Consider the following 72089-nt stretch of genomic DNA (forward strand, 5'->3'; position numbering starts at 1 on the left):
TATATTCCCCCTCGGTCCGTTCGCCGCGGGGCCCCCTCAAAGTGCAGGGCCCGGTGCGACTACACCAGTTGTGTGTGTGTGTGTGTGTGTGTGTGTGTGTGTACAAAAAATTGCAATTTAATAAAAACTCTTGTATGTATAAATATTTTTTTATAATGGCTTTAATATATATGAATTATAATATATAATATTAAAACTAATATATAAACTATTTATACATCAAGTTCAGTAAGTACTTGTAGTAAGTATTAAAAGAAAAACCCACTATTTTAAATTGCAATAATATTTCACAATATTACTGTTTTTTTCTGTGTTTCTAATCCAATAATGTAGCCATGATAAGCATAAGAAACTTCTTTAAGTTCCACTAAATATGAAGTGAAAGGGCTTTATTTGGTTGGAATCAGGATGAAAAAAGACACTGATGCATGATGCCCCAGTTCATAGTTGATTTTTCCCTTGATTTGCTTCAAACCAACATGAATGTTCCATCAGTTAACTTGCAAAGAGTTTCCTGGTTCTCCAGCACTGACTCAAACATGCATCTTCCCAACACCAGCACAGCAAACCGCACCCTCCCCTCCCCTCCCCCGTTCCAGAGCCTGTGAAATTGGGCCGAACTAATTAGAATTTAAATGAAACCATAATTGGACATTTTGTGCTTGTCAAGCGATGAGAGACAGATGGGCTTGTAATTACATTACAAGTCTGACATCATGGCGGTGTGTACGTGTGGTGTTCAGTGTGCCCTTCATGGCGAGCAAGCTGGTAACAGCGCAAGTTCAAAGGCAATTTAGGCCTCGTCTCTTTAATCACGCACTGACAGCGTCGAAACTCTGCCTCTAATTCTCAGTCTTGACAGTCACATCCAACCACAACAGGTAACTTAGCATATACAAAACCCTGGTGAATTCTATCTTTAAGTTAGGCCTGATGATAGAGAAGCCCAAAATACCTTTTGAATAAAATGATTTATATTGATGTGCACATTCCTGAAGGAATCATTTATTTTCAATTTGTTTCACTTGTGATACATTATTCTTGTCTAGTATTTTAATTAATTTGAAATAGCTGGGCAAAATGTTAGTTACATTTTCAATTATTAATTCAATATCTTTGACCAAAGGGAGGCAAAATTATAATTCTTCACAGGATTACTTTTGACATCCATTTAATAACTATTTATGCATTTGTGATGTGTTGTGTTACATTTTAAATACATTTTCATGAAGACAAAATTGAATAATACACACACACACACACACACACACACCTTGAATGGTATATAAGCATCTGCTGAATGGAAATGTATGAAAATATAATTGCATTTTTTTTTTTTTTTTTTTACTAAATATTAATAATATCAATAATAAAATAGAGATTGTATAGATGCTTTATTGTTCGTAATTACATTTATAATAATACTGCACACTGATATGGCTAAGATAAATCCTTCGCCACTCAAAAGAAACTGTCCCCATGGATATTGCTGCTATGGCAACAGAATTCATATCTGCAATTTGGCCTTTGAATTGAAATTATAGGGTGACTAAATTATAATGTCAAGTAATTTCATACAAAGACTTAATAAGTACTAGCCTACAAGCAAATTGCATTTGTTTGTTGTTTGTAGACTTCAGCAGGCACTGGTTCAGTACATAATTTGAACAGTAGTATTTAGCATAGTGTTAATTATGCCTTTTGAACGGAGTTATGATTAGTAATAATTCACTTGCTGATGTGTATGGCCATAACATTTTTGACATTCGCCATGGCCCTCTATTTTAGAAAAGGAAATGATATGTTCTATCACCCTTTTATATTACAACTGTACTGTACAAGGAGAGCATTTGTTTTTTAAAGGATGTTTTTGAGTACTGCAGTAATAAAACTTGGCAGTGAAGGTGAAAAGGTTGTATGAATCAGATCTGTTTGTTTAGTCTAGGCAATTATCATGCCTCGAAATACCTATTTCAAACATGTCATGTCACTGGATTATTGGTTTTCTCAAACCTTGTGCTTCTGCTCAGTAATTTTCTGTTTATGTTACTGGCGTCAAGAAAGATTCTTTTAGATAAAGCAGTTGGTGGGTTATTTCTGATTGTAAAGCTTTGACCTTTACACTGTATCGACACTAATCCCTGACCTTTATCTTTCATTTTCTGTGTAAAGATGGTTAAGATTGACTTATTAAAATCCCACTGAAATAGACTCATATTAATCTTATCTCATCTGAGGCAGGTGAGAGGCTCTTGTCAAACTCCACGTGAAGGATCTGAAATCCCATTGAGAGCAGGATGATGATAAAAAGCATCAAACTTTGATTGAAGTTTGAGATCATCCTCAAGCATATATGAATGGATTTGATTTAAATAGCCATGTTTAATCTCCTTGATGAGATTAGATTTTAGGCGGCCCTGACCGGTGATGAAAACCAGCCCGATTAAACATCTGAACTATTGGAATCCTCAACAATTACCTGTGGTGACTGTTGGAGGACCAAAAAAAAAAGAAGAAATTTCACCGTCTGGAATAATGAATCGCAGTGTAAAATGGGTTTATCCATTGTTTGGACAGATTGCAGAACAGTGCTGTGAAACTCTGCACATGCTTTGGTGGCGATGCCAGATTGGTGCTTTGTAAATGACTAAAGGCACAAAATATGCCCAGATTTGTCTAGAGTGGAGCCAAACAAAGATTTTAGTGTCTTAATGACACATAAATCAAGACATCTGGGTAGACAAAAGAGAAAGAATCAGTCAAAAACAAGCATATATTCCACTACAATTTTGCAAGGAGCACGACTATATACACTGTGCAATCGCAATATGATTTCCCCTTTTGCAGTGAAATTATTTGATACACATCATAAGGCCAAGAACTAAATCAGTATCATTTGTGTCCAGCCTCTTGGCTTTGATCATGTCTTGTTAGCGTGTAAGTTCCCACCCCAATCCAAGCGGTGTCCCAAATGATGTACTGTTAATTGTACACTGATCAATTTATCACCTTCCAATTAATGTGCAATTTCCACTCTCACAGTCAAATTACTTGAGTAATTATGATGTCTCTAGGCCACAACCTGTGTGTATCATCCAACTGATGTAGGAACCAAGAGCCGCATGTTTGTGTTCTAGGCTCTTTGATCATATCTTGTTAGCGTTTGAGTTACCGTCCCTTCAAAAGTATGTCCCAAATTGCATACAGTAAATTGTGCCCTGGGTCAATTTGGTGGTGAATAAAATGTACCGGCGTACTGGTCTGAATGAGAGAGAGAGAGAGAGAGTAAAGTCAGAGTTAATGAAGCAACAGAGATGAACTGATGTAGTTGTGCAAACACCATATTGCAAACTTCGGCCCTGTAAGTTAGGATTGATATGAGTCTTTGCACATTTAATCCAAATTGTGCCTAATCTTCCAGAGACTGCAGAATCAGAGGCATGAGTAACAATGCTCAGTCTATTTGGCCTGAAAACATTGCTTTAGAATATACAGAACTTTTTTGAAAGGCTATTTAGAAGCTAGCTTGTTGAGCTACAAGCTAATTATAATGTAAAGTAATTCAACTTCTATCAAACAAATTTAAAAAAAGAGTTACGTTATGAGATGCTAACAAAAAACTGTTTACTACTTTGATGCTGTGTATGAAGCAAATTAATTATATAATCAATTGTTGTCTGTCAGAGGAGGCAACAGGCTGACAATTTTGAATTCAAAATGAACCCACATGTAACATCGAAAATCGATATAATTTTTAAAAATCAGTTTACTTAGCCTATTGAGGTGCATAATAAGCATACGTTAATATAATTTAATATAATATAATATAATATAATATAATATAATATAATACTGACCAGTTAAAGCAGACATTCAAATGATGCAACATCATTTGCTTCAACACAAACCAATCATTACACAGTCAGGTAGTATTCGAGCCAATCAGCTTTCAGTATTGCTTCAGCGCGTTAACAGGCCTGCTTGTGTTGACTGTTGAACGTAACAGGTGAAGAAAAACTTTCAGATTTAGCTAAAATAGAGATGAAATCTTGAAACACGTGGGAACGAGTTAGGGATGTAGATGTTAGATGAAATGGGTCTCTCTATTCATGTATAAATCTATAATGGTCATAGCTCATGGTTATGGCTCACTTTTTATGCAGTATATGACGCTGCATCAATTTGCTTGCTTCGTTTAGTCTATTGTATAACTTGTTGTGTCGGTGACAAGAGAGATTATAACTTGTCAGTGATTAGCAAGACTCTGTAAGATATCTGAAGGATATCATCTGTGTATGGAAACATTATATATAAAAACCTGCTGGAATCTTTTGTTGTTTCATCATTACACGTCAATCTTCCCGAAATTTCCTTAAGAGCTGCCACCATATATCTATGCAATAATATGAATGAGAGCAGTTAGCCATGTTCAAAACAATGAGCATTTTTGAATGAATGATCTCAATTTGAGTGACAACTTCAAACATGAAAAGATACATTTTGAACAGTGCTCTTAAAAAAAACAAATAATTTTATAGATCAAAAACCTAAAATGCCATGTGGTGACTCGAATCGGTGAGTTATTGTTTGAATCGTTTACTTGCATGAATAGTCCAAACGAACAGATTATGTAACACTTTATGCAATAGACTGCTTTAAAGCACACACCTTTACAGTATTAAACATAACAAAAAAATAAACAAACAAACAAACAAACAAAAAAAGCAGTGTCAGTGTTGCTTTCAGTTAGAATTACAACATGATTGTCTGCTATATATAAGAATATAACTCAGTATTGTAACAAAAAAGCAAAATATGAATAATTGATCAAAGCCTACTGATTAATCAGTGAAATAACTGGCAGTTAGTTGATGAATCGTTCTATTATCATTAGATTAATCGATCATTAAATCATTAGATAATCGTTTGTTGCAACTTGCAGCCCTACTTGGATATCAATCTGCATACGTGACGGACATTGTATGCGTGTCTTTGATATCTCCTTTTAAGGCATCCTGAGTAAAACAGCTCCATTGTTAACAAAGCACATAAAAACTGAACCGGAAGCAGTGCAACCTGTTTTACAGAATAGGGCAGTTTGTGTAATGAATGTTCCAGACAGCAGACATGTGAGTGGGTTTGAGTGTTCTGTGTATGCCTTCAAAATTGGCACTGCTGGAAAAAGTCACTGTTTATACTTTGGGACCCATTCCCCTAGCTGCTGATGCTCTGGTTTGCTCTTTGACTCTTCAGTCAATACAAAACCCCTGAACACTAGAATGCATGAATAATGTCAATTCTTTTATTTGACCATCTCAGTGTGAAACATTAAACATTCTCCCATATTTCATACATATACAGCTGCATAGTATCAAAATATGAGTTTTGTAGTCCATGTCTGTAATCTAGGGTCCTATGAAATATATATATATATATATATATATATATATATATATATTTCCTATTTAATTTTTCTTGACTGTTTTAATGGTTAAAATGAAATTTTTGTAATCAAAAAGCATGTCTAATTAATTGAAATAATGTAACATACAATGCACCAAAAATTTTATTTTTAAATTCATTTTTAAATTTTTTGGGCCCTGTGAAATGTTTTTATTTATTTATTTTTTAAATTCTTTGTTTTCTATTTTTCCATTTTAATGTATATAAGAAATTTGATCAATAAAAAATTCATGTCTAATCAATTGAATTCATAAAACTGTAACACTTTTTTTTATTTTATACATTTTTACAATAATAGGGCCCTATAAAATGTTTTATTTTGTGTTGTAATTGTTCTGGATTTATGATTTAAAACAAATGCATAGTTGAAAACATAAAAAATTGACAAAAACTTTATGCAGATAGCAATTTAAAATATAAAATTTTTCTCTTCCGTTTAAAATGAACAAAAATATTAGTGAATCATCTAGTACTCACAAATGTATGCAAACTTTAGCAATATGTATTTGCACATCTCACAGCTGTGATATAAACTAAAACCTATTGGCTATTAAAAAAATGAAGATGCAGTCTATATTGCATTCCACCCCAGCATCCTGTTTAATTTGGAAATACATCAACACTGGAACAAGTGAGCTCATTAAGCCATCTCATGGGGTCTTTAAATGTGTGAAACTCAACTTTCAAGCATTACACTGTGCTCAGGGTAGAGTTTAACCATATCTACATGTCGTCGTCAATTTAATGATCACCTGTCAGCTTACCTACTCTCAAAACAATGATAGCTGCGCTGCATTACTCATACCAAATGTAAAAGTACAAATTCAGAGTTGATTTATAAATAGCTAGACATCTTCCATTATTTCACAGTCTGATCTGGGCACTTGCCTCTGAAGCAGAGCCAGAGTAATGGAAAAGAAGGTGGAAAAAACAGCAATTATCAATCAAATACCATGCAACAGATTGGAGCATTTAAAAAGACTCATTCATACAAAGATCTGTGGCAGCATTTCAGTGCCTCTGATTGGAATCCGGGAATTGTAAATTGTGGCTAATTAGGCTGTCATGGGTTCATTAAGGGCTTCAGTGCCTCCCCTTTTCCTCACCTGCATGTATATTAAAACTCATTAGTCTCCTTGTCTGAGATTCCACTTGCATTAATTGCCACTGATGCCCCAGCTCTCACGTCCCATGATCCTCTTCTCTGCAGAGTTAGAGAAACAAAACTTCTCTGAATGTATATCCCTGTTATATTCTGTTTAGAGTTTCCAGTCAGCGTTGGCTGGTTAGCCCCTGTAGGTGTATGTCGTAATTACACCATCTGACTGCAAAAAAACCCCGTCTTTATCTATTTACATCCATTCCAATGTAGCTAGCTGTGTATTCTGATAAATTCAGCTACATGTACTGTAAATTAATTTAGCATTTTTTATAGAAGATTTTACAGATACAACCCTGTTATTTAAGTATTATTTATGTACTTGTATAATATTATTTTCATAATCTTTTAATGTAAATAAAGAATATCTCTTTTTTTTGTTTGTTTGTTTAAGTTATAGGTATTTTGCATGTGCTTTTGTCTTTCTGTTTTTTTAATATTTTTATATCCACCTTTTTCTTCAACGTGGAAGTAAGCCTATGGATGAGACTTCTGGTTCATTAGCCGTTATAGATAAATAACGAGAAGAATAACAACGTGCAGTAAACTGTAAAACTGTTTGCACTACAAACCAGTGTGTTCATAATTAAGATAATACATTAAAATAATATTGTAAGACACACAAATTAGCAGCAAAACAAACTGTTTTGTACAGCTAAAAATAGCTGGACGCGAATGAGACCAGAAGCTAGACCCAAAGAATTTACAAATGGCCCATTTTTACGACAGGAAAAAGGTGGATAGGTTTATTTTAGTTTTAGTAGTACACTGTAAAAAAGTTTTTAAGTAAATGATAATTAAAAACATTTTTTATTATTATTATTATTATTTACTTAATAATTTTAAGGCAACAGGTTTCCTCAGTTTTTTTAAGTTAAGTCAACTTATCACTTTTTACAGTGTAGTTTCAGTTTGTTACTAAGGTTTTTTTGTGTGTGTGTGTGTGTGTGTGTGTTAAGTTTTTGTTTTTGTCTAATATTTACATTTTATTTCATTACAGCTAAATTTCAGTTAATGAAAATGATTTGTAATAGTTTAAGTAAACAATAGCAACACTGATTTGCACACATGTATTGATAGATTGATTGATTTAGCTAGGTAGCACCCTTAAATTGACACATTATGGCTGTGTTTATACTTGTGGTGCGATTAGCCAATCAGTGTTGTCATAATATTATTTTCCTTCTGCTCCACAGAAATGAATCGCTTGGCATTCATGGCGTAGGTGGTTGTCTCAAAACAACCTGGCAGCAGAACTGAACGCCCATGAGCAAAGATGGTGGATTTCAACTGGGGGATCCTGCGCCAGCCAAGCAACTGCCATTGAGATGAAATGTACATGCTAATTGGTGGCTTTCATCAGGTATTGTAGACCTTGTTGGTCTCTTCTAGTCCTGTCTCTGTCTTTTTCCTGCCTCTCCGCCTGAACCCCCCACCTTCCCCACCCCCTGCCTTTCTCACTCTCTACAGCATCAGTGTGGTTTGACAAGGATGAAACGCTTGTCTGTCCTGTCAGGATTTGAGCTAAACTTAATGATCCAAGGCAAACATCTAATCCACTGTGCTGCGGAGTGGTACATGTGACAAATGCACCCGGTGGAGAAGACGAGCAGTGCCACAACTCACGCCATGCGTCTGATCCTTGCCCATGTCTCTCCAACACTAATGGCATTACACTGCCTGCTCCTTTAGCAGCGTTCATCCTTTGCCATTTATCTTTGCGTGATGCACGATGTACGTAAGTTGGCCTATTAATACTAAATGCCAGCTTGTCACGCACTTCAGGGAGAAAAGTTGACTCTCGAACTTTTCATTTATTTATTTTTTATATCTTGAGGAAAATATTTTTTGACTAGTTTTTTTAACTACTGGGAAATAAAGTTCTCTGACAGAATAAAATACTCAGAGTACCTAGAACGTTATCAAATATCAAGGAAGCTGGTGCATTACAGCTTCTCAAAAGCATGCAGGTTGTTTTGATCCAATCGCCTGAGCCGTAAATGTGACTATATGCCATCATAGCAATGCTAATTGGCTCATGGCACTCGAAGAATGTGTTCCAAGAACTTAAAACGTAAAAGCCTTCATAATTTGCAAATGATCATGTTATATTATTATGTTATTATATTATATTATATATAATTTGTATATTTCACACACATATATTACTTGCAATATATATATATATATATATATATATATTATTATTATATATTATAAAAAGTCTCTTTAAGTTTGTGTGATGAAAAAGATCATGTATTACAGATTGTCATACTCATTTGATGAAAACAGAGCTACTGTTGCACCTGTTAAAATGTTTCATTCTTTTTCTTTCGCTCCCTTTCCCTTTCTGTCAGCTTAACCCTACAATATGTGTTCAGATGTGATTTAATAAGTGGAGAGATCCCACGGGAGGCCTTGCATTGAGTTTTCCTGTGGGTCCTTTCTGTGTGTATGACTCTGCAGTGGCAGGGGTGCTCCCTGGCCCAGATTAATTACCCCCCTCTAATTGGTTTAGTGTCTCACAGCTGGGCCATGCAGGCAGCACGCTGATACATCCAGTTATATGACGCCCATCCGTCAAATCTGGCTATTAGAGCTGGGAACTGGGACCCAAGTGGTCCGTTTTCCTGCTGGAGTGAGTTTGTTTGTGTGTGTTTAAGAGAGAGGGAGAAAGGCAGTCATACACACCTGTACATTTGTCTTTATCAAACACCAGATAATTTGATCTCTTGATGTGCTGTGTGTCAGAGCAGAATGATTCAGGATTGATTGATGTTTGGATGCGTGAGTACATATAGAAGGAGTTTATCAAAGGGCAAAAATAATCTAGATGGTACATGTAGTATTTCAGATACATTTGATTACAGTCTTTTTCATACATCATGTTATTTATGCCTGGGTCAGTGACAAATATGGTTAAATAAGAAAAAGGAAAATCTAGTTTACAGCACATATGCCAGTGGTTAGAAATGTAATGTACATGTAAATGTTGGTTTCATGGTTTTGAAAAACTTGTCATGTGGTGTGACCATCAGGTAATAACATATTTCTCGTACACATTATATTTTGGCGTACTTATCTTAATCATTATTATTATTATTATTTTTAAATAAATGTATTTTTTTTTTTAAATAAATAATTAATTTAATTATTTGTTAATGGTATTTTACAACCTCTCCTGAGCTAAGCAGAATTGTTTTGATTTGGTGGACATATTTATTTTTTCTTTTTCTTTTTTTCTTAAAATATTTCAAATATTAGTAAACAGTGCAGCTGAGATTTTTTTTTTTCTATAAGTAGTAATAAGACTATGCCAAACTACTTAATAAATAATTTCAAGTTTTATTTCTCCCCCCTAATTATGATATCAGGACAGTTATATCACCCTGACATTTATTTTTTTATTTTTTTGTACATCCTGGAAGAGGTGTATTCAAATCTGTATTAACTGCAATTTTTATGTACTTTTGAACAAGACTAATAGATCTGTACAAAAATATCATCATGTCATTGGTCCACCCATGCTTCACATAAAAATGTAATTCTGTCATGTTCCAAACCAGTATGACTTTCTTTATTTGGTGGAACATAGAGGATATTTTGAAAATTGCTGGTAACCAAACTGTTACAGTTCCCATTGACTTCCAGTGTCTAGACAGCTAATAAAGGGTGAAGCAGTTTGGTTACTAGCATTCTTTAAAATTAACTTCTTTATTTTTTTCACAGAAAAAAGAAATGCATACAGGTTTGGAGTGACATGTGGGTGAGTAACTTAATTTTTTTCTTTTTTTTTTCTTTTTTGTGGACTATCCCTTTAAGAATATGCAAAGGTACAAACTTATTATATCCAAACTTCACCCACAGCCGTAACAGAAACGAATCAGATGAATGGGAAGACTGCCTGGCAGATGATGTAATAAATCTGAGATGTTGATTAAGCACACAGATATTGCGCCGGTGTGAAGTTACGGAGCCAAATGCATAAATATAAGTGGGGGAATTGAATTGTGACAGACATGATTCGAACGGATGTCATGTCAAATAAAACAAGTGAAGCGCATTATGAGGTGAGGAAATCTCCATGTATCCCCCTGTTCTTGTCTCTGGAATAAAGGCCAAGAGATTGGACTGTGAAAAGACCGTAGAGACGATTATTAACTTGCAAATGCTCTATACGGTCCCACAGAGTAACAACTTATTAAAGTGCAAATATATGATGCACACTCATATACTCATTTCCAGAGTGCGATGGAGTATTGTAGAGCTCACTGTGTCTCTTTTCTTCTGTCCTTCCCTCTTTTTTTTATCTCTTTGTCTTTCGTTCCCTATCTACCCCCTTCCCTTTATCTAATCAATCTCGTTAAACACACATTGTGTTATGCTGGCTTCTAAATGACAAAGATCTTCTTGCTTAAATCTTCACTTTTTCAGGGTCACTGACATTATGCATATTTATTCTAAGTGCACGTTTCCATGCCGATATTCAGAAGATACTTCTGTTAGAATATGAATCATAAAAATGCAAATAAAAGGTTTTTGTTGCTATCATTATCACTTTGGCGACCCTCTGGTGGTCTAATCAATTATGCAGACAGAACGTAACCCCCGGGCACAGACCCTGACACCAGCAGCACAAACTTTCAAGTCACCAGGCGCTTTGTCTAATGACAGAAATTTCACAACATGAAGACGAGGCCCATCAGCGTCTCAACAACATTGTGGTTCCACATCATTAATTTCCAGGGTCCTCTGTAGTGGGAGAAAACAAAATCAAATTAATTAGGATGCTGAAAACGAACATGAGAAATTAATAAAATAAAATAAAATGAAATAAAGGAGAGAGAAAAAAAAGTGCATTTGTGCTAATGGACGTGAAACAAACGATGCCATCATTTTTTTTAGGGAAAGGAAGCCTAACTGTGTTGTTGGCAATTTCAGATTCAATTATAATGCAGGGACCTCAGCTCTACCTTTTCAAATGAGGTTTAGATGAAAAAATTTAATTAGAAATTATAACCCTTGAGGAACTTGCAGACTGCAAAAATTGTTCCTGCTTTCCTCTAGGTAGACACAGTGTGATTTGTATGTTTGTGTAAGCGATGCTCATGTGGGCTGTACTGTTGCCTTCAGGTGCACAGTGAACTCCTACTTGTCATTTTGGTAGTCATTACTAACTGTTTCTGTCTGAAATTGTATATATACTGTATATACACATACATACATACATATATATATATATATATATATATATATATATATATATATATATAATTATTTATTTATGATTATTTTTCCAACATAAATAACCCTGGTCACCAATGTAGAAATATGCTTTTTGTTCCTAGATTGCTACCAGAAGGGTATAAATAAACCCCATGATGTCTAATACCTGTGCTCTGTCCCATTATGCCTACTTATATTATGCCCTGGGGAACATCATTTTGAGTGTGTAGCTGAAGAATTGGGAAGTTTTTGGACATACTACCACGATAATATTGTAATTGTTGTTTAAACGATATGCGATTTGACTTTATCTAGTAAATCGCAAAAACCAAACAAAAACAGACCCAGAGAATGCACGCATACACTACATGATAGCACGAGCATATTTAGAGATCACGCTTTCACTGCATGATTTAGTCTACTAAAATACATTTAGAATTCCTTCAAATACAAGATTTAGGGGCAAAAATACCCCTGTATGACTCTTATATTTTATAATATACAAACCCGATTCCAAAAAAGTTGGGACACTGTACAAATTGTGAATAAAAACAGAATGCAATGATGTGGAAGTTTCAAATTTCAATATTTTATTCAGAATACAACATACATGACATGCTGTATCAAATGTTTAAACTGAGAAAATGTATCATTTTAAGGGAAAAATAAGTTGATTTTAAATTTCATGGCATCAACACATCTCAAAAAAGTTGGGACAAGGCCATGTTTACCACTGTGTAGCATCCCCTCTTCTTTTTATAACAGTCTGCAAACGTCTGAGGGCTGAGGAGACAAGTTGCTCAAGTTTAGGAATAGGAATGTTGTCCCATTCTTGTCTAATACAGGCTTCTAGTTGCTCAACTGTCTTAGGTCTTCTTTGTCGCATCTTCCTCTTTATGATGCGCCACATGTTTTCTATGGGTGAAAGATCTGGACTGCAGCCTGGCCATTTCAGTACCCGGATCCTTCTTCTACGCAGCCATGATGTTGTAATTGATGTGGTCTGGCATTGTCATGTTGGAAAATGCAAGGTCTTCCCTGAAAGAGACGACGTCTGGATGGGAGCATATGTTGTTCTAGAACTTGGATATACCTTTCAGCATTGATGGTGCCTTTCCAGATGTGTAAGCTGCCCATGCCACACACACTCATGCAACCCCATACCATCAGAGATGCAGGCTTCTGAACTGAGCGCTGATAACAACTTGGGTTGTCCTTGTCCTCTTTAGTCCGGATGACATGGCGTCCCAGTTTTCCAAAAAGAACTTCAAATTTTGATTCGTCTGACCACAGAACAGTTTTCCACTTTGCCACAGTCCATTTTAAATGAGCCTTGGCCCAGAGAAAACGCCTGCGCTTCTGGATCATGTTTAGATATGTCTTCTTTTTTGACCTATAGAGTTTTAGCCGGCAACGGCTATATTGCCCCCTTCCTGTTTTTTATTTTTTGCATATTTGTCACACTTGAAAAATTCAGATCATCGAACTAATTTTAATATTACACAAAGATAATGCAAGTAAATACAAAATGCAGTTTTTAAATTATGATTTCATTTATTAAGGGAAAAAAAAGTTGTTCAAATCTACCTGGCCCTACGTGAAAAATTAATTGCCCCCTCCTGTTAAAACATGAAAGAATTGTGATTAACCACATTATTTTAGAAAGCTGAGTTAAATTTCACTTGCCAAACCCAGGCCTGATTACTGCCAGACCTGTTGAATCAAGAAATAACTTAAATAGAACCTGTCTGACAAAGTGAAATGTGCTTAAAGAGCAACTCATCATGCCGCAATCTAAAGAAATTCAAGAACAGATGAGAAACAAAATAGTTGACATGTATCAATCTGGAAAGGGTTATAAAGCCATTTCTAAGGCTTTGAGCTCCGGCGAACCACAGTCAGAGCCATTATCCACAAATGGAGAAAACTTGTAACAGAGGTGAATCTTCCCAGGAGTGGCCAGCCAACCAAAATTACTCCAAGAGCTCAATGACGACTCATCCAGGAGGTAATAAAAGAACCCAGAACAACATCTAAAGAACTGCAGGCCTCACTTGCCTCAATTAAGGTCAGTGTTCATGATTCAACAATAAGAAAGAGACTGGGAAAAAACGTCATCCATGGGAGAGTTCCAAGGCAAAAGTCATTGCTGACCAAAAAGAACACCAAGGCTCATCTCACATTTGCCAAAAAAATATCTTGATTATCCCCAAGACTTTTGGGCAAATATTCTGTGGACTGAAGCGACAAAAGTTGCAAAACAGCATTTCATAAAAAGAACATCATACCAACAGTCAAACATGGTGGTGGTAGTGTGATGGTCTGAGGCTGCTTTGCAGCTTCAGGACCTGGATGACTTGCCATAATTGATGGAACCATGAAATCTGCACTCTATCAGAAAATCCTGAAGGAGAATGTCCGGCTGTCAGTTTGTGACCTCAAGCTCAAGTGCATTTGGGTTATGCAGCAGGACAATGATCCCAAACACACCAGCAAGTCCACCTCTGAATGGCTCAGGAAAAATAAAATGAAGGTTTTGGAGTGGCCAAATCAAAGTCCGAACTTAAATCCGATTGAGATGCTGTGGCATGACCTTAAACAGTCCTTTCATGCTTGAAAACCTTCCAATGTGGCTGAATTAAAACAATTCTGCAAAGAAGAGTGGGCCAAAATTCCTCCATAGTGATGTGAAAGACTCATTGCCAGTTAACGCAAATGCTTGATTGCAGTTTTTGCTGCAAAGGGTGGCAAAACCAGTTAGGGGGCAATTACTTTTTCACGTAGGGCCAAGCAGGTTTGGACAGATTTTTTCCCTTAATAAATGAAATCATTATTTCAAAACTGCATTTTGTATTTACTCGGGTTATCTTTGTGTAATATTAAAATTTGTTTGTTCACACCACTGTAAGAATTTAACACAAAAGATGGTGCATGCGTTTAATTAGGTTAGAAAAAAATTGGCTGTGTATAGGTAAAAATGCTCATAAAATCCTGCAAACTAACCACTGCACAGAATATGAAGAATATCAAAAGTTTTGAGAGTCAGTTGTCTACGGCAGTCCTAAACCTAAACTAGTTTAATTATCATTATCTACAAAATTCCAGAAAATATTGAGATATCATTTTTTGTCATTATTGCACACCCCTACTACCACATCATAATTGCGTCATTAAAGCATGCGCTGTTGCATAGTCTCATGCATTCTGTCACTGTAAACTGGCCTGTTAGTCATCTTGTCACAGTTAACGTCCTCATATTCACACTCCACATTTCAGTTAATTTAATGTACACTACAGTTCTGCCTACCGTGTTGGAGAAAAAGAAGTAGCATGTTGATCTGCCAGTTATAGGTCCTTCATGCAAAAAACTCTCCTCGTTTATGAGTAATGATGCATTTAGAAGGTAATGGTCAAACGCATCTATAAAAGTTCACAATGTTGTTTCATTATTTAAACCTCTATACTTAAGCATCAGTCTTGCACATCTTTTTCGTGTTTGCAGTTCTGAACTCAATCCAAATTACAATGGGTTGTAGATAATATTAGCCATTAGGGTCTGCATGGCTCTGCACTATCAGTTTCAATTGGGAAATTTCCATACTCATTTCAACAAAATTTGGGATGCACTAATTTTAATTTTGACTACTTTTTAGGGTGGATAATATGCAAATTGGGATACAGCGCTGGAGTAAGTTATGTTACCATTTGCATTTTTGCTGTTTTGTTGATGCAGATATCCCTGGGAATACATGTGTTATGTGGGAATAGTGATATGTGATTTTGATCATCTCACCACAAAATACAGTCTTAAACAGTACTTCAATGTGAATAACATAATAAAATAACAATAACAAATGTATAACCTTTGAATCTAGAAATTAGAATAGAAAATATTCTTAAAGGTTACCATTTCCTTTTGATATCTTTTAAGTAACTCAAATTCACTGAATACGTTAGATTAGCTTGCTAATTTATTAGCATGCCAAGCATAGGCAACACACAACAAAGTGTTAGCTTAGCAGGCTTATCAGTTAGCACCTTCTTGGAAGGGCTTTCAGCGCAAAGTTCGTCACTCTCAGCAAACACGTGACGTTCAAAGACGTGCTCTTTATTTTTTTCTCCTTTGGCTCTTCCATTCCTCTTCAACGAGTATGCCCTGTAAAATGTTCTGTTGTTCTGTAAAACTTTTGTCAGAATGAATATATGTGCTTGCCAACTTTACATTCATTACTGTTTCTTTCCTCACTTTTTTTTTTTTTTTTTTTTACAGATATCATCTCAAAGTTTTATTTGGGGATCTGAGAAGCCCAGCTTGTCAAAACTGGTGTCTGGCCCGTGGGGAACGGATGGCTCATCTCCAGTATGTGCTCCCAGCTGAAAGCAGTCAACAAGCTCTGCTGTAACTGAGCCAATTTTTCAAAGCGTTCCGCTGATGTGATTGGTATCGTCCTCGGGCTGGATGGGTCCACTCTCAGTGACGGGGGAGGGGAAGGTTAGTCTGTCTTACCTGAGGATAGTGAGACCTTTCTGTAATCTACTCAGGGAGAAAATTATGGAGCTCAATTTAAGACTTACCCCATGAAATTAACACCCCCAGCTCTCTTTTCTGCTTCGAAGAGTGAATCTTTTTTTTTTTTTTTTTTTGATAGAATAGCTTGCTTCTTTGAAACTTCCAGAGTGAAAGAGGTTTTTGACTTTATTTTGGTTTTACCTTTAAAAGTCCATTCAGATGTAATTCGTAATTTTTTCTGATGAGATGATCGGGTTATGTAAATTGTTATGGAACACAATAACATAAAGCTTATTTAAAGCCATAAAATCAAAGCATTAACCTTTACCTATATACACTGAAGCAAGCTACAGATTTACAGTGCCCTCCAATAATATTGGCACCCTTGATAAATATGAGCAAAGGCGGCTATGAAAATAAATCTGCATTGTTTATCCTTTTGATCTTTCACTCAAAAAATTCACAAAATTCTAACCTATCATTGAAGTAAAACAATTAAAAGCGGAGAGAAAATCTCATGATGAAATAAATGTTTTTCTCCAATGAATGTTGGCCACAATTATTGGCACCCCTAGAAATTATTATAAGTAAATATCTCTGAAGTATATTCCATTCATATTTAAAATTCCAAAGCCAAATTCCCTTAATCATCCATCACAAGGAGTAAAACCTAAGAATATAGTTCTGATGTGCAGAACAAGATTGTTGAGCATGACAAAATAGAAAGTTTATTAACTTTATTAAGCTTTTTGGCAGCAAACCCACCAGATGAGTTTAGTACAAACAGGGATTAAAAAAAGTACCCCATGTCCACGGTTAAATATACTGCTGGATCTTTAATGTTGTGGGCCTGTTTTTCTGCCAGAGGTCCTGAACATCTTGTTCAGATGCATGGAAGCATGGATTCTATCAAATACCAACAGATAAAATATCAAAACCTGACTGCCTTTGTTAGAAATCTTATAATGGGCCGTGTTTGGATCTTCCACCAGGACAACAATTCAAAACAAACATCAAAATAAACACAAAAATGGGTCACTGAGCACAAAATGAATCTTTTACCATGGCTGTCCCTGTCCTCTGACCTGAACCCTGTAGAAGATGAGTGGGGTGAACTGAAGAGAAGAAGTACTAACATGGAGCTGTGATTCTGAAGGATCTGGAGAGATTCTGTATGAAGAAAATGGTCTCTGATCTCTTATCAGGTGTTCTGATAAGAGATCAGAGATTATAGGAGAAAACTCAGAGCTGTTACCCTGGGAAAAGGGCGTTGCAATAATTGGGTGTCAATAATTGTGGCCAACATGAACTAGAAATAGCATTTATTTCACAATGAGATTTCCCCCCCCACTTTCAATTGTTTTACTTCAATGATAGGTTGGAATTTTGTGAATTTTTTGAATGAAAGATAAAAAGCATAAACAATGCAGATTTATTTTCACAGCCGCCTTTGCTCATATTTATCAAGGGTGCCAATATTAGTGGAGGGCACTGTATATTATATGGTAATAATACATTAACCCATCTTTAGTTAGTTGACATCAGTGCCATATGGACAAGATTAGCTGTTTGTTTTTCAAAATTCACTTAAATTGGCTTCTCAAATCATCGCTGCACTGAAATACATGTTGCATCTGCAACAGCATATATACAGCATCTATAACTAATAGTTGTATAGTTTTAAAAAAATTGACCCTTATGACTGGTTTTGTGGTCCAGGGTCACAAATAAATGTAGCCTTTGTAAGAAAATAAAATTTTACCAATGGCAAGCTTACACTTTGAATAAACATGATGTGACCCGGCATCTACTGCAGAGTTAAATGCCATTCCTGTCCTATTTTACGCAAAACAAGGCGTTCCAACTTAGCCAGCATGTTAATCCAAGATCACTTTTTTTTTTTTTTTAATTAACCATGTTATAAACCGAACATTACATTTTATGACTTGCCATCATCTTTGGAGGTCTGCTCATGAGATCTGCCATGCATATCAAATTCAAACAAGCCATCACCAACTTGATCTGCATACAGATTTACCCATAAGATGCCAAACAGAGCCTCCGGTTATTTCTAGACCAACAAAAAAGCAATACTTTGCATTTTTTTTAAAAGCAGGAAGACAAACGAGGCCAAACTTGGCAGCATATGTCGAGGCCAGACTGACAAAAGAGCCTCATCTCTGAATGACTGAATGCTCAGCCCTTTTTTGGCAGCGACTCTTTCATCCACAATATGAAAACCTAATCAGCTGGCCTGATTGCTGCAAGTGCCCTTTTGTGAAGTCTTTAATCCAGCGACTGTTTTAAGAAGTGCATAATTGATATTCTGTCCAGAATGGTCGTAATTTACAGCTGTGTGGATAATGAGCAGTCATCTGGCCTCTGCTGGGGGTACGCATGCCACCGTCTTAACCCGTGATGTGATGAACCCTTGATTGGTACGGCACAAAGCGCGCTATTTTGACAAAACAGTTGCGAGGGAGAGACTAACAGGTTTCTTTATTTAACTCCCATCCTCATTTCCTCTGGCCCTAATTAAATAATCAGACGGACTGAGTGCTTGTTAATGATGTCATTGTCATGCTAATTGGGTGTTCCTTGTTACTCCATATAAACTGAATTTATGAAGAGCTGTGTGTCTTCTAGTTTCCAAAGGATTTCATCTTGTTTCATTACGAGAGGCTGGTGTGTAATATTATGTGTTCTGGTTACATTTGGCCAGGAAAAAACTTCAGAGAATGTTAAAACGTAGCATTTGTGTATTTTATTTTTATTTTTTTGCAAAATAAATCATTTTTGCTGCCTAATTGGCTAAGAAAAACAAACAAACCAGGCAATCTTCGACTCATTTGGCATTTTGGGAAATTGTCTGTCTGAACGGTCTATGAAACCTTCAAACTTTCTAGACTTTTTATTATTTAAAACAATGTTGTCAAGCCAACCTTCAAAATGTGTCTGAATTTCAATTCACTGTAATCCAATTTCCTTAAAATCTAATATTAAAATCACTTAACTATAATAATACAGAAATCATTTGTGCCAGACATTGATGTTAATACATGCACAGGATTAACCATACCAGCAACATATTACAAAATGTTACACAGGTGAATCATTAAATAATGCATGTGTGGAATAAACATGAAATGTGCTTGTAATAAGAATAATTCTGCTCAGTCAAAAATTTAATATTTTTCTAATACTCCTTACGACTGGAGTGACAACCAGACAAACAACTAGGTGGGTCCAATGCTAAGTTGGAATGCCTTGTTTTGCGTAAAATAGGACAGGAATGGCATTTAACTCTGCAGTAGATGCCGGGTCACATCATGTTTATTCAAAGTGTAAATTTTATTTTCTTACAAAGGCTACATTTATTTGTGACCCTGGACCACAAAACCAGTCATAAGGGTCAATTTTTTTTAAAACTATACAACTATTTGAACATCTGGAACCTGAGGGTGCAAAAAAATCTAAATATTGAGAAAATCGCCTTAAAGGTTGTCCAAGTGAAGTTCTTAGCAATGCATATTTCTAATCAAAAATTAAGTTTTGATACATTTACAGTTGGAAATTTACAAAATATCTTCATGGAACATGATCTTTACTTAATATCCTGATGATTTTTGGCATAAAATAAAAATGGATAATTTTGACCCATACAATATATTGTTGGCTATTGCTACAAATATACCTGAGCAACTTATGACTGGTTTTGTGGTCAAGGGTCACATTTGATCAAAAATAATATTATTGTGAAATAGCATTAGAATTTAAAATAACTTTTTTTTTCTATTGTAATATATTTCAAAACCTAATTAATTCCTGTGATGGCAAAGCTGAATTTTTATTACTCCATTACTCCATTACACCAGTCTATAGTATCACATGATCCTTCAGAAATCACTTTAATATGCTGATTTGGTTCTCAAGAAGCATTTCTTCTTATTTCTTCTTATTCGTCCTTGTTATTAATTTTGAAACCTGAGATAATTTAATGTCTTTCTTATTTGCTTTTATGCAATGCATACAATTGTATTCAAATCTTCCTGTTCTATTTCCTCTCTATTGTTTTGAATGATGGCTGAAAACTTACAGGACGGGCACTTCTTGTGTTTATTGCCATCTTATCGTAATCGCTTGTTGCTTTCCTCAATTGAAAGTCACTTTGGATAAAAGCCTCTGCCAAATGAATAAATGCAAATGTAAATCATACATTTGTATCAAAGAGTCAAAGACACATTTTTTACATCATATTTGATTGTAATTTTTATTTTTTGCATTTCTTATAAGCATCCACATATACAGTAGTATACAGTTGTGTTTGATTGCCTTGTGTTTGTGTTATGACCTCAAAGTCCAAGGTGTTTTTTTTTAGTCAGGTTATAGAGGACTGTTGGCACATGCCTTTTATCTTGCAGGCAGCCCATGCAGAGCAGCAAATAAGTTCACTGGCATGAATAAGGGTGACAGGAAATGGTTCCAGCCATCAAAGTCTGTCCACTCTGTTTGTATCTGCCCTGTTCCAGCTCCCGTTATCACCTGTATAGTAAAGGTCAGGTGGAGTTTAACAGCACTCTGTGTGGCCCCTTCAGGGCAGCACCCTGATTATTTCCAAATATACAGGAACGTATTAGAGACGAGATTCAGACTGACTCCCATTGCATTAGGGTGATTAGTTTTCACTGTAACCCGTATGAGATGGTATTAAAGAAATATTGTTAAATTTTTTTGTTGAAAACATTTTAATGATGAAAGATTACAGAGTAGCCCTTTAAAACGGCTTATACTGTAAATCTTGGAATGTTTAGTTTGGCATTTGACCTTCGAAAATGAAGATCCTCAATGGGAATAGCTGACTAATGTGTTGATTTCACAGGTCATAATGTAACATGCTTGGTGGAGCAGTGTCTGACCTGTGCTTTCGAAGAGTGCTGATCTCCTCGCATATATACCCACATTTTCATCCCATTGTTAGCAGGTGGGTTGGACCTGATAACAGGAGGTCTTTACCTGTCTTACAGCTTAGGAGAGAATAATACATCAAAACTCTTTTCCGTCTGTCTCTCTCTCTCCCCTGTTTCTCTCTCAATGGCTTTTCATTTAAGATGGCGGATACTTGTAATATCCTTGATGTTATCAGAAGGTCTCTTAGGGCTATTTCCACTGCTGGATAAAAACGTCAAAAAAACAATGATTTATTCACAATAACTCTCTAGATGGGTTTTACAGTGTGAGCATGGGTTGTTTTCCCAAAATGTGTGTGTGTGTATATATATATATATATATATATATATATATATATATATATATATATATATATATATTATATATTATTATTATTTATTTATTTTATTTTTAATTATTTTGTAATATTTAATCATTAGTAAGCTTTAATAATCAGTATTGAATTACTTGATATAGTTCTGAACAGATCACCTACTGTATGTTTCATTTTGAATTACAATATATTTATGAATATATTTTCAAATATCAAAATAATCATCTTTTCTTATTTATTTATTTTTTTTTTTTTACCTTGTCTTCATCAAAAAATCCTGAAAATAAATGTATCACTGTTTTCACAAAAAAAAAAAAAAAAAATTGCAAATGTTTTTACCACCATATGAGCATATTACAATAATTTCCAAAGGAGTAATGATGCTGAAAATTCAGGAATAAATTACATTTCACAATATTACCATATTTTTACTATATTTTTTTGAGCAAATAAATGCAGCCTTGTTAAGCATAAGATATTTTCAAAAACATTAAAAAAAAAAATTACAAAAAAAAAAGTACAAACCCCAAAATTAAAAGGTTGTGTGTGTATGTAGAGTCAGAAATTAACTTTTCTATTTAGGGTCTTTTTACTTTTGTAATATATATATATATATATATATATATATATATATATATATATATATATATATATATATATATATATATATATATATATAATATAAAATCCTGTACATTTATATGTGTCACTGACCCCCTGCAGGATCTTAATGAACTCCTGGTTCAATATCTGTCATTTAGTATAGTGAACAAACCTTGCTTTCTCTTCCTCTCCTTCTTTTTCTTTGATTCACTGATTCTTTCTATTTCTCATCTGCATGTCACCTTGCCTTGTCTGTCTCTCCAGTTTTCCCCACTGATGAATATGTGTCACTTCTCTATGATGGGCCAAAAGCTCAGCTGAGAGCATTATAATAGGGCTTTCCCTCCTTATTAATAAAAGGAAGGCCTTTTCAGGCCTGCTCATCTTGAAGAGGGCATTCAAATAGCGTTTGGCAGTGGCCTGGTGTTTGTTCTCCTCTAGCGTCTGCCTCTTCCAGGACATCCAGAGAGATTTACTCCGGCTTATCTCCAAAGGACCAGGATGTGCCTCCACGGCTGAGCGAAACAATTACTCACAGTGGCTTTCTATCTGTCCTACAGTGAGCGTTTCCACTTTACACACACACATACACACAGAGGCACACTCGCATGGCTCAAACACACTTTGACTCACACAGAGAAAAACAACTAAAGTTATTCAATTTGGAATTTTCTTTGTCATGTCAGAACATCAGGAAAAAAACAATTTGTCACTTTGTGTTCAAAGAAGGCATGCTATGAAGCAGCAGTAAAGAGCGACGGAGGGCCGAGACACCCGCTCTGCCATTTCATGTTCAGTTACATGCTATAATATTCCTGCTTTGTAGTTAGAAATAACCTATCTACCTTGTATTGCATTGTTTAGTGGCAACCATTGAAGATTTTCAGTTCTTGATAGTGAACCAAATTTGTGCATAGCAACAATTTGTAGAGCATTTGAGCATTATAGTTCAGTTAAAAGTTCAAATTCTGTATATCATTTACTCAACATCTTGTCATTTCGAACATAAATGGCTTTCTATTGTGGAACCCAAAAAGAGAAATGTTGACAAATGTGCTGGCTGCTCTTTTCCATATAATGAAAGTGAAAAATATCTTTACAGTGTATTAGGGGTTAGCCTACTGATGACTGTAGATAACCATATACACAATCAACATATAGTAAAAATTAAATCAGCATGATGCATCATACACAAAAAGACAAAACACTATCAGGGTAACACATACGACAATAAAATAATGCAAACAAATTGCTAAAATTTACTAAATACAAGAAAAATGTTACACGTAATTCTAATGTACATTGCTTATAATAACAAAATAAGAAACTATTTATTTATGTAAAATATAATCATATGTGATCTGCCACACTGAGACGTCTGGAAATGCCCTTTTAACATTCTTTTTTTCTTTTTCCAAATCTATTACATGACATGAAAATAGTGCACAAGTCATAATGTCTATTTAAGGTGCTTTTTGCTTTTTGTCCTTTTGCTGCTTGACAACCCAAACCCGCATTCATGTTCATGATGTGAACTTGACTTGAGTTTCCATCTTTTAGTGCTGCATTTAGGTTCCAACTGAGAGCTGAGAGGTTCATGGCAAGAGATTTTTGCAGACCTTGACTTCTCAGAGTAAGAGAGTCTGTTCTCTCTCTCTCTCTCTTCTCTAAGAGTATGATCTGATTAGGAAGAACTCCCCTGGGCTCATGAGAAACTGTGCTGAGTCACAGAATGCCCTCTTCAGACAGGACAGTGTCTTTTTCTGAAGCCCATAGCCTCCCTGTCTCATCTAGTTGTGGTGTATGTTTGGGATTTTTGCTTTGCTCTGCCTCCCCTTAAAAAATTCCAACAGTTCTGTTCCAACAAGTCTGATAATGGTTCATTTTCACTTTGCACAAATAATATTTCATTTATGTTAGTGTTTCTTTATAAAGCATCATACTGATGTCAACAGGTATTGGTGTTATGTATAAAATCCTATTTTGTCAAATTTGACATGTTTCTGACTCACATTTGGCCGTGAGCTTTGATTCCTTGGAGTGTGGCAAATGTTGGAAATCGATAAGCACAGTTAATGCAATTATAATCTGTTAAATCTCTCTTATAATTGAACAGATGGAGGGAGGTGTTTACTGTCCTGCCCCAATGAGATGTGAAAAATTCTCAATGGCCCAACAGAGAGATATTTTTAAAACTGCACAGGAGCTGGACGGGAGGAGGCTGGATCACAATGGAGATGACATCACAGTCGCCAGACTGTCAAATCTTTTACCTGCGCCATTACCGTTTTTTGCTTTACTTATAAGAATTCTTTTTTTTTTTTACTACTAAATTGCAGCTCTAGTTCACTGTTTCGCATGGCAAAATGAACAAGAACCAAACTTTGCTCTCAGACATGACACACAAATCCTCAAACACATACACGGTAATAAGTGTTGCTTGTGGTATCATCTGGCCCTGGCCAGGCAGCGGGGGTAAAATCCTCTTGCAGGCCTGATCCCAGGGGCGGATTGGCCATCGGGCAATTCTGGCAAATGCCAGAGGGGCCGGACCATTTTTTTTAATGTGGGCTGGTCAGATTTGTAAAATGTATATATAAAAACATGTTTTTTACAGGCCAACAGCGCATAGGATGGATTTTTATCGCTTGCACGATTTCACTATGGTTATAATAATAATAATATTAATTATAATAAATGTTAAGCATTTCGCCCAGGCGGCCCCAGGTCCCAAGATGGGCCGACCCAGTGGCGGACTGGCCATCTGGAGTACCGGGAGTTTTCCCGGTGGGCCACTGTACAATGTGGGCCGGCCCATTGCGTAAATGTAAAGAATTAATTAATTACAGTATTACTATCCCTCCATCGGCCCAGACGAATGGCCCACGCGGCCCACTTGAGATAAACATTCTAATTAATTTAGCGCGTTCTGGCTCAGTGCAGCCGCGGTGGCTCAAAGCGCTCGTCAATGTCAAAATGTTTTAACCAATCAAATTGAAGAAGGAGGGATTTACTGTTCACAGAAGCTGAGCTGAGCTGCGGCATTTGAATGCGAGCTGAGATTAAATGTAAACAGCTAAACATAATGAGACAATTCAGCAATATTTGCCAACGGTTTACAAAAAATGTTTAACGACAGACATTCATTTTCAGGCATGCAAACTACTAGGCCTATTGGCCTTTTCGAATTTCTCAGATTTTAATGCCATTTACATTGTTTGCCACAGTGTAGCTACATAGAAACATTAACGTAGCCGTTTTCAGCAGACTTTGTGTTTGTGATATTTTGAATGCAGTGCTTCATTTTACAATTTACAGTTTTTTTTCAACTGCTTACGCATATTTTCAAAACTTTGCCTCTCTTTTTCAAAACTACACACAAATCCAAGAATTGCACACACAAAATGCAAAATGCCTCACATCTCTTGCAAAATGTAGCACTGCATTCAAAATATCACAAACATATTTCAAAAGCAAACATTTGTCTTACGTTGCAAACACTTTCGCCATAATATTATATTTTTGGATATATCATATACACACAGTTATTCAAAACATAAAGCTCTTATTTCATGAGCTCCTATGTACATTTCTGTACAAGATTGAAAGTAATTGGCAGAGAGATTAAAAATTCCATTAAAAAAATCATGGTAAACATGAACGCAAGATTGAAAACAAACTTTTTTTTTTTTTTTTGAACTGTAAGCATTCGTGGTTCTGAATACAGTATTACACAGTAAGAAAGAAAGGAAATACATTGTTTGCATCCATTGTTCAAAACCTACAGTTTTTCTTTGTCACTTTGGTGCATTTCTCGAATTATCCTTACTGTAATACTGGCAAAGAAGTATGTGCATTTCTCAAAACAATTTGTGCAAACAGCACCACACAATGGATTACCTGCAAAAGCCTGTAACTTACTTAAAATCTTTAGTTCATCTCTCAAAAGTAAGTATTTATGTCAATGAACATATTAGTGCCATCAGAACAAAAAGTCCTTGTTTCATTGTTCACAAACGAGATCAAAATACTTAGTCATGTTGTCAATATAACACTGCACTCTGTTAGTATTACCTTATGTAAACTATGGCAACAGTTTGGATGACAGTTACTGTATTGAAATGCACTTCTTATGTATGCCATATATCCATTTCAAAAGTACAAATTTACACTACTGTATGTGTGATATTGATTGAAAGAGACTGGATCGAATTCGCAGTTACACTTTTACTAGTGGTCTGACTTGCACAGAGAACTATATAATACATTTTGAGCAACATGACATTAGCAACTGATAATGTAGGAAACCGCAGACATATGTACATAATCAGTTGCATGAAGCAATCGCAACTTATTCAAAAGAATGAGAAACTGCTTTTATGATGTGCACAAGTGACTAGATGATGTGGAGGTTGAACAAAGTAGTTTTGAGAATTTCATTTTTGATCTGAGAAACGCATCAAAGCGACGAAGCAAGAAAAACTGTATAACTTGACCTGTGGCCTATTTATAGGCCTATTCTAAAGCCAAATGCCGAGAATTAGTGTAAGGTTTTGCAGATTTGGTGTGTGCTTCTGCTGTTTGAGTGTCAGGTTTCAGAAATTGATGACAAGTAAAGATTTTGTGTGTAAGCAGTTGAAAAAAAACTGTAATGAATGAATGAATGAATATCTTTATTGTCATTGTACAAGTACAACGAAATTGAATGCAATCCTTCCACTTTTTAATGCAACCTTGTTGAATAAAAGTATTATTATTATTATTTTAAATCTTATTCTAGACTGAATGGTGATGTATCACATTTTCCACAAAAAAATATGAAGCAGCACAACTGTTTTCAACATTGATAATAATCAGAAATGTTTTTTGAGCAAATCAGCATATTAGAATGATTTCTGAAGAATCATGTGACACTGAAGACTGGAGTAATTATGCTGAAAATTCAGCTTTGATCACAGAAATAAATTATTGTTTACTATATATTTGCATAGAAAACAGCTATTCTAAATTGTAACTCTATATATTTCACATATTACAGTTTACTGTGTTTTTCATCGTTCAGGTGCAAAAGCCTCTAAGTGCCATCTGAAATTTTTTTCAGGCTACTATTTTTATGTTCAGTAATTTTACTCTAATGGCAGTGTATAGGTCCTTTTCTATGCAATTAAAGTGAAATAACTGAACATAAATATAGGAGCCTGATAAAAATGCTCATTTTCAGAAGAAAATTTCAGACGGCGCTTAGAGGCTTTTGCATCTGAACTCTTCATATATATATATATATATATATACATATATATAATATATCTGTATTGTTTTATATTTGTATATTAGTAAGTGGTGTTAAAAATAGCTCTATAATAATGAGCTGGTGGGTTTATGGTGTGGTGGGCCGCTCTGTGCCAAAAAGTCCAGGGCCACTTTTTAGCCCCAGTCTGCCCCTGCCTGATCCAACCCTGGCAGGCATCAACTAAAATATATGAGACTGTTTGTCTTCTTTCCCTTGCCCTTCCCTTTCCTCTTTCTCTTCCATGTTGTCGTCCTCCTCCTTCTTCTCCTCATCTTTCTCCTTCTCCTCTTCCTCTCCGTACTCCCTCTCCTTCTCCTCCTCCTCTGTGGTGTCCTTGACCTCTTCCTTCACGTCTCTCTGGATCCATTGTTTCAAACCTGAATACAGTTTTTCTCAGTCGCTTTGGTGCATTTGTCGAATCATCCTTACTGTATCATTTGCAAAGAAGTATGTGCATTTCTCAAAACAATTTGTACAAACAGCACCACACAATGGATTTCAACTTACTCAAAATCTTCAGTTCATCTCTCAAAAGTTAGTATTTATGATAACATACCAGTGCCATCAGAATGAAAAGTCATTGTGTCATTGTTCACAAGCAAGATATTCAAAATGCTTAGTCATGTTGTCAATATAACAGCGCACTCTGTTAGTATTATCTGATGTAAACTATGGCAAAGTTTGGATGACAGTTACTGTATTGAAATGCAGAAGGCTGCAGTTCTTATTTATGCCATACGTATATATATTTCAAAAGTACAAATTTACACATTACTGTATGTGGGATATTGATTGGAAAAGACTGGATATGATTCACAGTTACACTTTTACTTGTGGTCTGACAAATAAAAGAAAGAAGAAAAAAACACATTACAACGTCATTGTGAAATAGAAAAGAAAAAGAAATATGGGCACAAATGTGCTTTCCAAATGAAGGTTCATGAGATGCACCTTTGAGCTATTTCAGAGAACTGGCTTGTCATTGGTGATCTATATTCTCTTCATTAGTGAAAGTCAAGATTCACTTGAACAATTCATGGCAAATTTATAAAAAGTCTAATAGAAATGTGTAGAAAATATGCTTGCCAATTTATGACAACTAGATCAACCATTTTTCATTTACTGTAATGACTAGATACAATGAACCAATGACTTGAGGTTTTGAGGGGTAAGACTATAGCACAGATAACTATTTAATACATTTTGAGCAACATGGCAATAGTAACTGATAATGTTGGAAACCAGAGAAAAATGTACATAATCAATTGCATGAATGTACCAAAGCGATCGCAACTTGTTCAAAAGAATGAGAAACTTTTTATGATGCACACAAGTGACTTGATGATGTGGAGGTTGAACAAGTAGTTAAAAGAATTTCATTTCTGATCTGAGAAATGCACCAAAGCGACTGAGAAAAACTGTAAGCTGACTTTGGCCCTTTTATCTCAATCGAAGGTTCTGATTGGTGTGTGATAAATTTTGAGTCCTAGTGTTTCCACTTGGTTAATTGTGTGCCAATTTAGCTCAAACTGTGCAGACTTGAGTGAACAATATTGAATGCTAGTGCTTTCTAAATGACCACATGGTGTAAGGACTGAGAAATGTAGGGATTGGTGTGTAGAGTTTTGCAGTAACAGTTCACCAAATCTGACTCATGTGTCAAAGCAGGAGAATAGTGTTTATAATTTAGGGAAATGGGTGTGCTTTTTAAAAAAATGGCGTTATGGTTTTGAAATTTTAGTTCAAAAGCCTGGTTATAGTGTTATAGTGGTTATAGTATAAAAACTGTAAAAAAATATATATATAAATAATAATAATACATTTATTCACAAAGGATGCATTAATTTGATCTAAAGTGACACTAAAGATATAAAGATATATATATATATATATATATATATATATATATATATATATATGTGTGTGATAAGAAAAATATATATATAATGATAAGAAACGTTTCTTGAGCAGCAGATCAGCTCAAGCATCATGTGACATTGAAGACTGAAGCTGAAAATTCACGTTTGCAGTCACCGCAATAAATGCCATTTTAAAATACATTAAAATGGAAAACAAATTTTAAATTTTAATAATATTTCACAATATTAATGTTTTGTGTTTTTTTATTAAATACATGTAGTCAAAAACATTAATAAATCTAAATGATTATAAACTCTCCACTATTGGAGTATTATTTGTTGAATTCTTTGGGTTTTAGATTTGGAATTTTAATAGGGATTTGCATTACAATACAATTTGTGCTTTTAAATTTATTTTTAGGTATTAAATACATAGTAGATTCACCCAGGCTTTGGCATTACGGTTTCATTCACACTAGTTTTCCGACAGAATTTCATAAATCTGATGGCGAAGCCCTGAAAGACAGGAATGGAGTTGTGTCTGAAAACACATTTTGATGAGCCCTCAGAGTGCTGGCACGTAAATGAAGCCTTTGAACCTCTCCAGAGAGAGCGGGCTGAATGCCTAATCAACGGCGGGCCTCTAAAACACGCAACAGGCCCGGGATTAGAGATAAACACTTGCAAGCCCATGGCCATCGTCAACACCAGCTTTCACACGAAGACAATGGCCCTCTGATCAGAACAATGATTGCGCCTGCCCGGTTCTCTCTCTCCACTGGCAGCTGAAGCTTCCCACTCCTATCATTTTAATTAATCCAGTAATATTTCCAAAGCCTGCACTGTATAGGCCTCTAATGAGAAATCTCATCAGAAGTCGGTAGAAACAGGCAGTTTGAGCTGGAACCGGCACGATGTTCTACCTTTCTCCGTCTCTTTTCAGCAGACATCCTTTCAGAGCATTTCTTCATTTCCAGCAGCACGTGATCTGGCCCTCCATTAGTGTACGGGCCGCTGCCGTAGTGCTCATTTAAGCATCAGGAATGGGTTTTTTTTGGTGTGCATGTGTGTGTTTTCAGACACCTCTTTCGACTTGTTGGCCGTTGTGTACTGATAGCTATCTCATTGACTTTAATCAGCCATCCGTCAATGTGACAGTGCTGTAAGAATAAAGGTTTTGAGGCGCAAGTTAATTAATCTGCCTGCTCCTGTCGGCTGGCACTGCTCATTCATGGAGCAAATAAAGGCAGTCATGAATGTAATTGTTTGTTTTCTGTGCAGTTTTGGGAAAATACGAGTCATTTTTGTGGCTCTGATATCTGCAGAGGTTGCCCTTTGCTTGCACTCACCCACGATACTTTTGGGCAGTAAATGATGCGTGTTCCAACAAATTATTTTTTAATCATAATTTTTCATATAAGCTCATCTGATACATAAATTACAGCACACTGATTTGGTGGGATTTATATAAGCGTGCACTGAAGTATCAGAATTATTTGTTGATGTAAACAAGTACAGTATGTCTTAGCAGTGTCTTGTGCACTTGCGTTTTAGTGTTAAATTTTAAAACATTTTATCTAACATTTATTTAATAATAACAGCAATTATTATTTGCATTAATAGTAGTAGTAGTAGTTGTAGTAGTAGTATAGTAACATTATAAATGTAATTTTCTAATTATCTTTTATAATTTCTGTTATAAATTATATAATTATCATTGGACTCCCAAATGGAAAATATACAGATCCCCTAATGGGACATGCTGATGAAAAAAAAAAAAAATAAATAAAAAAAAAAAAAATATATATATATATATATATATATATATATATATATTATGTATTAAAAAAATACACAGAAAATGTATGTTTCAAAAATTATATGATTTTATGTATAATCTTGCAAAAGTATTGCATTTTCCTGAGAAATTTTGTGTTCTCTTGCAAAACATTTGCGTTCTTTGGCCAAAATATCAAGTTTCCCCCGGTAAATCCTGCATTTGCTTGAAAAAAAACAACAACAACAAAAAAAAAACATTTGCATTCTCTCGCAAAATTATATTAAATGCAAAATTATAATTAAAATTCCACTGAGAAATGAGCAAAAGCATTTGGTTTTTGTTATTTAATCTTCACCATGTCCTTTTAGGGGCTCCGTCAAAAAAGAGAAATATCACGTCCACTTGGATTTTGTGGATTTTTAAGATATTCTTTCCTATTAACTTTAGGACCCAGGACGTTGTGACAAAAAACAAGCCTATATCTTCTTCTATGTAACAAATAACTTGCCTTATTTGAAGCTACATCTTCATATTTGTCAGATTGCTTAATCTCTTTGTTGATTTTCTTTTAAAGACATTCTCTCTGATTTTTTGTGATGCCAGCTTGTCTCTCAGAAAGTAGTTCCAGATGGATCCTTTATCAATAAACTTTGTACCTGACTTTCTGGCGGTTGTAGGTTGGACACTAATTTATTTTGCAGTCAGGGTAATGTAATGGTTGGCATAGTAATCTTGTTCTTGGCGGCTGAGGACAGCGCTCCGGGGCATTGTCTGCACACTGAGGCACATGGCAGCTCTGGCTTTAAGGTGATAAGGGGCTGACTCAAGCCAAGTTCAAAGCTCAACATAACTGGAAAAGAGGAAAGTCATTTCAGGCAATCAAACAAAATTCAACATACTGGACCCCCGCACAAATGTTTTATATTGAAATTTGGAAGCACATCCAACAAAAAAAAACTGTAGAAAGGAAACTGATTTCTTGACTTTTATTTTGGCGTGACTAAAATACATATAGCCTTATGGCTCATTCAAGTCAAGAAGTTGCATTGGAATAATTGCGAGTTACGGCTTTTTACTTTCTGCCTGTCTTTCCAAGTTGGAGGGATGTCCAAGTTAGTCAAAGAATCAAGGCGGAAGCAGTATTGTATGTGTTTTGTGTGCAATTGATAGAAAAAACAATAACGCTGGCCAGAAACACTACTAATTTAGCTGGTTTCTGAATAAACAGACCAAAATTACCTAAACACGTGGCATGTTGTAATTAAGATTTCCTAAATAGAAATAGGAACCTCCCAGGAGGACTTAAAAAGAGGCTAGATTTATTTGATCAAAATTACAGTGAAAATGGTAATATTATTAAATAATATTGCAATATAAAATAACTTTTCAGTTTTAATATATTTTAAAAATGTAATTTATTCCTGTGATAGCAAAGCTGAATTTTCAGCATCCATTACTTCTGTCGTCAATATCACATGATGCTTCAGAAATCATTCTAATATGACGATTTGCTGTTCAAGAAACATTTTGTAAACATGTTAAAATCAGTTTTTTTGATCAGTTTAATGCATCTTAGCTGATAGAAGTGTTTAACCAAAAAGGCCCTCCCAAAAAAGTAAATGCAAAAAATACAATATAATTATAAGATTAATGTGAAAATGTGTAAAGTTCAAAATAAAGCCTAATATCAATGCATTCTGCTGCTCATAGTATAATAAAACTATTTTCTTCAAATACATTTACTGACAGTCTTGCATATGACATGCGGATAAGCAAAACCGTTGTGATTAATATCCTCAGTTTAACTCTTCATATTATTGTAATGACAAAACGGACCCTCAGAAGAGCTTATTGCACCCCTGCATTTAACATGCTCACGAGTTCGCTCTTTGTTTCTCAACATTGTCACACATTTGGTAATGATCGGATGATCTGTGCTATGTAATTTGATTTAAGATACCCTATTTGATTCATGCTCAGCACAAACACTAATGTGAAGTAATCGTGTGCTATGTGTGGGTGCAAAGTGCCATGGCAAAAGAATTGCCTCTGTGGATTTATGAACATGTAATCATGACTTTTCATCATAATTAGTTCTTATTTCCATGCCATGGGTATTACTCAGATCCATTTAAGACTCCTTCAATACATTTTGTGAAACAACATGTGTTTCCTGAAGACAAATGTGCTATTTACGCGCTGAATTAAATGCGTCATGGATTACTCTGAATTGAATTGTGTAAACAAATAGGACGTTTCTCATTGCCCATGGTTCGAGAAAATGTTTATTGTGCAAGTCAAGTATAACGCAGTGAACTTTTTAGAGGCTGTTGCTTATTGCTTTTCTATTGGTTAAGGGTAAAAGCTAAATAAATATCACACGGTGTGAGCATTTTTGGCTGGTGAATGTGGTGAAATGTTGTCAGTTATTCAATTCGCTCAACCAAACTGCATTAGATTAAAGATTATCAGAATAGTTTTTGTAAACTATTCAGTGGTAAGAAATCAAAAGAATCACTTTTCACCATCCACTTTACAGTAACCGTGTCCCGTGGTCCTTCATCATCCTCTGCAAATTTGGTTCCGTCTCTCTGTTGAATAATTTAGAGAACGGCTGAATTGTGTAATATTCAATTAATTATTAATCAGTAAATTTAGTAATTTAAACAGATTAACCAATTTGCCTATTTGCTTTTACTTTAAGCTGTGGACCATTACTGCTTTAATTAAAGTTCATTCAGAGATTACCGCTTTTAATATGCACGCTCACCAGCACACCAGTTCACATTTTATGGAGTTCAAAATTAACTTTACACACTGAATTATTATATTCAGAATAATTCCTAAACCCTTTCTTACATTCTTAATGGAGTTTTTGCTACCGTTCACATTTTCTATGGGTTTCTTCGAACGTTATTGCCAGTGATGGACAGGGAAATGGTACGTACATAGTTTGTCCCTGTAATTAAAGTTTGTTTCACAGCTTGAATTTACTTGTAAGATGTTACCACTCAACATAAATTGTTATTTTAATACTACAGAATGATTTGAAAATGAAAGAGAGAAACAGAAAAATTAAAAAATCACCTGTGGTTATGACAGTACCATCAAGTTCAAAGTTATTTTGATTTAAATTTATGTAATAATCATATTTTAAGTATTTATTTTATTTATTTATTTCCTTCTTACATTTAGATTGTTTTGACTGCATTTCTAATACCATTATAAAAACCCACCAGGGCATCAGCTTTTGTACATAAGGTTTTGTTCTTTTTAATCACTGCAGTATTAGAGTTTATAGGTGCAAATATAATGATGCATTCAATCTAGAGAACATCAGCTTCTGTTTTATTAAGCCCTGCAGTACAAGCCATTAGAGATGGTCAGCATAATCACTGGGCTACCAGCATTATGGGTGCACTGTAAAATAAAATGTTTAGTGCTACTAAAAATGCTATTATACTAAAAAGGCACTTTTATATGAAGAGCTAGGCTCGTGGAAAGAGAGATTGCATGGGGAGAATACATAATTCATTGTCTGTTTAAAAAACAAAAAGGTTTTATGCGAAGAACTTCTTGACCATTCATACCTCAGTCACCTCCATGCATCTCACAGATTATGCTACATACGTAATGTAGCTTAGAAAATGAGCTAATGTGCCTGCTTTGTGTGATCACTTTTGATTATGAAGCGGCATTGTCCAGCCGTGGTGTGCTATCTCAGGCTATCTCTCGCAGCATCTGCAGCCAGGCAGGAAATTGAAGCTAGGTAAGAGGTAAAGGCCACCACAATGACGGTGGATGAGCTGCCTGCAGTAATTATTTGAAGTGCTGTTCAAATAGAAGCACACGGGATTATAGACACTTAAGAATACTCACGCTCGCCGATTCACTTTTGATGTCCATCAGAATTGTTCCTTACCGATAGCTGATGTCTGATCTTTTCAGATATGCAGCATGGAGTACTTCACGGTGCTTGCATTTCCGATGAGAGCTTGCTGCCCACGCTTGCTCTTTAAGGTTAGGGCTGTCTGGAGGTTTTTTTTTTTTTTGGAGTTGTTCTGAAAGTGCTTTTGCATGGGTCATTTTTTTGGTTTGTGTTGCTGGGTAACATTTCAAAAATAAAAAAAATAAAAAAAAACATCAGGGGGGAGTCAAGTGGAAAAGTATTGTCAGTGTGTAGTTAATATACCTATAGTTTGGCTAATGTTAAAATAGAAATTAAAATTAGTCAGTTGCATAAGATAATAACATTTTAAAATACCCTGACCTGCTATTTAGGAAAGAATACACTATATGCTTCAATACACATGACTGTTTCCAAAAAAAAACAAAAAAAAACACTAAGCAGTATACTGCTGTCAACATTGATAGTTATAAGAAATAACATAATTATAAAAATTAATATAAGAATTTAGCATTAAATCAGCATATTAGAATGATTTCTGAAGGATCATGTGACACTGAAGACTGGAGTAATGATGCTGAAAATTCAGCTTTGCTATAAGAGGAATAAATTGCATTTTAAAATATATTAAAATATATATTTTTTATTTTAATAAAATAAATGCAGCCTTAGGAAGCATAAGAGACTTAATTCAATACATTAAAAAATCATACTGACCCCACATTTTTTGGAACAGATAATAATGATGATAATAATAATAATATTAATAATAAACATATTTTAAAATGTTTAAAATATGAACAAAAAAATTACAAATTAATAATAAAACATTTATTTATGATTGGGGAATAGATCAAAGGACAATTCTTTTCATTATTTATTTCTTTTTATTGAAATTATGCTGTTGTGGGCTATGGGCTATTAATATTAATTTCTGTTTTAAAGCTATAAAGTACGTAATTGTTGAACCATTAGTTAATTAGTTTGAACCAAACTTAATTTTAAATAGGTTCTGCATGGGAGAACATTGCAAGCAGACTGATTGAGTCATTGTTACTATTTATTTCAAACACTTAATAGACCTTTTTCACATTTCTGAGTTTCTCAGCAGCGGAAGTCGTCATAGTGGGGTTAACTTGAAGAGCAGCGAATGGGAGAGTACCACAAATATATTTTTTTGCGTTCCCATTTGCTCAAATAGCAAAAGAAAAATTCAACGATAGCGTTTTCATGACTTTCAAGAAAAGGAAGAGAGAACAATGTCAAATTTACCATCACTCCCATTTTTTTTTTTTTTTTTTGTAATTTGATGCAAAGGTAATATAATACAAAGAATAGTGTTATAAATGTACATACATAAAAAAAAAAAAAAAATACAAATATGAAAATCTTTCAAGGATTTACTATGCTGATGACCGTTAAACGCGACAACACAGTCATGTGAAAAGGTTCCATTCTGGCACACTTTTGATTTAACGTTTCTGGGAAAGAAGTATTTTAACATGAATTAAAAAATTGTATCACCTTTAAATGACCAACTAAGCTAATCTTGTTTCACTGTTTTGGTAAAAACCGTTTTCACCAAAAACACATGGGTTCTCACTCTCTTTTTAAAAAACATTCTATCCACTTCTTGTTTTCTGCAGGATGTAAAAATGAGAGATACCTGTGACATCCCCTGCCACTCCAGGGGAAGATGTATCTGCAAAGTGTTCCTCAAGGTCAGTGTAGCCACTCAAAAAAGCCACATAGATCTCTCACAAACTGTGATAAATCGTACCTGCACAATTCGAGTCTACGTGTATTTCAGATGCTTTCTGACGATAAACGCAGTCACCTAGTCGGGGCTGCGGTGGGTGATTAAAGCACTTTGTCTTGAGTCATATCCTGCTCTCCTGATTCCCTTCGCTGATTTCTGCCCCCTCCCTTCTCTCACCTCTCCTCATATCACACCTCCTTCTTACTCGTTCGCAAACAAAAAGGGAATCCAATTCAGACTGCTTTGTCAGAGCAATGCGGCAAACAAATAGGAGATGATAAAACGTCAGTCTTTATTTTTTGTCTGTCTGTCTGTCTATTGATTGCCACCGGGGACCACCGGGGACCCCGGGGACGATGTGAAGTCTGGAATCTGAAGCCCTCTCAAATTTTGGTTGTGAGTTTGCTGTGAAGCAGACCTGAAGTCTGTGATGACATTTCCATTTAATTACTGATGCATCACTTGGGCTGAATACCAACATGTCCTGTGTGAAAGTTGTAAACAAGTGAATTAAATCAATTCTATTTGAGTGCATAAGGGTGTTTACTTTTTGGTTAAATGTGTGAAGTCAATATAGCAAGCTTTTGGTTTAAAATCCGAATTGCCAAAAATGTGCATTCCGTTATCATTTACTCAGTGTCATGTTGTTTTCAAACGTTGGAGGGATTTTGAAGAATGGTCACTCTTATCCGTGCAATTGCAAAGAACGGATACTGAAGATTTCAACCTCAAAAAAGAATGCAAAAGCACCATAAATGTGTCATGAAAGTGGTCCATATGCTATATTTCAAATGTTGCTTCACGGAAACTCAAGAAGAACTAGAATAAGGATGAATATTATGAGGGTGAGTACATGATGTTGAACTGTTACTTTAAGATGTAAATAATGGGAAATCAGTATTTTTGTTGTTCAGTGTTTTTCTTAACTCTCATAAGCGTGTTCGTATTTTGACTATGAAAGATAAATCATAATCTGTATAACTTCACATTTGAAAAATGGTTCTCCAGGAACCTTCCAGAAAGCATAGAAGATCAAATACCTCAAAGAGAGGAACAAAACATTGTAGGATTTTGATCTGGCCCCAGGAGAGTTGCTCCGTCTCAGAGTTCAAAGTTTCGTGTACTTGTTCCAGAGTTTGAGGTGTGAGCATCACAGCAGCCCCCTAGAGCCTAGACTGAGCAAGCCCTCAAAGACCAGAGACAAGAAGAACATGATCTCACATCAGTACAACACTGCTTCAAAAAGACATCCATTCATAAAAAAAAAGAAAATCTGAGATCAAGAATACCTTCCCTAACTTGTTCTCTTTGATCACTGACAAATAAAATAAATTACAAGTTTATGTTATGTATATCAAGACCACAAACATTTAGAATTTCATAGAGCGCCTGCTGATAGTGTTAGCTCCTGATTTTCTTGGAGCTAAATCAAATGTGTCCTTTTATGCAAGTCAGGTCACTGTGCAAACATGCCCTCTAAGATTGAAATGCCACAGAAATGTTTTGTTTAAATATTTCATTTATATAATGCACTGTTGTATGTAATTGTCTTGTCATTCCTATTCCAATTCAATTCAAATTCTGTTTCCTGTTCCAACTTCCAAATTCTTTTTACCACCTGTTTTCCATGTTTTGTGAATAAGGCTTAATTCATAATAATTTACGGACACACGTTATATTAGGTGGCCTTAACTACTATGTACTTGCATCAAAAAATAAGTACAATTACTTATTGTGGTCCTTTTTGTATTGCAAAACATGTTTGCTGCTATTGAGGTGGGATACGGGTAAGGTTAAGGACAGGTTTGGTGATATGGGTAGGTTTAAGGGTGGGTTAAGGTGTAAGTGATGGGTCAACAGTGTAATTATAAATGTAATTACAGAAATGAATTACAGATGTAATTACATATAGGTATTTTTATGTAAAATGTAAAAACATGTATGTACACAAAAAGTGCATTGTACCAAATGATTAATTTAAATGTAAGCACATATTAGTTAAGGCCACCTAATATAAAGTGGGACCTAATTTACAACTAAAGGAGGAGTGGAAAAGAATGATGACTTCAGACTCAAAATTGGGGTGAGTAAATGATTCCAAGAAAGTATCTCAGTTTTAACTAATTTTAAGCAGCACCATTTTTCACCATTGCTAATAAATCTTTGATTGCAATTCAGCAAATTAGAATGATTTCTGAAGGGTCATGTGACGTTTCCATCACACTGTTTTTTTATGAGCATTTTGAATTATTGCATCAGAAACAAGTGATGGAAACACCAAATTTTGAAAAAATCCCCAAAATGTTTTTATACTCGCTTGAGGTGGTTCTTGACCCGAAAAAGGGTTAATGCGAATAAGGGGAGATGGAAATGCATTTTGTGAATAAATTCTTCCATGTTCACCAAAAAAACATGTGACTTTGTGCTATGGGACGGCATAACCTGATTAACCAGAGGACCGATCCCATTGCACAGCATCTGAAATATTGTTATGGTTATTTTTAAATGCCCGAGCAAGTCTGTCATCAAAATATTTCTATAATTGATTCCCAGAACCGTCTTACACAACTACATTCCCAAACAGCAGCATCCACCTCCGAAAGCAATGACCGCATTTATTGTTTTGTCTGCTCGCTCTGAGGTGCAAGGAGTAATTTATTATATATGTAAATTATTATATTCAGTGGCTTCTCCTACTTCTCTTAGTGATATTTAGTGCCAGTTTATCAGGAAGTGACAATTTTGTTCTCTTTGACTCGTTTGATGGAAACAGTGCATATTGTTTTATGCGATATTCGCAACTGTGAATGGAAACCTGGATACTGATGACTGGAATACTGACTGCTGAAAATTTATCATCATAGGAATAAATTACATTTTAAAATAAATTCATATTGAAAAAAGTTTGAAATAATAGTTAAATAATACTGTTTACAGGACTGAAAGATTATGAAGATGAAAGATTGCTTTCAAAAACATTTACAAATCTTACAGTATATTCAAAAGTTTGGTACTGGTATCTTTATATTTAGCACCCAATTAAACTGAACTCTGGTTAGTGAATAAGATTCAGATCTTAGCACTGAAACATTGTTTAGTGAATTCATCCAATAGGAAAAGCACATCTTTTAACAAACCATGTCATGTCACTTGAAATCCTTTACTACAATTGATACCTTTTAGTGTTTTTGAGTTCCTCATTACGAGCAATTCAATGAAACTAAATTGCCGGAACATGCATTAAATGTGTGTCTCGCAATATGCCCAGCTGTCTCTGTTGTTATGGCGAACACTGAAACGAGCAATAAAGTGGATCGCCTGAAGGCAAAGCGGCCAGGTTTGGGCTTGGGCGGCACTCCAAATGGACTGTTTGTAAATGCAGGTCTTTTTTGTCTCAGCGTGTTCTAGCTCAGTGGAAGTTCATGTGGGGATCACTTCATTGAGGAGCAGTGTGAAGTCCTCGCTCCTGTGTGTTCTGCAGCAGTGGGGCGTGCAGGAGTGACTGATCTGGCACTCTCCCACACCATCTGGACATAGTATAGTGTTCAAACACGCTCAAGCTCATGCCTGCCTCTAAACACTCGACTGTTCACTTTGAATGACTAGTACACCTGTGCAGGGCTGCTCTTGTGGATTGCCAATCACGATGACCATCAGGCCTAAGCCAAAAACTGTATGATAAAGTACTGCATAGGTAATTAACAGAAAAATTGTGCATATAGACCACAAATGGGCCTTAATTAAGTTAACCTCAATAAATATGTCTGATTCATGAAAGATGACAGGCCGATTTTATCCATAAATGTTGTTTAGTATCACAGAGCCAGACTTTGATTGTATCTACATAATGTCTGGATCCGCATAGACAAGAGGGTGCCGAAAGACTGTCCGTCCACAAGTCATTTTTTTATGTGATATCTAGCGGCAAATCTGAAATAATGCCATAAAAAGGAAAAGGTGCATCACAATTGGGTCATTCATGTAATGATTTCATTCTTTGCAAAAGCAGACAGCATAGACAAAATCTTATGATGATATCAGTCGGTATGAATCAGTGTGATGACTCCGTCATCAGAAAGAACTGGTTCATAGGAGTCATCTATGTGTGTTCACACTGTGTTTTGATTTACTGAAAAGAACTTATCCACAAGAGTCTTTTATTAGGACTATTGTGGAAACATCAAAGATTTGCTTAGTCACACTGTGGGCCCTATTTTAACGATCTAAGCGCAAGGTCTAAAGCGCACGGCGCAGGTGCACTTTTAGGGTGTGTTCGAATCCACTTTTGCTAGTTTAACGAGGGGAAAAATGGTCGGCGCATGGTCTAAAATGGTTGTCCCTATTCTTTTAATGAGTGATTCTTTTAGGTGTGTTTTGGGTATAACATGCAATAAACCAATCAGAGTCTCATCTCCCATTCCTGTTAAGAAACAGTTGCGCTCGCACCATGGCGGATTCGCTATTTACACGGCGGAATTTGCAAGAGCAACTTCCGTGCCACCCCAGAATTACCACAGAATAAAATATAAATGTAAACAGTGTTTCATGTGCTACTTTTCAGCTGCGGTGATGACAGCGTAACGGAAAATAATGAAAAAAAAAAAACCAAGTCTTTCACTAAACTGTGCACGATGGTTGCACGCGCACAAACTCTTATTGACTCTTATGAACCGGTTCTTTTTGAGTCAAAAACAACAAAACGCAGCCTATTCACTAACAAATTGTTTTTACATTTGTTCGTGAATCAGATACTGCTTCTCGGTTTATTCAGAAGTCCTCTGAGAAATCTAATCCCATCCGGATATGTCTGAGATTCATCCCGTGATTGTTTGGTGATCCGATCTCCGACCGCTCGCTCCACTGTCATCATGGATAGAGGCCTTTCTGCCACATCGGAGGAAACAATAACATGAAATCAATAAGAAGATCCCGATCACGAAACTAATAGCAGAGTTAGGTAAGAATCTTGTATTGACACATTTCTCAAAAAGTTTAACAATGAGTAAGTTAAACATTAGGTAGCAAAACTGAAGACACCAATCAGAATCTCTGCATCCTAACAACGGAGAGAGGAGAGAGCTGAACGAATAATATACATGGGTTTTATACTTACACATTGAGTATAATTACAGTACAGTACCAGTACATTAGAGGATGGACATTTCACTATTCTATATGTACGTTACGTTCCTTTTTTGTATTTGCCTGCTCTTTGTATTTTCCGTTCTTTTTTCGTTTTGCTTTTTCTTGATTTTTAGGTTTCATCTATTGGCTGACTCGGTCCACTGGTCGACCAATTAGGCTGGAACTACTCGCTATAAAAGGGGCTGGGCCTCTTTGGCTGTGGTCAGTCATCCTGTTTTCCAGTCAGCGGGCGGCTGTCCATTTGTTGTCAACCACGTTCATTTTGTTGTTCAATTGTGTTATGGATTTTGTTTAGTTAAGTTCTGCTGGATTTAGTTGATTTGTTATTCTTTTTGTCATTTGCTAATTTGAGACTTTCTGAGTTCATCTAGATGCAGTGAAAACAGATTAAGTACACCTGTCGGGCTACTGCATGACTAGTAAACTACTTTAACTATTAGCCTATATGCTGTGTAATCCAGATTGTTCTAAGTCAGACCAGTATGGCTTTTGTCACTTGTGACTTGTTTAAATCACCTTGGGAAAAGGAGATAGGTAAGCCTTTGTATTTTTTAGTTTCCTTTTCTTGTTAGTTTCAGGTAAGGAGTGACAGCCACCTGTGTATTTTTATTATTAATAAGAGTAGTTTAGGTTGGGCGTCGGATACGCCGAAGCTTGCGGTTTTATTTCTACATCTTTTGTTTGGTAGTTAGATCAGTTGGGTTGAGGGTTAGTAATTCGGGTTGTTTTGCTTTTGATAATTTCTTTGTTTTGGTGTCACTCATTTTTCTCCTTTTCCTTTATTTAAAGAACCTATATTTCCTCAAGGACTGTAATTAGTACATTTCCTAATAAATTGAACTTGTGATTACAATGGTTACTTGTCTCCTGGACATTTTCTTCTCTAGTTTGTTTCAGCGTCAGTTGTGTCTCACATCTAAATGTTACGAAACATCCCCAAAAATATCTAGCACGTAACAGTACAGTAAACTGTACGTGTTGTACACCTTCAAACGTGTGACTGTCAAATTGTATTTGTAACCATTTTTATGTGTACTGCATGTTTGCAGAACTGTGAAATGATTGCTTAGAGATATAGCTAGTCTTGTGTCAGGAGACCAGGAAACTGCTATTGTACTGTATACTGTAATCAAATTTGACCAAATGTGCAGAGGATGCTGAATTTACTTTTTAATTTTTTTTTTACTGTACTGTATTGTGGTGCATACCAAGTTCATGTACAATTCTTTGGTATTCGAGCTTTTTAGTGTTTTTCATCTACTGCAAGATTACTTTACAGTAGTAAAAATGATCTGTTCCCAAAAGTTAATTGCTGAATTATTATTATTATCTGTAATTTAATTTATGTTGTATACTGTAATAGACATTGAGCTGCAAAAGTAATTCCTGAATCCTAGAGTTTTTTGTTAAGTGTTATTGATCACATGAGTGTTCACTGGGCAGGACAGTAGTCTGTGTATTTGAATTGTGTCTAAGCATTTGAGAATACCTGTAATAACTAGATTGAAAAGTTTGAAAGACTAGATGTTGGCTCAAGTGTTGCTAGTTGGTTGCTAGGATATTCTGGGTGGTTGCTAGGCTCTTGCTATGCAGTTGCTGGGGTGTTGCTAGACTATTAATAGTGTGTTCTGATTGATTACAGACATTCCCACCTCTGATAATAACAGAAAATCAAACATTGTTTTTAAAACTGATCCAGTTTCAGTGCTTTGATATTACTGTATTGTTAGGAAATTCTAAAGTGTTACTCTTAAACTTGCACTAAAACGTGATTTATACCATCTAAGTAGCCTATATATTATTAATAAAACCGCATGTCTTCTTTAATGATACAAGCTCAGAAACATTTATAACCTGTTGAAGTTTTTTATATTGTGTATTGACTTGGTGCCATGATGGATATTGAAATGTTATTTATTTTTCATTTTAAACTGTATAGATGATGACTTAATGGTAATGCAATATTTGTGAACACAACTGTGCATGTCAGACAATAAAGCCCCAAAAACTATGCATGGGGGCTTGCTTTGGTGTTGATACCCCTCATAGACCCCATGCCACGCCTTTGCCACCCTAAAAATTATTTTCTAGATCTGCCCCTGCTAACACGCTCTTTAAACAAAAAACATAAATAAAAAAATACTGTGCCACTGACTTTAGACCAGTCTATTTCAGTTGCCTCAAAACAGCAATGCACCAACCGTGTGCCTGAACACACCTCGTTTTCAGACCAGCACGCTCATGAGCGCACAAATGGGCGCAAATGCATTTGCTATTTAAACAACGTGGCGCAGGACGTGAAAATGAAAACTGCGTCGGGCTGAAACTTGCAAAAGCACTTGTGTCGTGTATGATAGGGCCCTGTATGTTTTTGATTCACTAAATCTAACTGTTTCAAAAGAGTCATTTATTTGTGAAGCGGACTACAGTGGTCACGCAGTTTGACAGTCTATGAACAACGTCAGCACTGGTGTTTTATTGTATAACTGGCATTGGTATTTTAGATCAGCGTTTGTTGCTTGTTAGACTAACCAAAATTGCCAGTCAGTACAGCATATACAAACTACATCAACCAATTCAAGATTGAACCCATCGTCTTGTTTCGGGTCCATTTCAGTCATATCCACAAAAGGCCATGGTGTCTTTCCCAGTCTCAGTTGTCTTGTCTGCTGCTCAGGTGCCTGTGGAGTTGAATTAAATGGTGCAGGTAAAGTGGGCTCTGTTTGCCGGATGAGACAGACTGTCTCCTTGAATCTTCTGCACCTGGTCTCCCTCTGTCCTCACTGAAGGGCTATGGCCCCGCTGCAATGAGCCTTAATCTGGGAGATCACTCTTTATCCTGCAGATTCCAGGGGCAATGTGGAGGAACATATCAAGCCATCTCTATGGATTAGGCCATGTGCTCTCTTGTGGGGACAAGTGAAGGGAGGGAAGTCAATCTCCAGGGGATTGTGGCTTTACTCTTTCACCCTTTTTCAGTCTTTTATTTATTTTTTTTAGTCTCACTGTCGGCTAGAGTGTTCTGTTATCGTTACTTCAGTGTATTTACTGCTTCAGGAGTTGTTACAGTCTGGTATCATCTGGAGGCTTGATACCTTGATCATATCATAATTATTAAAGGAACCAAGACAAGGCTTCAGCCTATAGTCTCAGACTAAAATGTAAGTCTGAGCTGTTTCAACTGTAAGAAACTTGCATTGACTGATCTTAAAATATATCTGTGCCTTTGTTTTGTCTCAAGATGCACACCAGTAATGTATTTTTTTGTTTTTTCTAAGGCACGTTTATAAAATTACTTAAATCTCCTAATTGAACTATGGCCTAATACTGGTTTAGTCTAAGCCCTGTCTGTGAAACCAGGCCTTAGAGTTGTTGTTTTTTCTTCACCAAAACAGCTGTATTATTATTTTTTATGACCATTTTCCATACTCTTTCTGTCCCTTAGAATTAAGCAGGTCTTTTTTTTCTGCCAAAGACTGTGTAAACCAGGGTTGCATGCTATTAAGTATCAAATCAAGAAAGCATTTATACTGTAGTTCTTACTCAGGTTCTGAATTTGAAGTACTGTAGAAAACAATTAGAATTTTAAATGTAAAGTAGAATTAAAAATAATGAAAATTCAAATACATTTATTTAAGACTAATTTATAACTAGAACAGCAAGGTTTGTAGACAGAAATAGGTATGGATGGATGGACAGATAGATAGATAATGTAGAGATGGATGGATGGATGGATAGATGGATTATACAGTTATACAATTCAGTTGCCTTATATTATTATGTAATTTACTAATTTACTTTTGTGGACTTGTAATACGGATGGATGAATGGACAGAACAACAGAGAGATGATGTAGCAAGAGACAGATGATAGATGGGTAGATGGATAAAGAGAGGTATAGAGGAAGATGTAGAGATAGCGATAAAAATGGGTATAGAAATAGATAGTTATGGATGGAGAGATAGAGATAGAGAGACATATGGGTGGATGGATATAGAGAGAAATAGATGTAGAGACAGATAAAGGTGTAGAGTTTAATAGATTATAGAGAGTGATATAGGTATGGATGGAGAGCGAGATAGGGAAAGATATAGAGATGGATGGATGGATGGAAAGAGAGTTAGGGAGAGAAATAGAGATGGATAGAGAGAGAGAGAGAGAGAGAGAGATAGTGATAACTAAGTCACTTTGGATTTAAAATAACCACTACTAACAGTCAGATGCTGTTTGTTGTACAGCTAGCCATCAGTTCTTCATTTCTGGCAGTTATTAACATTGGTATCACAAGGTCACACCGGGAGAAGGTGAGGTCTGGATAGTCCTGTGCTCTCCTCGGCATAAAACAACCTGCCAGCCGTAATCTGATACACATATTCATTTACAGAGATATCAATATAGCATTTCTGCACTTCTGGTTGTGTACGATGAAAAAAAGTGAGCATGTTAAAGAAAATAGTGTCTGTCTGTGTATACGTCTTTGACAGTGTCCTATGCTAGATTCACTCTAGTGGAGCGCTATTGCAGGCATCGATGGAGGCGAGGTGAAGAAGAGCCGGCGCGCTGATTTCTCCTCCACCAGTGACAGCACAGAGTAATGACTGGTAATGCTTCAGTGTGATTACTGCACGTCATTTTTCTTTTTTCTCTCGTGTTCACTCTCCAAGAGAATGTTTTATCTGTGAAAGCGTGTGTACTCATGTGTGTGTGATTTGGGGTGTGTGTGTGAGCGAGAGAGAGAGACAGATACCGATGTTGCAATGCACAACACAGAGTAACGATAAATGACAAAAAGTGAACAAAAAAAACAAACAGAATCTGAGAGACGGCAAAACAAAGATTTTACGAAAAAGAAACATTTGATGTGACCCTCTCCCCAAGAAATGAAATGTCTGCTTTCTGTCTTGCTTTACTGTGACCAAAAATAATAACACATAACGAATAAATGTTTCATTCTTAACATGTCAGTTTGACCAGAGCTGCAGTCCGAAACCATCAATACCTGAAATCAAACACATTTCCCTGCAGAGATGTCAACATTCGTAGTGCATTTATGGTAAAATGGCTCTTTCAAAAGCATGCTGGGTGCTGTTTCCAGGAGGTAGTCTTGTGATATACAGCAATGCACATTAGTTTTTCTGTCTTTATACAATCTATCAAGGACGGGGGAGAGAATTGCTTCTTTTATTCCCTGCCTGAAGTTATTACATCACTTCATGAATTTCATCAAAATGTTTTTTTGCATGAATTTGTCATTACCAGGGCAGCAACAGAACCCGTCTGTCATTTATAACGTTCTAGCACCATGTGTGTTCATCTATTAACTATTCATTAATAACTTGGTTTGTTTTGTTTTTCAACTAGTGTGGTAATATTAGATCTGTTTAAAACATTTAACATGTTTAAATTCGTTATTCAGAATGCCCAAAAATCAATGCAGAAAATGCAAATGTTATTGTTTAGCAACACACCTTCATTAAATCTTAGTATAAATGTAATGAATTTAATCAAATTCTAATTGAATAAAGCCAACAAAAAGAGACCGTTGGGCGTTTGTAGATTGCTGGATCATTCCTTCACATAATGGGCAGAACTTCTCTCACATTTGATTCCAGCTCTCATATTAGTCTGGCACTTGTGTTGTTTTCTATCATTATGGATGGATGGATGGATGGATGGATGGATGGATAGATAGATAGATAGATAGATAGATAGATAGATAGATAGATAGATAGATAGATAGATAGATAGATAGAGGCCTTCATTAAATCCTAGTGTAAATATCATTAATTAAATCACATTGTAGTTAATTTAAACCAATAAAAAGAGACCATTGGGAGTTTAGATTACTGGCTCTTTCTTCCACACAATGAACAGAACTTCTCTCACGTTTGATTTCAGCTCTAGTGTTAGTCTGGCACTTCGTTTTCCATCATTCACGAAAAGTTCAACTTTGCTTGACATCCCTGATTTGTAATAACTTCTGTGCTGTCAGGATTGGGCCTGTAAACTCCCTTCTGTCACTTTTCCAACTTGCAGGAAAGACCTCCAGCCCTGAGATCCATCTTGCAGGCTGCTCTGGGCTGACTGCCTGGCCATCCTGCCTGCCTGCCCAGGCCAGATGCAGCGAGGCCAGATGGAGGAGCTAATCACTGGAGCAGCAGGCAGTGCGGCCGCTCCTGATCAGAACGTGTTTAGGTAGCCCACGGGACGGGGTTCAGTATGTTCATTCGCCCACGAGCTCCCACATCATCTTGTGGCTGTCTCAGTCTGTCTCTTTCTGAATAGTTGTTTATGATAAGCATTTTTGTGTAGCTTGGTTCATTTCATATGCTGTACTTAAAAAAATATTGTAGTAATTAGGGCTGTCGCGGTTAAGGAATTTCCCTTGCGGTAATTTTGAGTGGCTCAATAGCGCGGTATGCGGTATTACCGCATATATATATATTTATATAATCTGTGTGTGTATGTGTTACGATGTAAGGAGGTCATATTCAGAAACCAATAAAACCGAAACTAAATCGCGTTGAAACAGGAAGTGAAGTAAACAAAAGAGAATGACAAAATAACGGTCCACATAACAAAACTTAAACCTGACAATAAGATCATTAGTATATTGTTAGCCTATATATATAACAGTTAGTTCTGATCCTCGAATCTGACTGACAAGATACTTTTTCTGTTGATATTTCACCTGCGTGTTCTAGACGGCTGTCAGTCAGTGCAGCTTCATTGTTTCGCCTCAAGGTGGCGGCAAGAGACTGTCTTTGAGTGAGCCTTTAAACCGTTCATTCAACTACACGTTCAAAAGTGCTGATTCATTCAGAGATTTGTAATGAAACACGCTGTTTAAATCATTTTAACTTTGAGCGCCACTTTTAAAGGCTCAGCTGACCAGCAGAGCGTCGATGCTAAGACAGATTTCGCTTTCCTTGGACATGACAACCTGTTTTCACAGATATACATGACTCGACCTGAAGGACAGACGCAGGTAATCGCACGCGATCAGCCGATCTCTCTCTCATTCGCTGTCTGTTTAGGCTTGTTAAGTGCAAATTTACTGAGCCTCTGTGCAAATCAGCATGATACACATTGTTATCATTAGTAATATTCAGTACACATGCACTAAGTGTAAAACGAGAAGGGCGTAACCTTACGAAAAAGAAAACACTGAAATATCGCGGTTGTTGCATTCCTCTGCGGTTATGCTCATCAATAGCGCGGTATTGCGATATTGCGGTTATAGCGACAGCCCTAGTAGTAATTCACTATTGAATATATATAAAAGTAACAGGGTATTAACATCACCATGTTGTGATGTTATGCATATATAAATACACACAGATGCATGTATATATTTAAGAATATGTTGTTTATATATTAAATATATTTATATACGATTAATATAAATATATACATGTACGTGCAAATATTTTCAAAATATATACTGTATGTGTATATTTATATATACATACAAATATACACAGTACACACACATATATTATGTTAACAAAAACTTTTATTTTGGATGCGATTAATTGCGATTAATCCCTTGACAGCACTAATTTATTATTAGGCTTATTACTAAATCAAATCTTATAGAAAATCTACAAAACTACAGTACTTTTAGATTTATAGATACTATTTGTGTTGGAGTAGTAGTAATAATAATAATAATAAGCATTTGTTTGTTTTCTTTGTTATTATTACTTATTTTTATAATAAGACGGTGTTTCTTTTTTGAGACAAGAAGGCAAAAACTTCAATAAATTAAATAAAATTAACCTAAATTCATCATAATCTTTTTAATATTAAGCCTATATTTAATTTTCTTTGCAATTTGTGTTGCAAAAATTACATTATGAAAGTTTTAATTAAGAAAATGGCTTAAAATAAAATAAAATGGTAATTATAATGCTTTACAGGAGCAATAATGAAGGGATAGTTCAGCCAAAAACAGCCTTTTCATTATTTTCTCGCCCTCGTGTCTTTCCAAACCTTTGATTTATTCCAGTTTTCTTCTATGGAACACTAAAGAAAATTGATGAGGGAAGAGGGATTAGACGATGATTTTGTCCTCAAAAAAGAAAAAAAAGAAAATACCATAAAATTATATTATATTTTCAGTCTTTCAAAGCTGCACAATAGCTCTATGTGATGTAGAGGCCGAAATGTAAGCTGTTATTCACTAAAAAATAAAAGCTTGCATCTGGTGTGTCAGCACATGTTTATCTCTAACAGATGCTTTCCATATGTTTCACACTAAGTCTTCTCACAGACCTTTTTAATGATGTCTAGACATCATAAGTAGCCGTGCAAAGAACAGGAGCCCTGTAGCTGCTGTTGGAGTGAGATGACATGGCTCACTGCTGTTCCTCACGGCCCCCTGCTGAATGAAGGCTGCATTGCTGAACTGAGCAGCGCTCCTTCAATGCAGTCTACTTTACGCCCTCTTTATAAAGACTGACACACCGGTTCTTTAGGGGGAAGACAATTATACAGTCTGCATGGCACTATGATGAACTGTGGGGCTCCAGAAACAGACTCTGGGGTCTTGCTTGTCAGTCATGTCATTATGAATCACCCCCTTCCGACCCACCCTTACCCTCGACCCTGTCTGAAGACATGAGGTCACCAGAAGCAGACAAGGTAAAAAGGAAGTGCTGCCTAATTCCGCATTTGCATTTGGGCTGCTGTTGCCTCGATTCCTTTATAGGCTTCGGAGGCGTTTTATCAGAGGAGGCAAAAGAGGTGCAACATTGAGCAGTGCTGTGATTGGCTAATTACTCTATCAGTGCATAATGCCATCCTGTCATGTTCACTTGACCTAGGTCACTTGAAAAATTAAATTAGCATAAAACTGTCCAAGTATAATATATGAGAAACAATGTACAACTGATGATGATGGCATAATATAATAATTTTTTATTTTTTTTAATAATCTAAATGTTTTAGTATGTATTTTTGCAACACAAAATATATACAGAAAATAACAGATAACTTTAAATACAGGCAAAAATAATTCAGGTCAATTTGGTTGAATTTTATTCATTTATTTTAGATTTGCCTAATGGTAATTTAAGGCTTAAAAATTATATTGTAGTTAAAATATGAAATATTGTGAAATATTATTATTAATATTATTAATAATATTCTATATTTTTCCATGCTACTATTAAATATACTTTAATGTAATTTATTCCTTTGTGACAGATCATGTAACACTAAAGACTGAAATAATGGCTGCTGAAAATTTAGTTTTGCCAATAAATTCTATTTTAAAATACATTAAAATATTTCACAGTAGTACTGTTTTTACAGTAGATCAAATAGCTGCAGTCTTTGTAAGCATAAGACTTCTTTCAGTAACAATAAAAAGTTCCAAACTTTTGACCAGTGGTGTATTTATAAACTCAAACCCAGAGAGGGAACTTGGCCTAATATAAGAAGTTCACAATAATGCTAGACTTGGCAAAAAAAAATGTTCTCTCGCAGACTTTTTAACCTCCTGAGGCATAATTTTAGACGTTGTTGGCCCATGTTTAGTGCACAGCATCATTGTCCAAAGTGGGCAGATAGTAGACAGGGGGTTTAACATCATAGGCTTGTGTGTTCTGAGTTGCCCACTCTCTCCACAGGGAGCATGGGAGTTATTTTAATAGTTCTGTGAGACCTGACGACAGGTTAATTTGCCTTTCAGAATGCAGTCTTTGCCCCTGCTGGCTTCCTCTGTGGCTTCCTCTGTGTGGTGACAGCTTACTCATTGATCCAGAATGATCATGACAACGGCACATATCATATTTCATTGTAAGAAATGACAGCAAAAAGTGACTTCTAAGTGCAGGTCCCGCTGGGACAACTGATATTTCAGTACGACTGTAGAAACCGCAACGTATGCATTAAGTATTATACCGTAGGAGTCCGTTCTCTTTTATAAGTGGGCTTAACCTTGAATAAACCAAATCCCTGTGAATGCCTCATTCTCAAATTTCAGCTACAATTTTCATTGTGCCCTCCTTCATGCTGTGCAATGTTGAATTGGGTTCCTTGGTGCTGGAGAGCAGGATGGGTTTTGACAGGGCGACCCCTTCTGCACTCCTTTGGAGCGGTGCGCTTGACAGAAACTCATTAATTATCTTGGGCGGGGTAGCATCTCGCAAAGCCTTCACGAAAGGATGCCAGTCACCTGCCCACTTGAGCTGAAAAATCGTTAGAGACTCTTAACATTCTTGCCTACGTGTTCATCTCGTCAGTGGGAGAATACTGCCTGCTGTCCGACACTGTCAGACTCTATTGTACTGGAGCCGAACACAGAGGCCCGGTTTGAAGCTGAAATGGAGAGGACAGGTGAGGGAATGAACGAGGTTGGTGTGTATGAGGGAGCATAGCTCCATAAGGCTTTTTGGTAGGCGTGAGGTTCCTACAGAGCATGTCCTGGGACCACAACTAGAAATTAAATTTCATGTTTCGTTTTTCTGGCATGGATCAAGGAGCGGGCGAAATATGATTAGACACAATAAACCAGTAGAAATCTGACACATTGGATTATTGATAGTATCGTGGTTACGCACGTTTGACGTTACAGTGCTGTGTCATCATGAAATCATTTAAATGCATTGTTGAGCCTTGACAGTTTAAACCTTCAAGCGATTTTAAACCTAATGCCCATTTTAGCAGTATTTACACAGTCAGTTATGTCTTGTATGTAAACAGCTGGGAGAAAATCGAATCTGTGTCAGCATATTAGATCTATGCATTAGGTCTTAAAGTGACAGCAGCCATAATGTCAATCAAACAATAAAAGAAAAATCACCAACTTTTGTAGCTTAAATATGAACCCATGAATATTGAATTTGTACAGTGCAGACTATGCGGTGTTTGTTTTTGTTTATTTGTTTTACATTTGAGTTTTCTGTGTTCTGTGAGATAGTCCTACCTGCAAAGCTCTTTATTTCATTTGTATTTATTTTCTGTTGTGCTTATTTGTCTTATTTTTTGGAATCAGATTTTTTGTTCTTATTTGATTACTGACTGTTTACCTTGAGATAATCAATGAGATAATGTTTTTTATATATATTTTTAAAACCTTACATTAATTAGGTTTGTAGTAGTTTTATATGTCCAGCAAAAATAACAATATCATGATCACTTTGTTGGAAAAAAAGTTTTTCATATAGTAATATAAGATTTAATATCATATCACCCACCTTTAGATGCAACACTAAAGAAAGAATTTAAATGATAAATCTTCCTTCTCATTAGCTGTTAACAACTATAACTGGATCATTGTGTCAAAAAATCAATATCAGTCTGATTTGTGAATGAATGATTCTGAATGTTTTTGGGAATGAGATTTATTGAGACGATTTGACACAAAAGAATTAAGTGAAAGAAAGAGTCATTCATAAATCAAACATTGTTGCCTTTGTTATAAATGCACTAGGTTGATACACGGCGGAGTCAAGATATACAGTAAATAATGGTTTAAATTTGGTGCTTTTGTGAAGTTTGTTATTGAATAGAAAAAAAAAAAATATATATATATATATATATATATATATATATATATATATATATATATATATATATGGTAACACTTCAGTATAGGGACCAATTCTCACTATGCGCTAGTTGCTTATTAACATGCCTGTAATTAACACATTGGCAGTTTATTAGTACTTATGAAGCACATATTCTGCACGACCATATTCTACATCCCTAATCCTACCCAATACCTAAAGTTAACTACCTTACTAACTATTAATAAGCAGCAAATTAGATGTTTTTTGAGGCAACAGTCATAGTTAATGGTTTGTTTATAGCAAGAAGTGTGACCAAATATAATTGTAAAATTTTTTTGTTTGTTTTCCAAGAAGAAAGTTATATATGTTTATTATGACGTGTGGGTGAGTAATCTTACTATGGTATTAATACTGACACGGTATGCCAAATTTGATTCAGTGGTGTACTGCAAGTTCAGTTGAGAGAAATATCCAGCAAGTCGAGCAGAAAGGTCAAATAAAGGACATTTAGATCTTTGTGCATGCCTGTGTTTTCTGGACAGCGAGGTGGGTTTAGACTGAAAAGGGTAGAATGGTATTTTCAACTATGCCTTGACCTGGTTTTCCCAGTGTAATGGCATTGTATTACAGCCAGTTCCAGCTTAGTGAGTCTTAAGATTGAGCCCTTTTTCAGTTCAAACTGCTGTGACATTCTGCTGGGCTGCTTTGCTTTGTCCTTGGGTGCAAATCGCATCAGATCTCTCATCAGAAGTCTTTGCGTGCTGGCCTGACATTGGCAGCGAGAGACGTATCTGATTGGTCTATCAAGGTTAAATCAAATTAATCATTCACTTGCAAATCATTCACAGAGTTCACTTTTATGGTGCCATGAGGGAATACTTTGAAAAATGAGACATCTTGATTTGGTTTTATTTGTTTTAATATTCAAGTTTGAGAAATAGCCCTTTACAGTAAAGTTTTTTTATTTTTTTTATTTCACTGATGTTCGCCAGAGGGCTCGATTTCATCAGCGAAATGCTTTGCTGTGCAATTCCCGAGAGGTATTTCCGACGAGCTGCCCGTAAAACCATGCGAATGCTTTGACCTTAAAACAATACAGTATATTTACTTAACATGATGGATGTGGAGGACGGGTCTTTAAGTGGCAGTGCGTCTGAATGGGCTACGAAAACCCTTGAGTCTTAGCAATACAAATTTAATTTCAAAGCGTCGGTTTCCCGTCGAATATCAGTTTGCCGACACCCCAGTGAGCGCGGCAAACAGAGAGAGATGTTGTTTTTTGACACTCTCATTGTTCATCCCTACATACGCCCCGCTAGGTTCTGTGTGATGAAGCAATTGAAATTGATCTTGTGTCTAATCGAAACAAAATTGGTTGGAGTGGACTATTTCTCACATGACACATCAATCTCTTTTGCTCTGCTGTCTCCCCAGGGGTACATTTTACAGTTCCCAAAAGCTATCCCGTGCAGTGTGGTTCATTAAGAGACTCGCTGTGATAAAGGTGATTTACATATATTTCATGCGGAGGCCAGAAATCCCTGTAGCTGAAGTGTAGCTTAAAATAAAATCTAGTATTACTCTCTCAAAATCGTTTATCTTTGATAATATGAGCAGACAAGAAAGTTTTTGTTGTGCAGCATGAAGACATGTTTTCTCATTATCCACAAATTCACAAGGGTTCTGACTTCCATAAAGTGCACTAAACTTTTACAGCATCTTATTTACTTACCACCCACAATTCAGTTTTCGGATGTTTTGTTCATTTTCAATTCATCATGGCAGCAGTTGTCTACCAAATGAAGGAGAAGTACATTTCTCTATTTTCCACACTGCAGAAATGAAAATCAGTTGGTTTCAAAACAAAAGTGGTTCCTGGTTCTCAAACTTTGTCAGAACCAAAAATGGGCAACTATGTTGTGCATGCATATGTGAATAATTCCTTTAGTGAATCTCAATCTGGTACTACAAAAGTATTTGGGAACTGAGATCTGGTTCTTATTCAGAATCATTGACACTTATTGTAAGATTGGTTTTACATTTATTTAAATTTCTTATCATTTTCAGATATTTCTTTTTTAAAAGTCATCAATGGAACTGTTAAAGGGATAGTTCACCCAAAAATGAAAATGTGATGTTTATCTGCTTACCCCCAGGGCATCCAAGATGTAGGTGACTTTGTTTCTTCAGTAGAACACAAACGAAGATTTTGTCAGTCCTATAATGCCAGTCAATGGGCACACAATCTTTGAGAGAAAAAAAAAAAAAAACATGCACACACAAATCCAAATTAAACCTTGCAGCTCGTGACGATGCATTGATGTCCTAAGACGCGAAACGATCGGTTTGTGCGAGAAACTGAACAGTATTTATATCATTTTTTTACCTCTGATACACCGCAATGTCCAACTTCCCTGAGCTCATCCACAACATCCGGCGTGTGACACGTCAACAGCTCTGGAACATATATATATATATATATATATATATATATATACATAGATATATACATAGATCCTTACGTATCGCGGCCCATAGAAACTGTCACTAATGAGGCCTCTATGTATATATTTCTATGTGCCAGAGCAGGTTGACGCGTCACGCACCGGATGTTGTGACAGTTGGACATTGAGGTTTATCAGAGGTAAAAAATGATATAAATACTGTTCAGTTTCGTGTCTTAGGACACCAATGTATTGTCACGAGCTGCAAGGTTTAATTTGGATCTGTGTGTGCATGTTTTTTTTTCTCCCAAATATTGTGTGCCCATTGACTGGCATTATATGACTGACAGACTGCAACAGTTTGAGTTGAAAATCTTTGTTTGTGTTCTACTGAAGAAACAAAGTCACCTACATCTTGGATGCCCTGGGGATAAGCAGATAAACATCACATTTTCATTTTTGGGTGAACTATCCCTTTAAGGTGACAAATTTAAAATTCTGTTATATACTCATCCTCATGAATTCTTTCTTCTGTGGAAACTAAAAGAAGATATTTTGAGTATTGCTTTGAACTTGCAATGAAAGCCAGTGGGCTCAAAAACAATATTAATTGAAAAAAAAAAATTCAAAAACATTTTTGTGTGTTCTAAAAAATAAAAAAAAAGTATGTAGGATTTACTTTAACACTTCACACAGAAAATCCTAATTAATTTTACAGATATTTACAAAGAAAAAGTAACCTTGAATTAAATGTGAAATTTTGAAGTTGAAAGACTGAAAAAGTAAAAAGTCCAGTAATCTTGAAAAAACAATATTGAAAAATAATTATTTACAGTGCAGATAAAAAAAGAAAATCATAAAAGAATTCAAAGAGGAATCAGAATAATTATTTATTATTCCCATCTCTTATGCAGATATTTAGTGCAAATAAACGCCGCTATATCTTCGGCCATAATAGATTCTTCATGAACTCCCTCCAATTCTTTTTGTATGTTTTATCTTTTTGTTTTCAGGATGTGTTTTTCATGTCTAGGATTTTCGTCAGAACCGTTTTTCTCAGTATGACAGGGTTGTGAAAATGGATTGGTCTTAGATTGCTTATGTTTCTTGTGGCTTAAGCACATGGTCTGATTGTTATTGTCTGTCATCATGGCTGGCACACCCAGCAGCAGTCACTGATCAGTTGGGCATTGTGGATGTGCGGTCATTTTCTTTTCTCTCTCGCCGAAGTGATAATACCACAGCCTCTGTACAGCTCTGATTGTTTTCATGCCACAGCTTATGCTTGTAATCTGAAAGCCCATCGTCCTCTGCCTCAAATGAGACGGACTGATCATTTCAAATCTGTGATTGCTTTCAAAGCAGATTACTTTACTCTGGACGCTTACTGTAGAAACACAGTTATGGGAAAGTTTTAATGCTGTAGCCCAATAGCCTGAAAACTAGACATTAATAAACAACCCAGAATATTTGCTGCAATTAAACTAAGGGGCCATTAAAAAGTCAATTTTCGAGCGTGTGGAAAACGATGCCGACCACCACTGATCTCTTTCAATTAAATAGTGAATTACTCATCACCTGGTTCAGGATCACCTCATCAATCAGGAGTCCATAAACTGCATTTTCCAGGCATCCTAGGGCTTGTCACCTGCTGCTTCTGCCTTCCCTCTGCCAGCTCTCCTCGTCTCCCGCCTCTAATGTCTTTCCCCACTAATGACATTAGAATGTTCTGGGGGAAGAAGCGGCTGCTATCAGTGCAATTAAAGCACAGAGACTATTTTCATTTGGGACTTTAGCCAAAAGACTGGTAGCACTGCTTCCAGGAAGACTTTTTCTCTCTCTGGAAGAACTTTTAGGGTCATACCTTCCTGAACATATCAATGGACAAGTACATTGTATGGAAAAGAAACATTTCTCACATAAAATCAGATGTTACGTAAAGTATGCAAACTATGCAAAGACTTTTGATCGCTGAAATAAAATCTATTTTTTTGTTTTCTAATTTTAAAATCTATGTGTTTATGTGGTTAATTCTTGGAGTGTCAGTGCCATTTGGAAAAACTGCAGTCTGAATCATTGTTATTGTAGTACTATTTACGTAAATATAATTGAGTTACATTTTATTTTTATATTTTCATTTTTATTTTCATTGTAGTAATATCTTATGAGCCTTCATTATATATAAATTAGTGCTGTCAAATGATTAATCGCGATTAATCGCATCCAAAATAAAAGTTTTTGTTTACATAATGTATGTATGTGTACTGTGTTTATTTATTATGTATATATAAATACACACACATACAGTATATATTTTGAAAATATATACGTTAATATTTTTATAAATTTATATCATTCAAGTTTATATATAAATATATTTAATATATAAACATAACATATTTTTCTTAAATATATAAATGCATGTGTTTGTATTTATATATACATAATAAATAAACACAGTAAACACTCATATATTGTGTAAACAAAACCTTTGTTTTAGATGCGCTTAATCGTTTGACAGCACTAATATATAGTATTTCTGCTATTTATACTACTTATTACAAATAGTGGCAATTATCTGCACCTCGGTATTGCAGTACATTATAAAGCGGTATGCAATAATAATGTATTGAGTGTAAATTATAAATTTAATTCAAATTAATAAATGGGTGCTACCTTATTGGAGCTATAAAGCCATCCCTACACCTACCCTACCTTATACATTCTTTTCAACTTTTTGATTATTTCCTTTCCAAAAGGCATATTCAAACTCGGGTTGATCGCGTCAAAAAGACTACAACAGCTTTACAACCTGCGCCATAAAGCTGATGGTTAATATTCATCTTTTGTAGTGTTGACTTTCCCTATCACGCATCGGTGGGCAGAGTTAGTGTAAATAGCCTCTGCCAACAAGGTACAATCTTTGTAACCTACCGTATCTTTTAAGGCTATAGTTACAGTTCTATTGCAGATGATAGAAATGGTTTTATATAGACATTACTGTGCATGTAAATATGAATTAGGCTTTAACAAAATAAGGTAAATAACTTTTAGCCCACAAGGCAAAGAAATTGTCCATGTTGTTCATTTTTTGAGTATACCACAAAATGATGCATTCAGGGGTGAATGTAGTTCAAACTCTTGATTTAGTCAGTATTCAGAACAACAACAAAATACGTAAAGCCATTTGCTGCAGGCATTTACTCAGTATATCTGTATGGTGAATGGCATGGGCAGAATCCATTGCGGTGAGGTGATGTGCATGTCCTTCTGTGGTGTTTTATTCATGGCAATATCTATGGGTGCATTCTCACTTCAGAGGCCAGCTGCAATGCTCTGTCTGTTTATCAGGAGCTGATAGGGGAGGTGTAACTCATCATGGGATAAGGGCACTCATTGCAGCCAGTGAACATGAAAATTGGATTCAGATAGATAAGTCAATCTGTGGGCCGGATCATTTTATGAGGCAGACTTAGAGCGAAGAAACACTGATACATTCTTCCATACATATATTAATAGTAAAAGGAAAGCTTTTACGCCGAACTGTGTCTGCATTATTAAATCCGTTTGCTTTTCTCATTTCACACATAGGCCTGTGTCACGGCTCTGCTAAAATTTGATTTGCGTGTAGGGCAAATAGAGCAAGGAGTATTGATTTGAACTGAATTATGTCATTTTACTAAGAAGTGTGTATATGCATTCAACCGGTATTTAAAATTACATTTGTGTATAGATAAAGATTAAGGTTACAACCTTAAATGCATGTTTAGATTTTAGTTTACAATGCTATGGGACAATTCATCATTCTGTGAACTGCACAGAACAAAATGGACATCTTCCATGGAGCCTATAAGTTCTTTTTCCGTTTTCTTTTTTTTACTTTATTTCTTTTTTAAAAACTCCTATAAGGTAATTGCAATGGCAAACTCAATGGAGTGTGTTTATCTTGCCTCTCCACCCTGGGATTTGTGGGAAAATTCACCTAGTGCTTAATCTCGTGTGCAATGGTGCATAGACGAAAGGGGAAAAAAGTATTAGAAGGCAATATTTGAATACGTTTCTAATCAAAAGGGAAGCAGATATGGATGCTATGGAGGAGAAAGCCCCCTGTTTTTCTTCTACTGTAAATAAAGAGTAGGAACGATGCAGGGAAGTGAAGAGTACAAAAATGACACTTATATATTTGTTGTCCATCAGAAGCTACCAACTACAAAAATTTGAAGATTACTTTACAAAAAAATACAATATATCAACAGGCCTATCGATGTGAATGTATTAGAGTGCAAAGTAATCAATTTCTTTCCTTAGTAGCTCTGTAGTATCCAAAGAGGTCTATATAGAAAGCTATTACTATTAACATTGACATTCATGTTAAATGAAGATTTTCGGCAGGTGCAGAAAGTGTGCATTTTGAAATCTGCTATAACATTCTTATTTATTCTGCTATAAATAAATCAATTAATTATTTATTTATTTCTTTTATTATTACTTTAATGGTCAAAATTTTGCTTTAAAATAAAGTTGTTTTTATTTTTTTAATATATAATTAATTGGTAACATTTTACAGTAAGGCTCAACTTTAATACAATAAGTGTCATAAACAAACATGAACTAGCATTAGGTAACATCAATTAAGAACAACATTTTTATTGCATTTATTAATCTAGGTTAATGTTAGTAAAATACTATTGTTGATAGTTTATACATGCTTTCTTTGCATGATACATTAACTATTCTTAATTTATACAACTTGAAATGTAAAAAAAACAAACAAAAAAACATTAAATTTATAGTAAATTACAGTAAATAATATAACATTAACTTGATTGAAGTAAATGCAGCATTGTATTCACCTATTACACTAAATATTATTTTATTTTGTAAAATAGTAAATGATTATTACAGCCAGTGAGGGCTAACTAGTCATGCTAACCATTGCCCCTTTGGTAATATCTGACATAGGAGCATTCAGTAAAACAAGTACAGTTCACATTTGCTTCACAGACAGTTTATGTTCACATTCCAATAAACAATTATAAATGTGGCCACATTTACTGTACCACATTTTTTGTGTGCATCGATTCAGGTTCAAATTCTCCAGCTGTTTGCTTTGTATTGCATGAAAAGGCATTGATTAAAAGATTATTTCATTTTACAGAAAACCAGATGTGACATTTAGTGCATGCACAGCAATTACATATCCAATAGATTCAACATGTCCAGGATGAATAAGCTAATAGCTTCACTGAGAATAATTCACTATTGATCCGGTGGCTTACATAATTCACGCTCTTGCTCAATAACCGTAGTTGTGGTCATTCAAGGATATATTTTGAACAAGGCTGGAAATAATTAAATCACTGTTTGAGCTATGAGCACTAAAATAGGTCGTTCTCTTTGTTGTAGAGGACATGGTATCCTCTGTGTGTGTTTTGTTTGTGTGTTTGTTTTTGAGGATAATCCTGTGTTAATCAGTGTTGCACACTGATAAAGTTATTTTTACTTCTTTTGTCCATGCAGACTCAAAACTGATTTTTTTTTTTTTTTTGACCATACAGGTAATTGTAATTTCATGTAGCTACCCAGGGGTCTTAACGGTCGGTGTTGCATCATGGAAACATGGTTTATCAGGCCGTGTTTGGCATGGGTTTGGGGGGTGGCATTGCTGTAGCATGCACAGGCTGGATTAAGGAATGGGAGAGATGGGTAGTCTCACAGGGAAAGGCTCCTGCTTTTGTTTATTGCAGGCATGAGTCTGCACATTCCTTATCAGCTATATGCACCGAGGCCTAAACAAACACACACTCTCTCTCCTGTTCGCTCTCTCCTGCTCTCTCTCCTGTTTACCTTACCATGTTGGAATGCCACAACCAAAATATATGCTACATGAATATATAGTTTTCAAGTGTGTTACAATGATACTTAAATTTTGACAGAGGTTTGGGTTTTCTACTTTTGTGTGGCATGGGAAAATAACAGCATACAGGTACAGAACGACAGGAATGGAAGTGAATGATTTTAAACATGCCTCTAAATACATTTCTGCTACACCGTTACCTTACCTTACGTTTCACGGCAGTTTCAAAGTGAAACATCCAGTGAGTGGCGTTAAAACGCGGGTTCAGTACGTTACCCTGGCACGTTTTTGTTACGTTGGTACAGGCACACATTGCTGTGTTTTTATTACGTTGCTTCAGGTACATATTGCGGTGGTTCATAATTCAAATGTACGGTGAGTGTCACTAAAAGTTAATGCTCTATCATATTGGAAATATCCCCTACACCAAACCCAATCCTAAACCTACCCGATAGTGTTAACAAATGCAAGTGATATTAAAATGCATTTGTTGATGCAGCCGTGCTATTTTAACTTCCTTATGTGGATTTGAGCTGTTTCGTTGAACCGTAGTTTTACGGGGTTCGTACTAGAGCTCTTTACCTCTCAAGTGCAATACCATATCGCGTGAGCTACCGAGCAAACCTACTGAATTAGAAAACTCATGCATATGAAGCTGGATATGTGACACTAACCTTCAAATGTATCAGTTTTCAAATCTCACAGTATGTTAAAATTTTTCGAAATTCATAACATAATATTCCTCAAGTAATTATGCGAAAATCAGGCTTTATTAATCGATTCTATGGACCTGCAAATCATACTTTGTGAGAAAAGGAATACAAGTTCAGTTTTACTGCCTCTAGTGTTTATTTCAACTGGAAACTGCAGCGATTCGTATGTATAGGTACGTTTTTTTCAGATTTGCAGAATTGTATTTAGAGGCATGTATCCAATGAGCCTATGTTACTCAATGCAGTGGTTCTAAAGCTACATATTTCTTTATGAAGACAACTAGGGCTTATAAATTTAGTTTTTAGAAGTTGCTCATCTATAAACTTGATAGTCTTGAAAGTTTGTTAATATTGGGGATTTGCATGTTAACTTGGGAATTCGCATGTAAACAGTTAATAAGAAACACAACCATGAAAACAGCTGCAATCGTGTCGTTTCAGTCATACTTCGATATAGAATGTGCTGTTTATAATGTTTTTTATAATACACCATACTTTCACCCAAACTGAATAATTAAAAACAAGTTTAAATGGGTACATCTTCTATACATATTTTACATCATTCTTTTTACTTTTTTATTTCTGGCATACTCCAGTTCTTGTTAAAAAACACTAGACATGCTTATTATGTGCATTTTAAGCAATTTTTGTGTGAAATCATATTTATGTTTTCCATCAAAAGTGTGCTTTCACTGTAATTGAGTGTGAGCAGCACAGCAAAAATAGACTTGGCGCCAAAACCACTGCTTCACTGCTGCTCACACCTTGCTCCTGCTCCAAGTGTGAATGCGCTCATTTGTTAAGATGCATGCTGACAAAATTTGTGCCGCTCATGCTTGCTGTGTGAAACCGACCTAATGCTAATATATGTCAAATGCTTGATTGTTTACATTGTTACCAAATGTGAATGAACAGTCTGTACTATCACCCAGCTCTGATCTGCTCCTGAATTTCTATAAAGCCACTTGGAAATACACGCATGTATATTTTTTCTAATAATTTAACAGCCTTGAGTTAATTATTCCACCTATACTACAAAATATAATTTTAGAGCTAGTAATGGAGGATAGAGCCATTAATATAATGCAGTTATTAATGCAGTCTAATGCACCTACGAGAGAGAGAGAGAGAGAGAGATAGAGAGAGGAGAGAGAGAGATGTGTGTGTCTCTCAACAGGGTTTGGCAGCAGTGTCTCTACTAATAGTGAAACTGTAAGTTTAACTGCTTCAAGAACAGAAATGTTACCACCTTACAACTGAGAAATGTCATGTAGCTTTTTAGCAGTAAAACTGCTGCATGTTTTTGGTTGATAATACAATTTAATTTTGCATGAAAACATAAAATAATTTAGCATTTTTATCCTATTATTTGTTACATTTATTAGCTTTGTCATTGTCTTTGTGGATTTTGTTTGTTTGTTTGTTTTTTGCTTTTGTTCTTTGTAAGGACCTTTGCAATAACTGAAATCATCTGGCAAAGTGATATGGACATTAAGCAGACCTGCCTGGAACTACTTAAGCATTCATCAGCCCCGTATAAAAATACTTTTGTTGCTGGGGTTAATACAGGTTACTGAACATGTTTACTATATTTTTTCTTTAATTCATCAGTCTAGGAAGTGTTTGGAATTTGTAATTAGTTCTGTTTCATTTTGATAAGGGGAATTTGTCCTTACAAGTTTTCATAGTGTTTTAAAGAGCATGGGCTTGGGGTGGGGGTGGGGAGAGGGGGTGAAATAAATAACTTCGGTCACAGTTCAGGTTAATCAAAGGTCTGACTTGTCAGCAGGGAACAAAGTAGCAACCAGTGACCACAGGCTCACACAACACGTAATTACCATTAAGACAAAGTAAAAATATGCTGACCTGGGTCTTGTGCAATCAGCAACAATGTAAATGGCAATAACTTTTGAAATTACCAGTGCACGGCTTTGGGATAAATGAGTCATTCATGAGTTAACCACCTATTAATTATTCTGTCTCTTTGTCTGGTATAAGATAAATGATTAGGAAAGTAATCAGTTCTCTTTTACTGGAACTATGTATTTATACAGCTGGACCTCCTCCTGATCATTGTATCCTGAACATGGAGCATCTAAATCAGATTAGTCTGCAATCTTTGCATGCTTTATGACAGACCTAAAGGGCATAGTTCACCCGAAAATTAAAAATCTGTCATTCTGTCAAACACTCCTAAATAAATTAAAACCCGTATGTTTTGCTGAGAGTTGTTATTCGGTTGTTATTCGGTTGTTATTCTCAGAAAATATAGGCATATATATATATATATATATATATATATATATATATATATATTATTTATTTTTTATTTATTTATTTTTTTTTTTTTGCAGTATCAATTTCAATTTCGCATTATAGGCTGCTGAAAAATGTAATGTAATAAAAGGTAAAATTAAAAAAAATCTAAAAGCTTTACTATATATATGATGTGTTAAGAATGGGTCAGAGCTTATGCAAGTCTCACAAACCTTTCAAACTGCCTCAGCTGCACACTGATCTCTGGGAAAGGAAGTAAACATCCCCAATTAGAGGTCTGGCAGCTATTTTCATCCGCAGCTTGTACTTCTGTGGAGCGCTCAGTGCCTGTTATTATGGACATATGTACATACATACATTCGCTTACATATGTACACACTCTCACTCTCACACACACTACTTAAGGTGTGTACAAGGCTGGTAAAAAGGCTGCCTTGCTCCAGTTTGCCTGTCATTTTCAGCTCCTGGTTTTTGTTTGTGCAAAGAAGGACTGGGAATTGCAAATGTGACCAGTTTTACTCAACCATTGCTGACATTTCCTATCTATGCATTCGGAAGGTCATAATTTGAAAGAAATCGGTCAATATGCTAAATGTGCACCTTTATGTCTTGTGAGGAGCGATAAGCCCATCTCTAGATTTTCCTTCCACTTGGGTGTTCAGACAAAACAGTAAAAATCCTTTTCAAAAGAGCATCCACTTATAATATGCTGAACCGTGATTCAACATTTAATTTGTGCTAAATAAGCTACAAAATGTTTGCACAACTGTAGAACACAGCGACTCATTAAAAAATGACAGACAGAAACAGAAACAATAAATATTTATAATAAATTTTAAAGAAATAGATAAGGGGAAAAACAAAAATTTAAAATAAAATAAAATAAAATAAACCTATCCAGGTTTTCTAGTACCTTTGTTGGATAAAGGAGAAAAAATAAAATAAAATAAATATATATATATATATATATATATATATATATACATACACGTTTTGTTTTTTGTTTTTTTGTTTTTTTTCAGCATCATTACTGCCATCTTCAGTGTCACATGACCCTTCAGAAATCAACCTTATATGCTGATTTGGAGAAACAGTGTTGAAAACTACTGTGCTGCGTGAAATTTTTTTCACTTTTTATCAATTTACTGTAATGCACCCTTGCTGAATAAAAGTATTAATTTTATTCTAAAAATACCTTAAACTTTTAAACTGTAGTGTATATTTACATCACTGAGAGAAAATAAAGCATTATTGTAATTTATTACAAAACAGGACAGAACAATCTAATAGATTTTAATAACATTGAAGTCCACTGCAGCACTGCTTTAACTTCTTAGACATGTTATATTTGTTCCTGGGATCTGTGTCATACTGTAGTCAGGTGATTTTAAAAACCTGCACATGGGAAGCAGCTGGCAGCGGATAGTCTGTGTTCTGCGCTGGAACGCTTGGCTGCTCCCATCATGCTTTTTCTGGCTTTTCCTCCTTGTAAAATGCTTCGTTTTCTGTAAAACACCACGTTTAGCATAATGAAATGTAGGAACCAATCACTGAGAGCTCAAATGGAATGCAGACTGACATGCAGTATATTTCCTGGCTGGGGAACAGTCTAATGTGGTTTACATTCACATCTACCCTCATAAGCTCAGAAATGGAGGAACGCGAAGCATACAGATGCTACCCGGTCAAGTCACTTTCCGTTAGTAATTTACACACAGAGACATGCATATACGCACACATGCACACCAATCAGGTACAGGCTGTGGAGCAAATTGTATTATTCTGCAGGGTATTCTTAATGATAATACAAGACATTTGTGTTCATGTGGGAAAGTTCAGTTCATCACTCTTTGTAATTATTTGCGGCACTAAACATAAAACATTGCGTTCAGCAAATTACTGTCCAGTCCTTATTTGACCTGAGCTTTAAAAAAAGAAAAGAAAAAGAAAAGTACAGTTTTATGGAAAAGAACTAAAACTAACATCTCTGACTAAAACCGTAAACTTATTTTACTGCTTTAAATAACATTCTAAATCTGAAAAAATTCTTTATTTTAAGAAACATTTTTCTAATAATTGATCTGTGTGTGTGTTTGTTTATTTATTATGCAAATTAGTGACATATGCCAAAATAAATCACTGAGCCAAATCTATAATAGTATAATATTATACACAACAGGTCAAAACTTTGGAATAATGATTTTATTTTATATTTGTTTATTTTTAAAAGTCCTTCTCACCAAGGCTGCATTTATTTGATCAAAAATACAATTAAAACAGTAATATTATGAAATATTATTTCAATTTAAAACAACTATTTTCTGTTGTAATATATAAAAAAAAAAAAAAATGTATTCCTGTGATGCAAAGCTGAATTTTCAGCAGCACATTACTCCAGTTTTCAGTGTCACATGATCCTTCAGAAATCATTCTAATATGCTGATTTGGTGTACAATTACTAATAAACAGTTAACTGCTTAATATTTTTGTAGAAACCAAGATACACTTTGACTTTTAAAAGCATTAAATGCATTTTATATAAACAGTGTGTGTGTGTGTGTGTGTGTGTCACATGTTGACCTAGTTTCCCCTGTTCCCCTATTGGTTAATTAGCTCCTCACCTGTTTCTGTTTCCCCCTTGATTACGTTTATTACTTAAAGCCTGTGTTCTCCCATCATTCTTTGTCTGCTATTTCATTTGCATTATTGTGTTTTGCTACTCCTTGCTCCTGGAATTCTACTGTGGATTATTATTAAAAGACTTTTGTTTGATCAACTCCTTTGTCGTGCACCTCCTTAGCATACACATGTAACAGAATAGCAGACCCAAACAGTTTATTATTTAAGCTGCGTTTTTCTTTGGTTTTTCTTTGTTTTACTGTCCTCTCCCGGAATGGATCAGCCAACCGTCCAACTCCTGTGCCTGGAGCAGGGAGATCGCCCGCTGGAAGCTCACACTCAAGACTTTATTCAGCTCGCGTGCCTTACCCACTATCCAGACACGTGTTCCAGTGGGCGGTCCTAAAGAGGATTTCGCTGCCTTTGTGGAGTGGGTGCTGATGCACAATGAGTCTGCATTCACCATCGGCCCTGTGGAGGATGATATCGCCACCGGCCCCACTCCACCACTGCCAGAGACCAGCCAGCCGTCACCCCGATCTACGGAGATACTGCCTGAGCCCACTGCAGACGGAGAGACTGAGCCCGCTGCTACTGCGCCACTACCATCCCCTGACCAAGTGCGTGAGCTGGCAACATCGTCCGTCGTCGAGGGAGTATTGGTGGTGCTCGAGGGCTTGGAGGGAAGCCCCACCCACACTTCTACGACTGAGGGTGAGCTACTTCTGGTTTCTGGGAGATATGAAGAGGAACTGAAGGACATTTTCCAAATGGACCTTATTGACTGGTGGGGAGAAGTACAAACCTGTGCTCCCGAATCTCCTGTGTCTCCGCTGGTTCCGTCCAGCCCTGAAGCTCCTGTGTCTCCGTTGGTTCCGCCCAGCCCTGAATCTCCTGTGTTCCCTCCCAGCCTCCTCTCAAGCCAGCCAGTTCCTCGCCTCCAACTGTCAGTCCCTCAGCTCACCGTCAGTCAGCGCCTGCCATGCGCTCCACTCCGCCGCCTCGGGACTTCCAGTCTCCAGCTCCGCCCAGACGTGCGGATCCCCTGTCTGCACTCCCAGCCTCCGAGCCCTCGACTACACCTCGGTCCTCCGACCCATCGGCTCCACCTCGGCTCCTAGCTCCCTCGTCTCCACCATTGCCCGTCATCCCACCGGCTCCACCGGGCTCTCTCGTCCCTCCGGCTCCGCCTTGGTCAGTCGTCGACCATCCGCTGCCTCGGGACTCCACTCCTCTGGCTTTGCCTCGTCACTCCATTCCTCCGGCTCTGTCAGACTCCTCTTTCCCTCCGGTTCCACCTGCATCCTCAGTCGCACCGGCTCCACCGCGGTCTTCCGGATCCCCGTCTCCGCCTCAGTCGCCTGAGCCTTCAGTTCCGCCCCGGCTCTCTGTGTGCCCCGTTCCACCTGGGTCTCTTTCTCCAGCAGCACAGTCTCCGTCAGTCGGCCCCCTGGTGTCGTCGGCCCATTCTCCACCATGGCTCCTCCCACCGTCGACTCCGCCGTGGGCCGCCATCCTGGCTGGCCTCTGGATGACCACCTGGCTTCTCCTGCTCCAGGCTCCTCCCTGGCTCCTCCCACCCTCCACTCCCCCTTGGACTGACTTCTGGTTTTGCCCCTTTCCCATTGCCTGCCCTCCTCCTGCTCCACGCCCACCTCCAGAACCCCACCCTCCCTCCTCTGTTGGACTATATTTTTCGGCACGGGGACGCGCCGTTCCGGGAGGGGGCGTCATCTCACATGTTGACCTAGTTTCCCCTGTTCCCCTATTGGTTAATTAGCTCCTCACCTGTTTCTGTTTCCCCCTTGATTACGTTTATTACTTAAAGCCTGTGTTCTCCCATCATTCTTTGTCTGCTATTTCGTTTGCATTGTGTTTTGCTACTCCTTGCTCCTGGAATTCTACTGTGGGTTATTATTAAAAGACTTTTGTTTGATCAACTCCTTCATGCGCCTCCTTAGCATACACACGTAACAGTGTGTGTGCATATAATTTCATTATTTTAATCTTGGTACCTCAAGAAAACAAAACATTCAGGTTATTTATGTTCACCTATATTATTTTCAGGAAAATCTTTTACCAGATTTACTTTCTTAAACCTGTGTACTGAAGGAAAAAAAAAAAGGTTTAAAACAATTTTCACGCAGAAATTGCTCTTAAATTTCACAAACAATTACAAAGAAATAGCAAGTAACACATTAAATTAAACATGACATTTTGAATGAAAAACTAGAATTACTTTTTTTTTTATATATATATTTTTTTTATTGGAAAACATGACCTTCAAAAAAAAATCTACTTATATGCAAATTGTTTATTGTACAGTTACATGTAATAATATACCTCTAGTTCAGTACACCAGCTGTTTACTTCACTCAAGATGGATGGTCACGTTGGACTTAAAATGGGAGTATCTTCCCAAATGGTTTACAAACTTGGCTGGTGAAAAGGACACCTGTAGCAGTTGTTGCCAGCACTGAGCCACAAAGGCCGGTTTTGTCCCTCTGTCTTTCCTTTGGCTTCTCTTCCCCGGCTGCCAGCGCTCGTCCCTGCATGACACACGGATGGCGCACTCGCCACCAGCGGAGCTGTCACTCAAACCCCCAGGGCTGGGGGCCATTTCAGGGAGGGCAGTGGCAGGGGGTAGAGTGAGAGGAAGTAGTTGCAGTGTAATTATTTTTGGTGGATATTGACGCCCCCTCTGTAATTTCCCCTCGAACACTTGTGTTATTTCTAACTACAAAATGGACTTTATTAACCCCCTGCCATTTCAGGCTTCTTTCTCCCGGGGCTCTCACGCAGCGCATCCTCTTCATGGAAGTGCCTCAAAAGAAGCATCTGCTGGCCTTTTCACGGCACCTAGTCTCCCTTTTAACAGCAAAACGATAGAGCGCAATTTTTCATCCTGTCATGTAATGAGTGAGAAATGCTTGCAAACTGATTACCGGGGGAAGGACTCTGTGACATTTTCATCGCAAGGATATTTTTTCTACGCTTGATGTGTTTTGTGGTTGAATGTCAGTCCGGTGCATCACAGTTTCCACTGCCATGAAAAAGTAAGGGGGAAAAGAACCTGTACCACCTTCAAAATCTCCTCAATCCGCAAGTTATTTCTATACGGCACATGCCACGTAAACATGAAATAGCTGGTTTAGTGTGTGCTGTGTTCTTCCCTCCTCTCTCTAAGTGTGCATTGATCAATTTCCAGCTTCAGTGAGGATGAGGAAAGATAGGGGACGCAAATTGGAAGTTGTTTTAAGATGCAGACAGCCTCTGACTTTTCCCTCCACGGCCTGTCACATCTCCAAGTCCCATTTTGCATGGCAGAATAGGTTTTTGTAATAGAATTCTCCCCGCAAAGGAGGTTAATTACGTTTCTTCTTCTTTATCTCCTGCTCTTTTTTTCTACCACTCTCCCTTTCTCTATCTCTCGTTCTCTCTCCATCCATCTCTAACTTTCTCGGTCGTGAAAGAAGAAAAACGCAGTTGAAAGCTCAAGAGGAGAAATGCATTTGCGGTGGGTGTTACTGTAATGTGGTTGTGTTTTCATTGATAACACTTTACTAAGGTTAAATTTGTTAATATTATTTGGGTATGATCAAGTAAAAGGAACCACTTTTTAAAGCATTAATTAATAAAAAATTAATACTGTTTTTCCGCAAGGATGCATTCAGTTGATTAAAAGTGATAGCAAAGACATTTACATTGCCTCAAAATAATTATTTTTTAAAGATATACTGTTCGTTTGAACTTTCTGTTCACCAAAGAATCCTAAAACAAAAAAGCAGCAAAAATGTTTTCAACATTGATAATAATAATACATTTCTTGAGAGGCAAATCAGCATATTAGACTGATTTCTTAAGGATCATGTGACATTGAAAATTCACATTTGGAATTAATTTCATTTTAAAATATATTACAAAAGAAAGCAGTTATTTTCAATTGTAATAATACTTCACAATATTGTTGTTCTTACTGTATTTTTGATCAAATAAATGCAGCCTTGGTGAGCATAAGAAACTTCTTTCAGAAATCTTATACGGATTTTTTAGTGGTTGTGAAATTAATATTTACATTAACAAATGCTGTAAAGGTATGGTTTGTTGTTAAATCTTAATACCTAATACATTAAATAACACTAACAAATTGAACCTTACAGTAAAGTGTTAAGGTGCAAAGTTGCTTCCAAAATTTTCAAATTTAGCTGCAGCCCCGTTGGATCTGTAATGGGTTAGTTTGAGAAAACATCACCTACGATAGCAGACAAGCATGTTGGTATATTCTTGTTTGGTCCCGGTACTGATGTGTGTTTGTTAACCAAACAAAGTAGTTTACCCACAGGCTTACCATTTACAGCATGTGTATGGTTTGGCTCTGGGATTTGCACAGCTTAACAGCATTATTTCAGTTTTTGACTGCAAACTTGGGCCTTTGACAACAAACCTGTTGAAAAAAGTGAAGAGAAAATTTGACGTTTTTATAACAGGACAAATTCAGGTTGTAAAAGGTAATGTGCTGTGACTTTTCAAATATGTAATGATATTTGTGAATTAATAATTAATGTTTTTCACCTTAAAAAAACAAATTCATATATGTGACCCTGGATCACAAAACCAGTCATAAATAGCACAGGTATATTTGTACACTGTAAAAAGTGATAAGTTGACTTAAAATTAT

The 72089-nt window shown here is 36.1% G+C and overlaps 1 long non-coding RNA gene across 1 annotated transcript; it reads left to right on the plus strand.

Annotated features, from left to right (window-relative positions):
* Positions 1 to 7912: 7912 nt before the first annotated feature.
* On the plus strand, positions 7913 to 36963 carry LOC131526419 (uncharacterized). The gene is made up of 3 exons (XR_009267449.1): positions 7913 to 7985; positions 16119 to 16340; positions 36725 to 36963. It is a non-coding gene; the product is annotated as an uncharacterized LOC131526419 (long non-coding RNA).
* The last annotated feature ends 35126 nt before the right edge of the window (positions 36964 to 72089 follow it).

The sequence above is a fragment of the Onychostoma macrolepis genome, chromosome 19 (genome assembly GCF_012432095.1).
Source record: "Onychostoma macrolepis isolate SWU-2019 chromosome 19, ASM1243209v1, whole genome shotgun sequence".
In the NCBI taxonomy this organism is placed as follows: Eukaryota; Metazoa; Chordata; class Actinopteri; order Cypriniformes; family Cyprinidae; genus Onychostoma; species Onychostoma macrolepis.